Source organism: Toxorhynchites rutilus, chromosome 1 (assembly GCF_029784135.1).
Source record: "Toxorhynchites rutilus septentrionalis strain SRP chromosome 1, ASM2978413v1, whole genome shotgun sequence".
Lineage (NCBI taxonomy): Eukaryota > Metazoa > Arthropoda > Insecta > Diptera > Culicidae > Toxorhynchites > Toxorhynchites rutilus.
In genome coordinates this window covers 167,991,946-168,047,092 of record NC_073744.1, presented here as the reverse complement: position 1 = coordinate 168,047,092, position 55,147 = coordinate 167,991,946, and the positions used below count along the sequence as shown (strand labels likewise).

Genomic DNA, 55,147 nt, shown 5'->3' with positions numbered 1-55,147 from the left:
CCAAGCGCCACGCTCTCGTTTTTGAAACTTTGAACTTACACCCCGGTACATAAATGAAAAACGTAGTCCTACATCAAAATTGTTATGGAGTGCCGAAATCGATTGACGCAAAAATCTTATCAATCCCTCATGAGATGGCTGAGCAATAAGGCCCATTTATACGTTGCTAGTAGCTGACTTGACAATGAGCAGCTACTGACCCGGTGAACTCGCTTGACAATTAGTTGACTCGCCCTGTCCGTTCACACAGTGTGAGCTGCTGGCGCGAAACTAGATACTACAGCACGGGTTTACCAGGGATGCCAGGCGATTTTTCAAATGTCCACCAAATAGTCAGAAACAGCAATGAGGTCCGAATTTGTCAGATTATTGATCCGAAATCGACTTCTTTAGTTTCAGTTCAGTTTTCGTCACAGGATTTCAGTTGAATTTATCATTACACAATTTTATCACAAAACACACGCTGACCGTGTTTAAAAATACTTTGTGCTGAATTTCTTTGAACTGAAGGTACTATACGAAAAAAGCAGAAAGAAAAAAGGTTTCCGGCCAGGAATTGGATGCAAAGATAAGAGGGCAACAAATACAATATTGAAGGAACTCTACGATGATGATCCCCGAGAGTACAGAGCAGTGTTGAGAATAACACCTGCACAAGTGGAAACACTGTTGGATTTAATTGCTCCACAAATACAACGCCAAGATACACTCATGAGGGATGCTATACCTGCAAGAGTGAAATTAGAAATGACATTGATGTGCCTTTCTTCTGGAATATTATTGTCGATATTTTTTAGAATTTCGAAAGCATCCATAGCTAAAATATTTCGGAAAGTATGTGATGCTATAAATGGCAGTCTAAAAGATTTTTTAAAATTTTATTTATTTCGCATTGAATTGGGTGAATTTTGAATGAAGATTGTGTCTGATAATGGTTTCCCAGGTAACCAGTAAGCACTTAGAAATGATCTTAAATTAGCACTGTATTCACATATAGAATACTGAATAAATGCTTAGGGCTCTTTAAATGCTTAAGTTACAGCTTTAAATAAGCATTACTGAAGCTTACTTATGGCTATCTGAAAACATCACTTGTGATGGCAGGCTTAAATAAGCATCATTCATGCTAAAATATGATTCCATAGAAACGTCAAGATGTTTTTCTTCCGTTTTTTCTAGGAAAAAGCCATTGAAATCATCCGACAGAAAACAAAAAAAAATCATATACATTTCATGGACACAGATTTTTTGCAGATTATTGTCAAGTTGTTATTGAGGTTATATCAGTATTCTTCTTTATTTAGATCTACGGCACACTGTTTGGAATGAGAAATAATTATTATATTAAAATTACCTTATGAGATTCGAACCGGGGTACTTCTGCAACATGTGTGTTTCTCTGTTGTGCCTTTGCTATCTGAACCACTGTTTAATAGATGAATGAAGGAAGGAAGGAAGGTATTGAATTAGAGAGACTTTAAACTCTGAGAGTTCATTCGTCTCTAGATGAATGAGATGAAAATAGTCATATTAAAACAACCGCTCAGGTACCTATTCGAAAAGATCATGTATGAGCGGGTTTCGCTGGCCAGCTTGGGAGTATATTTTTGGCGGAGGCGATCTGGCGTAGTGGTAACATCCATGCCTCTTACGCTAAAGGTCACGAGTTCAATTCTCACTCCCGACATTCTTCCAAAAATGGAAGTAAAAAGTGACGAACCAGCCAAATGAGTTGAAAATCACTATAATACAGATAAAAAAAAAAAAGTATATTTTTGGCATAAAATACCCATGTTATGTTTATTTTGAGACAAAATTTTGCATCCAGATATCTAATGCTGAATGCATGAATGTTTTATCCTAATGCCTATGAGCATTATATGATAGCACTAAATGCGTATATAGGGCTTTCATTAATGCTTATTTTCATATGTTTTATCTTAATGCTTGTAAGAATTATATGGTAGCACTAGCTGACCAGGCAAACGTTGTTCTGCCAAATAAATTATTTCTAGTGAATATTTTGGGTGTTGAATAAAACACACTAATGTATTGTAAGTGTGTAAAGTAAAGTAGAAAAAATTAAATATAGAAAATAAATATTTATTGCTTCAATTTTCAACATGGATTAGTTTATAACAGCTTGGTCTCGTTCATAAATTGGAAAACAGCGATACGCCAGGTAACTTCAATGGAGCTGATTAATCGGCCTGTTTGGAATCGCGTTATCGGTAATCTAAGTTTGAAACACAGCCATATTGCTTCCTTTATTCATGGATGTTTTTATTACTCTTCACCGATTTGTAGAACTCAATATTCATATATGCATATGAGTGATCGGATTTTACAATTCGATCGAAATCGACTTTTACACTCTTAAATTCGTTCGCCTTGTCGCGAAACAATGGTTAAAATGAGTCATCCGTATTTGTGGTTCAATCTGATCGGCATAATTCCGGAAATAATTCTAAATTGTTGAAATTTGAATGAAAATTATTATTCGATTTCGTTTGGATGCTAAATTTGTTTTGAATGTGTTTGAATGCTAAATTTTGCGTGTTTATTCCACCCGAAAAACCATTACTATTTTTGCTTCATAGAAATGGAACATGGAGACCAATGTTGTTTACGTCGAATTGCGTGGCAAGGTTGTCACATTTGCTCAACTCGATTGGACTTGAGCTTGAACAGAATGCAAAATTGCGCTTTTTCCATTCAAGAGAATACAACCAACAATATGTGGGGACGAATACGATCGAACTTCATTTTGTGTTTGAACACACGCGCAATGTCATGACAATGCATTGCGCTTTGGCCTGGCTATAACTAAAGCTGTGTCGGCGTTGCTCATGATAGTGTCTCGCAAGTGAATGTATTATTCCTCGCACCGCTTTTGTTGATTGTGTAGTAAGAATTGCAGTCGTTCAATCTCTACCTTCGCGTATATGTCGACCATAAATTGTTGGCACAGCTTACGATATCTTGAATTGGCGTTTCTTGACCATGTCAAATCACCATATGATAAACATAAAAATCCTTCGAGCGCGCCCTCTGTTTGTCTCGTCACATGTTCATAAATATTAAATCAAAATGAGAAATGATGTTCATAGTGAATTAAGTATCTGTGACGGGGTCTCGTTGGTCTAATGTTTATGCAAGAGATTTTTCGTTAAAGAAACCCTTCTGACTTGCACTGTAGTCACGCGTATTCTTGAGCTTGCCACTCCAGAATACATTCAAGGCGTGTGGTTCGTCATCGAAATCTTAACTATTTACTAATGAAAATGACGCAAGTAGTACTACGTTGAGAAGGCAAACCTTGGGAACGTTAGTGCCATTGAAGAAGAACATAGCGAGGGTCGTATGAACGGTGTGTGTCAACGATGAATTCCAGATTATTGTTTTTTCTTCGCATTAAATTTCTCGTGTCACCGTGCTATCATGATTCCAGCAGCGCTTGTGCTTTGGATCTACACACGTGCTCTCCAGCTGATGTTTTGTCAGGGGTGATGGCAATAGCGTGATTGTCATTTTGTAATCCGAGCAAATGTGATTTGAAGAATTTTGATAACTCATTGTGCTCATTCAAAAAGGCTTCAAGCTCGTCGGAGATGCTCCCTGCTTTAGATGAATTGATGTTACTTGTGTATTTGTAGATGGATGTTCAATGAAGCGGGCGTTACGCCATCAGTCATTGAACAACTTAGATGAATTCGTTCTGTTGAAAAAACGAACAACGGTTAAATTATTAGAATATTTCTGACACAAAAATAATAAAATCGCAATTAAAAATAGGGAATTGGGGTCAAAAGTTAGGGTTATATGTATGGTATGAAGTCAAATTTTTGAAAAAAAATATCCAGATCTTTTTTTCTGCATAGAGCCACCCTATTCGGCATTAAATGTATGGTTATCGGTATCCTACCGGTATCATATATAGTTTACAACCTATTCTCATACCTACCAAGTATTTTGAGTCTAATTTCATTAAAATCGGTCGAGCCGTTTCGGAGGAGTTCGGTAACAAACACCGTGACACGAGATTTTTATATATATAAGAAGATTAAATGCGCATATAGGACTTTCATTAATGCTTATTTTCATTAATGTTTATAAGCATTAATAAGCCGCGTGTAAAACAAAATAATAATGATTTCGTTTAGAAACTATGAGGGTTTTATTTGTTTTTCCAATAATTTTCAAGGCGGTTCATAGCTTCGCATATTTTTAAATATATCTTCAAAACGGAGACATTTCTTACATTTGGCATCCCTGCGAACGCTAAATGCTATTAATGCATAGAACTCCGTCTATAAGCGAAATTGAACATATTTCACGATGCAATCGATTTTGGTTTTTCAATTTCTACTCCCAATATGTTCCCGAAAGACGTAATCCTACGTCGAAAAAAATCATAGGGAAAACGCGGACCGTGGGGTTGCCACAAGCGTGAAATGTGAACCCAAAGCACCGTCGTAAATGCCATCCAGAGACCCCTCTAATCCAAAACAATGTAGCGGTATGCTTACGTAGATATATCTGTCGTTGCACAGCATACCCACTTGACGATTGAGAGGCATGGAAACATATGCATAGGAAACTCTTGAGTGTTGAAATTTCATTTCACACACGAGCGCGATAAAAGAGGAGATGTATTGGTGCGATCACGTACTACATCAAAAAGGCATACGTAATCGAGGGTGACGTCATCGGTGTCGCCGCTGCTGGCAATAATGAATTTTTATGCCCCAGCGATTGAAAACTGTCAGTGGCTGGAAAATTTTGTGCAAGCACATTTGCCACCCACCGCCCCTTAAGACCACCAATCATCCCTAAAATCATCGGATGACGGAGACGGGTGAATGCAGCGTCCGGGTTGGGCTATGACGAAGTCAATACGCTTCGCGTAAGGGCATCGAATGACATTGAAAAATGTATATTTTTAAGACAACGAACGACGAGCCTTACGTCATTAAAAATCAGAGCGCGCGCGGCGGGGCGAAGCGTATTTCTGATCTTGAAAATTTAGGGTTTCAATGCAACAGTGCACATCCAGTTTTGTGTCGCTGCAATTTGGCGTTGGTTGCTAAGTGATGCCTAAATACGCGCAGTTCGGAACCATTAGGTTTGCATCGAAATGAGCAGTATGACAATTATCACATCCTAGGTATCAACCAACCTCAACGGGATTCACTGCTCCGCAAGAGTGTAACTCCCCTGTTGAGGTGTTCGGTCTGTCTACATCTCGTATGTATCGCAGCGCGCGTAGTCATTCGCTATGTTCGTGTACAGATGAGTCGCGCTCACTCACCAATACCGAGCAGCAGGCGGGTAGAAGTGGCCAATAATAACAATAAACTTGTGAGAGTCACTCCGTGGATTGCTGATGTTCTTATTGCTATCGGCGCGATGACGTAATGTTTATGTTATTTTTAAATATCTCACCCAAAGCAAGGCAAGTTGATTCAGTTGGGAAACAAAACGACGACTCATTTTCATTGGTTGGATTTATATTGCAAAAATCAAATTAGGCACTATTTGTTGGGGAAAATGGCTGTATATAGGAAACATTGAAGCTTCCAGATGTTTCAAACAGCTGCAAAATGTTCTCATTTTTCTGTAAAGTCAATGAACAATTCAGGGATGCCAGTTGACTTTTGACCTAGGACTACATCTTTCAGTAAGGGTGCCAAATCAGAAAGCAGGTCACGTTTTGACGTAGGACTACGTCTTTCATTTCTATACCGGGGTGTAAAATCAAAGTTTCGAAAACGAAAGCGTTACGCCGGAGACCGAGATTTTGAGTGTTAATAGCTCCTAAACAACTGAACGAAATGGTATGATAAACACTTCATTCGAAAGATAAAATGTCTACGCGTTCTATACTTGTTACTTTCTGATCCAAAAACTTGTTTCAATAGTCTTAAATTTGCTTTCAAAATAGGCTATTGAAATCACCAATCGGTATATAAGCGAGCGCCGCTCGGAAATCCACTCAGTTCTAATTGAACAGCGATTGGAGCATGTTGTCGCTGTTGTGGTGAAGCTCTTTATTCATCATGAAAGCGCGGATGAACGGTGTCACCAAGAGCCTGTTTGTGCACCTTAGGCCAGAAGGGAATCCATCAGGAGGAGAGTGATGCTACAAACGGTTCCCCGGGAAGATCTGCAGCCGCCACACACACACACACACATACACGCACGGAATTCTTTCCGTTTGGATCGAGAAAGATCCGGAAAATAATCTGCCAGTTCCTCTAGGAATTTAAAAATACATTCATGTGAAAGAGTTTATTTGAATGTTTTCTATCCATGTAACACTGTGACCAAATATTTTTCAATCAAGTGCTATTAACAGATGGTTATCGAGTTAGCATTAACCACTGGTGGGTTTCCAGTATCGAGGAAAATGTGGAAATATCTAATCGTTACTGAAAATAATCTGCCAGTTCCTCTGGGAATTTAAAATTACATTCATATGAAAGAGTTTATTTTAATGTTTTCTATCCATGTAACACTGTGACCAAATACATTAGGTTTTGTGATTTTTCAATCAATCGCAATCAACAGGATAGCTTCTGAAGATTATTCTTCCCCATCAGTAGGATATTTCCGTATCCAATATTGGTTGCATAAAACCTTGTGCCTCCAACGTAACGCTCTCGTTTTCGAAGTTCTCAAAATATTCATTCATTCAGAATGAATTCAGATTCAACTTCATACAAATGATCTCTAAATCAACGATAGTCCTACGTCACCCTTGCGGTTATACCATAGATATAACCCACTTCCTGTTTTTATGAAATAAAATTATTCTGAAGACTTTTGATATGCTGTACGTACGTTGTTTTTCTAATCCGTAAACGGCTTAAATTAATGGAAATTGGAACATTTTCGTTGAAATTGAAATTGAAACTAATTATTTGCTACCTTGACTACCATGACTGTTGATAGATCACAGTAGCCATGCCAGAAGCAGGAGTGACATGCTTTTAGATTTGCGATTATTCTAGTTTTACCTTCCAACTAATAAAGACATAAAAACCTCAAGCTCTCATAATTTATTTGATTACTGAGAAGGTAACATTTTTGGCGACGAGGTTGAAACCTGAAGATTCTTCCGAGATGACCGAATATGGAACTCAATCCGGATCCGAAGCTGGAGCAAGTGGAGGATTCCGTTGTCCGTTGTGATGCAGCAAATGGCCGAGCAAAACAGCCGTTTGATGAAGTTACTGAAACAGTTCACCGGTAACCAAGCAACGTCAACACAGCAAAACGCTCCAGAGAAAATTCTCGAATCCCTTGCGACCAACCTTAAGGAGTTCCACTTCGATCCGGAAAACGGGTTGACTTTCGATCGCTGGTTTTCTAAGTACGAGGATCTATTCAGGCAGGATGGCAGAAGCTTGGACGATGCCGCGAAGGTTAGATTTTTGCTGCGGAGTCTCAGTGTTCCGGTGCACGAGAAATTCCTCAACTACCTGTTGCCGTCCCACCCACGCGATTTCACCTTCGACGAAGTTGTAGACGAGATGAAGCAGATTTTTGGTCAGCATAAATCTCTGTTCAGCAAGCGCTACGACTGCCTCAATATTGAGAAGAACGAAGTCGACGATTTCGTAACGTATGCTGGAATCGTCAACCGTCAATGTGAGGATTTTGAACTTTAGAAGCTCACCGTGGATCAGTTCAAGAGCCTGGTGTTCATCTGCGGTTTCAAGTCATCGAAGGACACCGACGTCAGGACCCGACTTCTGTCGAAGCTCAAGTCCAATCAAGATGAAACAATCAACCTGGCAGGACTGGTCACCGAGTGCCAACGACTGTCGAATCTTAAACACGACACGGCTTTGGTCGGGAAGAAACCGACATCTTCAGCGGTCCAGGCAGTTCGGCAGTCAAAGAAGCAGCCGAACAACCAGATGAAGTCATCAGCAAACATCAAGACACCTCCATCATCATGTTGGCAATGCATTTTGTGAAGGACAGCAAATTTTCGAAGCACACCTGCAAACAGTGCGGGAAAGTGGGCCACAAAGACGGCTACTGTGGTTGTTTTCCAAATTATCAACTACGGAGTCGAAAGCTGGTTCCAAGAAGAGTTCCTTTCAACACGAAGGTTATTCAAATCGTGAAGCAGGTCCGTAGCCGTAGAAGGTTCATCACCGTCAATTTCAACGGAAAATCGGCCGAGCTCCAATTGGACTGTGGTTCCGACATCACCGTTATCAGCACACACACGTGGAAAATGATTGGCTCACCGTCATCAACGATGACTAGCGTAGAAGCATCAACGGCATCAGGGGAACCACTCGAATTGGTTGGCGAATTCACCTGCCCGGTTACTATCGGGAAAACTACGATGGCATCGGTCTGCTACATCACATCAGTTGAAGATCTGAACGTCATCGGACTGGACTGGTTGGACGCGTTTGACTTATGGTCGAAGCCGCTTGCTGCTAACTGCAAACAGGTGAATCTTTCCAATTTTTCGCCTTCCTCTGATCAGCACTTCCTTAAGCAATATCCTGAAGTTTTTCAGGATGGTTTAGGCCACTGCATGAAGACGAAAATTTCACTGTCTCTGAAGCCGGGTGCCCAACCCGTTTTCCGACCAAAGCGACCGGTGCCTTTTCATGCCATCCAAAAGATAGAAGAGGAGCTGGTTCGACTCGAGCGGTTGGACATCATCTCGCCGGTCGATTTTTCGGACTGGGCAGCACCCATCGTCGTTGTCAAGAAACCGGGGGGAAAAGTGCGTGTATGTGCCGATTACTCGACTGGGCCCAACGCAGCACTAGAGACCAACAACCACCCTCTTCCTCTTCCTTCCTTCCTAGGAGATCTTCAGCAAGCTATCCGGCAGTCAAGTTTTCAGCATCATCGACCTGTCGGATGCCTACCTTCAGGTGGAGGTCGATGACGAATCCAAGAAGCTGTTGACGATCAACACCCACCGTGGGTTATTCCGTTTCAACCGATTGGCTCCAGGGGTCAAGTCAGCACCCGGTGCATTCCAGCAGCTAATGGCGAAAATGGTTTCGGGTCTACGTGGTGTGGAAGTTTTCCTCGACGATATTCTGGTGCACAGCAAGACTCTCGTGGATTATAACCGAATCATCTACATGCTTTTCAACCGTCTGCGTGACTATGGATTCCGTCTACGTGTGGAGAAGTGCCGATTTCACCAGGATCAAATCAAGTAAGTACCTTGGACATATCGTTTCAGCTAAAGGTATCCAAATCGATCCAGCCAAGATTGCAGCCATTTCGGAAATGCCCGCACCAACCGACGTTCCCACCTTGCGCTCGTTCTTGGGTGCAGTCAACTTTTACGGCAAATTCGTCCGCGAGATGCACCAACTACGCCATCCGTTCGACAGCCTTCTGAAAAAGGACACGAAGTTCGATTGGAGTAAGGAGTGTCAGCACGCTTTCCAAAACATCAAAAAAGTGCTACACTCTGGTCTGTTGCTCACCCACTACAATCCAGAGCAAGAGATTATCGTGGCAGGAGATGCGTCAAAAACTGGCATTGGTGCAGTTATTCTTCATCGTTTTCCGAACGGCATCATCAAGGCTGTGTCACATGCATCGAGATCGCTGACTGTAGCAGAGCAGAACTATAGCCAAATCGAAAAAGAAGCGTTGGCATTGGTTTTTCCTTGCACGAAGTTCCATCGTTTGCTGTGGGGTCGCCGGTTCACGTTTCAAACGGACCATCAACCATTGCTGAGAATTTTCGGATCCAAAAAGGGCATTCCTGTACATACCGCAAATCGGCTCCAACGATGGGCCCTGACACTTTTGGGATACGATTTCAACATCGAATACGTATCAACTCGAGATTTCGGTTACGCTGACGTACTTTCCCGGCTTATCAGCAACCATCCGAAACCCGACGAAGAAGCAGTCATCGCTATGGTTCGAGTCGAAGATGACGTTAGTTCCTGTTTCCATGACTCTATTCAAGATCTTCCAGTCACCCACGAGAGCCTGAAATTCGCCACTAAGAAGGATACCGTGCTCCAGAAGGCAATTTCCTACGCACAAGGTTCCTGGCCATCACGGTGCGACGGTATCGAAGTTTTCTGGCCGACAATAGATGAAGACATCACCAACTACGTTCGTAGATGCCCAAGCTGTGCGAATGCTGCAAAATCTCCACCACATGCTCAACCACAACCGTGGCCCCGAGCTGAAGGACCCTGGCAACGACTCCACATCGATTTCGCTGGACCTGTGGATGGAGAATATTATTTAGTTGTGGTGGATTCTTTCTCAAAGTGGCCGGAAATACTGCAAACTCGTTACCCGACTATTTCCACAACGACCACATTTCTTCGAGAATGCTTCGCAAGATTTGGAATTCCTACAGTCATTGTGTCGAGCAATGGAAGCCAGTTCACTAGTGCTGAATTCCGTGATTTCTGCGAAGAATTTGGGATCGTCCATTTCCGTACAGCTCCGTATCATCCACAATATCAAACGGGCAAGCGGTTTGTGGACACCTTGAAGAGATCGCTGAAGAAAATTGTCGACGGAGGAGAGAGGTCAAGCCTTACTGCGCTTCAAACGTTCCTGTACGTCTACAGATCCAGTCCATCAGCGGTTCTGAGTGGACAATCTCCAGCCGAGGTAATCCTTGGACGCAAGATGAGGACAACTTCGGACCTGTTACGACCGTCACCCAAACCAGAATTTCACCCACAACATCAACCAGTCAAGCGAAGTTTCCTAGCTGGTGCTCGAGTTTATTCCAAAGTCTACTCTGCAAACGAGAAGTGGAAGTGGATGCCCGGTGTTGTGCTCGAAGCTATTGGCAACGTCAACTACAACATATTATTGGACTGCCAAGTTGGTCGACGCAAAGTGCTACGTTCGCACATTGATCAACTCCGAACGGGAATGGAAGAAGTTGCTCCTGCACCAGCACCATTACCCATCTTGATTGACGATTTTGGACTTACTCCAGCTGAACCAACACCTCAGCTGGACAGAACCCAATGTTCGATCCAGAACGATCAACCAACACCTAATGAAGTACTGAACTTGGATCAACCAACATCCGATGAGGAGCACGTTGAGTCAGCCGAGGTTCTTGATCATCAAGATACGTTGTAGAGTGAAGGAGATGAAACTCTACTGTCAATGGATGTTCCCCAGCCGATTTAGACATTGACACCTTTGCAACGTCCCGTGCGATCAACCCGGCCACCAATCAAGTTTCAAGATTACCACTGCTACCAAATTAGAGGGGGAGATGCTACCTTGACTACCATGACTGTTGATAGATCACAGTAGCCATGCCAGAAGCAGAAGTGACATGCTTTTAGATTTGCGATTACTATTCTAGTTTTACCTTCCAACTAATAAAGACATAAAATCCTCAAGCTCTCATAATTTATTTGATTACTGAGAAGGTAACATTATTGAACACCTGAAAAATGTCTAGCGTTATCTAAGTGAAAAGTTCGCATTGTGATTAGTCAAAGTAATTGTTGAAAGAGCAAAGGGCATAAGTAATGTGTGCTCTCTCAGTTGTGCTGTAAAAAAGCGATGTAGCGATAATGATGCAACATGTCAAGTTGCATCGGACGGAGGTATACATTATGTGACTATGACATTTTCTGGATATGGGCGCCGCAGTACGAGAACATAAGGGTTGTTCAGCTTTGTTAATTAGTTAGTAAAGAAAATGTAACCAAGGATGAGAACCAGTCTTTATCGACTGTTGTTTCGGTCGTTGTAAAGATGGTTGGGATAAATGTTTGTCCAGTTTACAATAAACAATGGTGAAGGTTATTTGATTCAATGGTTTTCTTTTTTTTTCAGTTTTACTCTAGACAGTTACAACCAACGCCTATACTGAGGCTGAGACCTCACATGAAAATAAGTATCTGTTTTTGAAGGCTACTATAGAGTTACAACAAAATGACGCAAAAGGGCCACCAAAAAATTCTCTCTCTCATATTTTTTTCAAATAGCGTAGAAAGTTCGTATCGTTTGCAGATGAAAAACATTTCATTGGAGACTGTTCACGTACCACGTGTAAGAAACAGCACAATTTTAGACTTCAGTTTGAGAACTCCTCTTTGATGGACGTCCTGATTGTTTCTCTGGAAAGAGCCGAAATTTTTTGAACAATCTAAACAATAGTATATTTAGTAAATTGAACGATACCAGCAATTTGTTGGCAGAATTTCTCGATTCGTAATGATCTATTATCAGTTTCCGGATACCCTGTAAACATTGCGAATTTCCAACAAAACTAGTCGTTTGGAAGATTGAAATTAGAAATTAGCTCAATCTTAACAAAGACTTTTGACTAGAATCGGAAATTACATCTTTTGTACTTCTATCCGGTGCAATTATTATGCATACGTTTATCAGATCGTCGCAGGTAAGATTTTATGTCATCTTCCTTCAATACTATTGTGATCCCTTTTTACTTATTTCAGTGAGATGTCGAAGTGCTATGTCCCACGATGCCGGAACAGTAGTGAAACTGAAAGTGACGAAGGTAGCAGGATATCTTCCCATCATTTTCCGACAAATGAGTCGTTGAGATCGAGATGACAAATCTTTTTTGGATACAAAAGTTCTTTTTTCTGTATCTTATCATCATTACAGTGTTTATAATTTTGAAATGATTAGTTTCGCAGCATATTTGGGTGTATTGGGAACAAAAACAAAGAAAAACATGTTCAAATTTACATATAATTCAATCGTTTTAAAAACAGTTTTTGTTTCTGTTTTTCCTACCAATACATGGACACTGCGGGGAGTAATATTCCTTTTATTTTATTCACGTTGTGCAAAAACATTGTACAGCTATTTGTCTCTGATTGGACATACCGAGGCACCACTCAGTGAAGGGATGTTTACAAAAATGTCCCATTAAACGATAAAATCTCTATTTTTATGTCCGAATACAGGTCTGTCCAATTAGAGGCAAATCACTGTAGTTCCGCAAACTATTTTTGTTTGTTGAGTGATTTAGGCCATGTTCTCACTGCAGCGGGGAGTCAACGTGGCGTGAGCGGGGCGTGTTCACTTCTCGCAACGACATTTTAATTCACTCACATTGCACCGTGCCAACGGTGTGTCTTCGGCGTGTTTTATACTAATTGTCAATGTGTATTTTTGAATGAAAGAATGAAAATTGGTTTATTTCTAAATATTCTAACATCGTTGGACGAACCGGGACAAAAATCGGACGGTGAAAAACGTAAAAACTAAACAAAAACGCGAAACATTAAAATTATGTCACTACTACAATCAAACATATGCAAGAGAGAAGCGAAGAAGTACAAATATCGCCGGCGTGATATTTGAAATCGCATAAAATGTAGAAACTCGATTTTATATACCATTATCAAATTAAGTCGCAATTCGGTATAATAAACATCAATTTTATGATGTACATTGTCGTAAAATATATTTAATCCGCATCATATGCGTATATTACGCTGATGCAGTTTGTGTGTCGTATAAGCGTATAATTTAAATCGATTCAGTACTGTAGTAAATCGTGTTGCATGCTGAAGAAAATCATGAAACAGTAAATCATATTAGATCCTAATAAAGAACATATTACATCATATTGAAATGTCAATGATGCCCTCGAACGTTTTAACCGCTGTTGAATTAAATTTCAGATAGCCGCGCGAGATAGCTGGTGGATGATAATCCAGACGACCGGAGTTCGAACCCACATCGGAGCAGTTTTCACCAAACATCAATCTGTGCCATTTTCATATTCCACTCCCAACACAAGTCAATCAAACAAATATTATTTCTACATACATAAATACTCATATATAAAAATGGCGATTCGTGCGGCTATAATAAACATTTAACGAAAATATTTTGCGTCATTTGTTTTTTTTTCTATGTCTGTAATAAATCATATATGAGTATGGCAAGAGTATTTGGTATTTGGTGCTTTGACAATTCATGAATATATTCATATTAGATCGCAATTCAATTTCAACATAATCGCTATTATAGCCGGTCAAAGTTGCATATTCATCCAAACAAATTCGGTAAGCATTTGCCATGTATGAATATGGCCTCCACTTTTGCATGCATATGCCAGTTAGGCGCATTATATGCCAACCAAATTTTAGGGCATATGATGTTATATATACGCTTGTTATGCGATTTAATGTTTGCTGGGTTAGAGCCCCCGCACACTACAGACTTTTTTTGACGTAGGACTACGTCTTTCATTACTATACCGGGGTGTAAAATCAAAGTTTCGAAACCGAAAGCGTTACGCCGTAGACCGAGATTTTGAGCGTTAATAGCTCCTGAACAACTGAACGAAATGGTATGATAAACACTTCATTCGAAAGATAAAATGTCTACGCGTTATATACTTGTTACTTTTTGATCCAAAAACTTGTTTCAATAGCCTTAAAATTGTTCTCGAAACAGGCTATTGAAATCACCAATCGGTATATAAGAAAACGCCGCTCGGAAATCCACTCAGTTCTAATTGAACAGCGATTGGAGCATGTTGTCGCTGTTGTGGTGAAGCTCTTCGTTTATCATGAAAGCGCGGATGAACGGTGTCACCAAGAGCCTGTTTGTGCACCTTAGGCCAGAAGGGAATCTATCAGGAGGAGAGTGATGCCACAAACGATTCCCCGGGAAGACATCGCTACACACACACATACACGCGTTCTTTCCGTTTGGATGCCATGGGACTCTGGGAATTTAAAAATACATTCATGTGAAAGAGTTTATTTTAATGTTTTCTAACCATGTAACACAGCGATCAAATTAATTTGATTTTGTAATTTTTCAACCAACTGTAATTAGCAGGGAAGCTTCTAAAGATTATTCTTCCCCATCAGTAGGATATTTCCGTATCCAATATTGTATGCGCAAGCAATCGATTATTGCTCAGTCGCCGAAAGTTTCGAGCTCAGAGAGTTCATTCCCCTCTAGTTTGCCTTCCAAATTGCCATCGTAAACCACACCTTCTCTCGATTCAATCACACACAAAAATCATACTTAAGCGATACTCTGGTGGCGATACGCATTCATTTTTCGTGAGGACATCGACAAGACAACATCGTTGCCTAACGTGCTGGAGAAGGTGGACGGCGAAGGATCGACACATACACGCGCAGAATTCTTTCCGTTTGGATGCCATTCAGCATCGAGAAAGTTCCAGAAAGATCTATTTCTGGAAAATAATCTGCCAGTTCCTCTGGAAATTTAAAAAAACATTCATGTGAAAGAGTTTATTTTAATGTTTTCTATTCATATAACACTGCGACCAAATATTTTTCAATCAAGTGCTATTAACAGGTGGTTATCGAGTTAGTATTAACCACTGGTGGGCTTCCAGTATCGAGGAAAATGTGGAAATATCTAATCGTTACTGAAAATAATCTGCCAGTTCCTTTGGGAATTTTCAAAATATATTCATGTGAAAGAGTTTAATTGAATGTTTTCTATCCATGTAACACTGTGACCAAATATGTTTCAATCAAGTGCTATTAACAGGTGGTTATCGAGTTGGCATTAACCACTGGTGGGCTTCCAGTATCGAGGAAAATGTGGAAATATCTAATCGTTGCTGGAAAATAATCTGCCAGTTCCCCTTGGAATTGAAAATTACATTCAAGCGAAAGAGTTTATTTTAATGTTTTCTATCCATGAAATATCCATATAATACATTTGGTTTTGTGATTTGTCAATCAAGTGCAGTTAGCAGGAACGCTTCTGAAGATTATTCTTCAGAACAAGGTTTTTCGTATCCTATATTGGATGCATAAAACCTTGTGCCTCCAACGTAACGCTCTCGTTTTCGAAGTCCCTCAAATATTCATTTATTCATTCATTCAGATTGGATTTTGATTCAACTTCAAAGAAATGATCTCTAAATCAACGATAGTCCTACGTCACCCTTGCGGTTATACCATAGATATAACCCACTTCCTGTTTTTAGCCTACATTTTGGTCGGATCGGCCTACTGGCGCAAAAACCGACCCAACTGAATCGGTGTAATGTGCGCACATGCATACCTCTCCGTACTGATTAAGAAGCCGACCGAACTGTCGGTCGACAAGTCAGTCTGCAGTATGCGGGGACTCTTAAAGTAGAATCCAAAAAATATAACATACCTGTAGTAGCTCTGAAATTACATTGATTCGCGATGGAAAATGTACAGTGCCGACGTCTGGTGGCAACATTTGTGGTTGAGGTCAAGGCGCTTGTTGAAACCAAAGCGCGTAGAAGTATATCCTAAGGTGGGCCAACTTGCTAAAACCACTCTTCAGCCATATTGAAAGTCTACTGTGTTTTGTTTGTAAACAAAACACAATACGCTTGTGTCCAAGCTCGCTCGTGATCAGTCTGTCTCTTTCACGCTTCAAGGAAATAATTCCCCTTCTGCTTTCTTCCGTACTGTTTTCATATACCGCTCCCCTAACCAACTTAGTGACGAAACGGCCTATACTATACTAGTACTATAGACCCGTCTTGGTTGAAACCATCGTAAATATACAAAACTCCAACTTTCTTACCATATACTGACGACATTCAATGGCTGAAATGAATCTAAATTGAAATAAAATGAATAATCACCACCGAATCTTGCTTTTCAGTGCGTAAAATAAACAAACACCCTCACTTTTGTGGTTCTGAGCTCTAATGTAGATGTCGCATGAGCTGATTAAGCTTTGCGTAAATTCGTCAATTGACGAATTTACGTTGGATTTACAACCAGATGGCGCAGCGAGTAAAATGAGGATGTTTTGTTTTTGTGGTATGAAATTCGTTCAAATTTTCTAGACAAATCAGAATTTATCTTCAAATTTCCCGGTTTCATGTATTCTTTCCATGCTGAAAAGGTTAGAAAATTGTTATTTTACAATGTGCTATGCATATTACGAGGAATGGCTTGTTATAAGTATTGTAACATTATTTTTTTTCAACTAAGTAAAAGATGAATAGGGTGTTTTGCGCTAAAAATACTCCAAATCCTTCTCGTATCTACCCCTACATAATCAATGATATCATCCAATTCGATATGAAATCGATTTCATCGCAATTATCCATAGTGTCAATAACCGGTATGCATTATCAAACTTAAAATTTTCGAAGATGGTCAAATCGCGTGTTGGAACCATCGTAAATATACAAAACTCCAACTTTCTTACCATATAAGCATATAAATTCGTCAATTGGCGATCTAACGCAAAACGTAAACGATCGGTGAGACATCTGGATTCTGTTTTTGAACTAAGAAAATGATGATAAGGTAGCCTAAAATTGAAAAACAAATCACGTATGTTTTACTTTCGGACTTTCCAAGGTAGCTCTCACATGAAAGAACCATGCATTTTTCTACTTGTTTTTGATGGTGCTCTCGAATTTCCGTTTTTGATTCAACCATTGTCAATATTTATACAATTTTCACTACTGAAAGAGATAAGAAAATAACATGTTATATATAAAAATGCGCAGAATTAAATTTCTTACAAACTCATCGCAATCAAATAATCTTTTATGATTATAACATTGTAATTTATGGAAAGAACTACATACCTTCCATAAGCTCACATGGCAAAATTTAAAACCATCATCACTTTCACCGCAGCGCCGCCTAGGTGTAGATTTGTACGTTAGATCGCCAATTGACGAATTTACGCAAAGCTGAATCAGCTCATGCGACATCTACATTAGAGCTCAGAACCACAAAAGTGAGGGTGTATGTTTATTTTACGCACTGAAAAGCAAGTTTCGGTGGCGATTATTCATTTTATTTCAATTTAGATTAATTTCAGCCATTGAATGTCGTCAGTATATGGTAGGAATGTTGGAGTTTTGTATATTTACGATGGTTTCAACACGCGATTTGACCAAAGTCATAGATAATCTTCGAAAATTTTAAGTTTGATAATGCATACCGGTTATTGATACTATGGATAATTGCGATGAAATCGATATCATATCAAATTGGCTGATATCATTGGTTATGTAGGGACCGATACGAGAAGGATTTGCGGTACCTTTAGCGCAAAACATCCTATTCATCGTTTACTTAGTTGAAACAAATTAAAGTTACAATACTTATAACAAGCCGTTCCTCGTAATATACATAGCACATTGTAAAATTATGATTTTCTAACCTTTTCAGCGTGGAAAGAATACATGAAACCGGGAAATTTGAAGATAAATTCTGATTTTTCTAGAAAATTTGAACGAATTTCATACCAAAAAAACAAAACATCCTCATTTTACTCGCTGCGCCATCTGGTTGTAAATCTAACGTAAATTCGTCAATTGGCGATCTAACGCAAAACGTAAACGATCGGTGAGACATCTGGATTTTGTTTTTGAACTAAGAAAATGATGCTAATGTAACCTAAAACTCAAAAAACAAATCACGTATATTTTACTTCCGGGCTTTCCAAGGTAGTTCTCACATGCAGGAATTATGCATTTTTCTACTTGTGTTTGATTGTGCTCTCGAATTTCCTTCTTTAATTCAACCATTGGCAATATTTATACAGTTTTCACTATTGAAAGAGGTAATGAAATAACATGTTATATATAAAATTGCGCAGAATTAAATTTCTTACAAACTTATCGCAATCAAATAATCTTTTATGATTATAACATTGTAATTTATGGAAAGAACTACAAACCTTCCATAAGCTCACATGGCAAAATTTAAAACCATCATCACTTTCACCGCAGCGCCGCCCGCGAATGATAATATTGTCAATTGCATATGTGTGCATTTTTTTTAATAAATTGGAAGTCGTTGAAAGCTGCATTTTTCAGGCAACGTCATACAATTTCTGTGGTTTTTAGCCAAACCAGTCATCGAGTTAGTCAGCGAGTGCGTGTTCCATCAATGAAAACAAATATTATTTGATCCCAATTGAGTAGTTCAGTCGTTTTCTTGCAGTTCGAGGGAAGGCAGGCTGCCTCAGCATAAATGTATTGGATTGGGGAATATGTTCGTAGCGTTTTTACCAAAGACTTTTATTGAAACAAGAAACAATAATTCTACCAATAAGTTGATCAATTATATATTTGCGGTTGCTGTTTACTGTCTCACCTCTCGACTAATTTGTTGATGGAGTTCCGCCAAAAATCGCCTGGTCTGGTGTCAAAGAAATTGTTAAGCCATTTTTAAGGACTTCGTTGCTATTGAAGGTAACACCGGGGATAGTAACTTCAAGCAAAAAAGTGGGACCGATTCGAGATTGCTTTTATGTAAACAGTGAACTTTTTTTACACTCTAAAAATCGAACCGACTTGCACTGACAACTGAATGATATTGTCAATTTGTGCGAGATGCCTCAAAACAGCTGGGAATAAATATTGTTTATATACAGTAAGTTACATTTAATGCGACGTTTAGATTATTGAACAGACCTGTAATGTGACACGTTTAATTTGACATTTTTGTAAACATCGAGTTCGGGGACCAAATTATGGCGCCACATTAAAGTTGCCACCAGACGTCGACACTGTACCACTCACATCGCCAATGTTAAATTACAGGCCTCCAAAGCGACACTGAGTGGTGCCTCGGCATGTCGTATTAAATTTGAATTACTGTATTATGTTGTTATTTACAGCCGTTTGGCACCCGCCATGTTTTTGGTGCCAACATCTCAAACGTCAGAAGTATTTGTTTTCTTCAAAACAGCGATCCGCGTTGACGGCAGTGAGCTTCGTTTACTAGTTTAGGGGAGCGTCAAAGAATGGCTGATTTTCAGTCGGAATGAACGTTTTCAAAATTAAAATTATGAATGCAAATTAGCTTTTCCATATCAAATTAGTATTCTGTTTAAATAAAAAAACATTTTTGTTTGCAGGTGGGGAAAAAGTCTCATACGAAAATTGTTTATGAAGACAATTTTATATTATAAAGAAAAAAAATCAGCAACAATGTTGGAATTGTATGACCATATGGTTGAATGGAAGTCAGAAATACGTGTTTCTAATAATTAAATAACATAATGTGAAAATTTTCATTCAAATTTTAAAATTTGAAAACCGGCTCCGTGTCTTCTAATCTGGTTGAGATTACACTTATTTTTTTGGGACCCAAATTATGGCTCTAACTTGAAGTCGCCACCAGACGTCGACGTCATCGCGAATTACCAATTTACCACCAACTGACATATCGTGATGTCGATGATGAACTTTTGCAGCAGAGGGATAGTGAGATAGGCGGTGACGGTAGGTAGAGTGAGATAGCTATAATCCTGTCATACACCTAGTTGTTTATGTCATAATGTTTAATGTCATAAGCAATGAACACACATTTATTTTCCACTTGCAACAGTATTCACGATGATTGGATGGATGAATATACGACTCCTACATGCATCTAGTACGACTATCGTCGTCGTGGCATATGATACGAAAGAGTTGCACTTGGATACTTCATTCCTGATTGTTTATTGTGCTTTAGTGAAAATATCGCAAAATTTATATAGAAATGGTTAAATAAAGTACAGTACTACATGTTTCAAGTAATCAAATAACATGAAGTAAAAAATTTCATTAATATTTTAACAATTTAAAACTGCCTTCGGGCCTGCCCAGCAAACATTGAATAGTAAAAAAAAATTCGAGGGGTTGTATCAGAGACACGACCGCTTAGAACGTAGGACTACGCAATCTTTTTTCTTTTGAAATTTGATGGTTTATCATTTCGAATATTATTTGCGAATACGTCGAAATAATTCTTTAGTAAAAAGTTCCGGGGACCCTGAAAATGTTTAATGGCTTGCGTAGTTTTGTAGACTCATTTCGAGAAGCAACGATCATTTTTTGCCTTTGCGAGAACAATACGCTATGGTCATATGTCGCAATTCGTTTCTTTATATCAATGCACGCATTGCACTGAATATTAACGAGTGGCATCTTCCGTGCCTCGCCATCGAAGACGAATGAACTCTCTGAGTTTCAAATGGTTATAATTCAAAAGAAGAAGAAGTGCATCGCCATACAACAAGCATCAAACACGCGTCTAACAGATGCACACAGTTCCAGTGCTAAAAATGAAACATCGCAAGAATGACCGTTTATGAAAAATCGTTTCTCGACTGTCGGTCGATACCGTCAACAAAGTTTCTAAGTTCTATGTTTTGCGCAATGAAAACAAGCTACACACAAAAAAACCAAACACTGATGTTTAGAAGCGACCTAAAATCATTTGTACTCTTCTCTTTTTTCGCCTGCTTTGCCATGCCTCGGATGGTTGTGTTAATTGCAATGCCAGATGCACTTCAAGTGAAATATTCACTAGCGTTCACAGCTCGAAGGGATACATTAAACACAAAACGAGCAGAATAAGCGACCTTTGTTGTTTCGGGCACAGAAATATTCTGAGAATTTTCATCAGAGGAGATGCAATACTTATACGCTAGCGACAGCTTACATACTATGCAAGGGTGGAGTTTACTTCGCAATTTTTTTTCTTTTCGCTATCCCCTTTCGTTGTTTCTGTTCTAGCGGCTGCATAAGTTACCCATTATTGAGAGCTCTGTTCGGGAAAGTACACAAATGGACAGAACTGTAAATGTATGGAAATTGAGAATTCTTCCATTTTTCATCAATTTAAACCATATACAGACTATGGGATTGTAATGTGCATATCAAACAAAAATATCAAACAAAAAAATCTTAGACAAATTTCCAATCGAATACAAAACGTTTAAATCCGTTCGTAGCAAGAAAAGTAGTTATTAACGTTAACTTTATTTCATAAAAAAGTCACCTGTTTTCTGATTTGGCACCCTTAATGTAAGACGTAGTCCTACGTCAAAAATCTAAAATTGAAGGCGATATACATACATCTTCTTCTTCTTTCTTTGTTTTTAAGAGGCTTTAAACTTTGCAGTTCATTCGCCTCTAAACATACATCTAAGACACATTACTTGTATGATGTGTATAACTGGCATATGCATATGAAATTGGAGGCCATATACATGTATATGGGGTATATCATGTAATATAAACGATAATTATACGATTTATTATTTTCTAGGATGTATGTATATCGCCTCCACGTTTGCATGTATGGGCTGGCTAGGCGCATCATATACATGCAATTCATATTAATCATATTTGTATGTTTGTGAATATAATCCTCAAAATAAAATAATTACACTAAACCTTCATTTCAAACAACTTATGCAGTTACCAAATCACGCAATAAACATCAAGAATTGCTGGGAACCTCTTATCAATATTTGTTCAAATTTAAAAATCTGCTTAACTCCAGTTTTGTTGACAACTTTTGTGCATTCAATTAAATCGTACGATAAATCATATATAAACATAAACATTCCCACCTTTCATCCTTCATTAAACACCTCGTAGTAGAAATCTGTCAGTATGCATACACTCTCCTACGAAACATAGTGGAAAAAAATATATTCGTCGATGTAAACAAGCAGTGAAAAAGGAGACACTTTTCGACGAGTGATTTGTATGAAGTTCCACTGCCGTGGTAACACCCTCAATATGGTTTGACAGAGAGCGGAAAATATGGTAATCGGTCGGTGCAAGGTTTGGAGAATACGTCGGACGCCGCAGGACCTCCCATTCGAGCTCTTGGAATGCGGCTTTGACGACGAAGTAATTTGAAAGCGACTTTCTTTATTTCTTTTGTTGAGCTTTGTTGCTCGCAACTGTGGTTTCATGCCATTCCATTTTTGTTTTTCACCTCTAGCTCTGAGAAGGGCTGTTGTGGAAAAACTCTACTCCTCTACTCCATACTCCTTCTTCACCTGTCTTGAGAATGACAATCCACTTTCGCTGACGCTCTCCGGCAACGATGTTGCTTCGATGACCACCAAACGAGAAGAGGTGTGGCTTCAAATCGCGGAAGGCTTATTTATTCCAAATATGTTGAAAACGGGAAAAATCGAATGTATCCACTGCTCGTTATTGACGGTACGGGAAGGTAAGTACACAAATCGGCAGAACAAACGTATGGGAAAATAAGAATGCCTTCAGTTTTTATTAATTTAAACTGTTGTCAAACAAATCTTAGAGAATTTCCGATTCCATTGGTGCGCAAATCATCAGAATTTGTTCGCTGTGGAAATAGTTATTAACATTAACTTTATTTCATGAAAACTTGACTTGTTTCTGATTAGGCACCCTTCCTGAAAGACGTAGTTCTACGTCAAAACGCTATGAACTTATTCCCCAAACCAATGGATAAAATTGATTATTTCGCCAGAATGAAATTCAATTCTGACGTATTCAATAATTAAGATGAAAATTGGACTTCAAAACATTCCCAAGAACAAGGGTTGTTCTGCTCATAGATTCCTAGTTGCCTACCGGAAACAACTTATTTCAACACTCCTTTCGAGTTAAGATCTTGAATTGTTTTATCAATAAACCTGTAATAAATAAGGGATAATACCGATCAAACCGATAGAAGAAGATTCCAACAGTGTTTCCAACAATGGAATATTCTCATGGTTGCGTTGATAGACAGATAGAAGAAGGGTGTATATGGAACATCTTTCTTGAATGGCGTGAACGTTCCCTGTGGAACTTTTGCCGTCCCAACGTAGGCATTAACTAGCGTCATTTATTAATACTTAGTTGAGATTTCTTAAGCCAAATAGCACGCCTTGAACGCACTCTGAGGGGCTAGCTCTAGAAAACGCGTGACCACAGTCAAAGGAAATTTCTTTTAACGAAAAATCCCCCGGCCGGAGCGGGAATCGAACCCGAACACCCGGCATGATAATGTGAGACGCTAACCACTCGGCCACGAGTGCACTCGTATCGTATATGGAACATAAGTATTGTAGAAATGCAAACAAGATTGATAATAACAGTTCGACTGAAAAGTTTATAAGGTAACACAGGAAAACTATGCTTTTCAATTTTAAATTTTCATTCAATTTTATTATTCAACATAATTGCCTTCGAGGGCGATATAGCGATTATAGCGATCTTGCAACTTTTCGATACCATTTTTATAGTAGTACTTTCGGTTTTTCTTCAAAATAGGCCTCAGTTTCGGTAATCACTTCATCATCGGTCTTAAATTTCTTGCCAACAAGCATTCTCTTCAGGTCTGCGAACAGAAAATGGTTGCTGGGGGAGATCTGGAGAATACGGTGGATGCGGAAGCAATTCGAAGCCCAATTCATGCAATTTTGCCATCGTTCATTGGTTTGTGATTTTTCCATTTTTTTCACAATAACAAAAGTTGCTTCACTCTCAATGCTGTAACTCACGAACCAATCGACCGATTGCTGTCAAATTTTGACACGTATCCATTGAAAGATTGTGCTTTGTGATAGTCAAGTAGATTTTTGCAAGAGGCGCCATCTAGACGTAAACCTGATGAACTTTTAAGCCGATATGTTTGGGAACATTTAAATACCTGATTTGACACAGGTGCGCTGGACTAGAGCATTCAAAAACGTGGTCAAACCAGGATCATATTTTCGACTGGACAAATCAACATCATTTACCTTATCCAGTTTTCATTTGCGGTCATGATCCGATGCAGAAAGGATTGTCTTTTGTTTCAGGTACAGGTAAAATCTCGCAAATATTTTTTTGCTGTCCGTCAACCAAATCATGTGGAGCCCATTAGTAGCGCTCGTAGTAGGCGTATCTGAAATTTTTGACGTAGGACTACGTCTAACCGGAAGATATAGGGGGTGAAATGGAAATCCAGGCACTGAACAAGTAGGAAAAAATGCAAGATTTGGAACGCTTATAACTCGAGCATTTCTCAATAGATCGCAAAGGTTTTTGCATCAATTGATAGGAAATATATCTACGCATCTATCATAACGAATAACATTTCATTTTTCATGAGATAAATAATTGAATAATTGCTAAATATCAAGCATTGTCAAAATGCCCTATGTGCCCATTTTTGATTGGTCCATTTTGTGCTCCTCAAATCGTACCGACCAAAACGGGCAACCAGAGCAGCAGCGAAATAGAATGAAGCACGATTGGAAAGGAAACAGAAAAAAAATGAACGAAACATTGGTCGCAGTCTCACACATGCGTAATTCTCGAGCCAGCCAGTCAGCTTAAAAACCCCCGCTCCGCTGCCGTAACGATCATTCTCATTCAAACTGTACACCACATCGGTTCGCATCACAACACATCAACAACAAACCAACACAAGCAGCCATGTCTGGACATGGTAAAGGAGGAAAAATGAAAGGAAAGGCAAAATCCCGCTCGAACCGTGTTGATATGGAGTTCCCCGCAAGGGTAGCTAGGCCGAGCGCGTTAGTACCAGTGCAGCAGTCCACCTAGCCGCCGTTATATAGTTTCGGCCGCCGAAGTGATCGAGTTAGCTGGCAAAGCTACTCGCGACGATAAGAAAACCCGCATTCGGAACAGAACACATTCGGTTCGGTGGACATCAAGACAACAGGCAGTTGCAGCGAGTGGCGAGTGGCAAACGCAATCGCAATACGGCATCAGGTAGCAGAAGAAAAAAGTTTGTTCTTTATACAAACTGCTTTGGTGGCAAATCCAGAACAAGGCGGCATCGAGGGCGTTCGAAATGGTTTTTTTTCAAAACCACGAGTACTAAGTTTTCTTAATTGGAACCATTCCATAAAACAAGGCGCTTTTCAGGGCCATTAAACCTTCCAAAAAAGAGTTTAGGAAATACAGTTCAATGCATTCTAAAACATTATCCAAAATAATAATAAAACACAAATTTAATGTTTCATAATTTGTTTGCCAGGATCTGATGAGTATGTGAATTTGGCAGTTGTTCTGAGCTTATTGATAGTTGGGGATTTTCCTGATTATTCAATTTTCACCAATTCTTAAATTGTTTCCAGATTGAAAGTACAGTAATTTACAATTAGTTCGACATTTAGCTAATTGGATGTAATGCGACTTATTTAGTTGGACATTTTTGTAAACATAGAGATCCAAATTATGACCCCACATTGAAAGTCGACACTGTACCACTGTCATCGCAAATGTTCAATTACAGGTTAAAATCGGTTAAATTCCAATGCGACACTGAGTGGTGCTTCGGCACGTCGCATTGAATGTAATTTACTGTACAACATGTCACAAAGCTGAATGGGAAGAAATTTTCCAACTGTGAAAGCTGTGGCGAGTGGCAACAAATCGCTAAACAGGAAGGTTTAGCCGAACAAGATGGGAATATCGAGTGATAACAAAACAATAAACTCTTTAGATTGAAGATAATTTTGTGATCCTGAAAAGGACCCTTTTTAGCCTGCATGTGAATCCAACGAGCGAACAAATCGTAATGAATGTATTTTTTTGCCATCGCTCCCTTTTAACGCTCATTTGTTCGTCTCGTTGGACTCGCCCCTTTGGCTGAGTCTGCCGATTTGTCTCTATCCTGTGAGTGTGTACCGCTTGAGTATAAAACACGCGGACCCCAAAAAAATATCTTATTTTCTTTCAAACCGTAAACCCGTGTGGTTGTACGGCATCGGCATCGTGGACGTAACAAAGGAGGACAAGTTAAGGGAAAGGCAAAGTCTCACTCGAACCGTGCAGGTCTCCAGTTCCCTGTTGGTCGTATTCACTGATTGCTCCGCAAGGGTAAATAGGCCGAACGGATTGGTGCCGGAGCACCAGTATACCTAACAGCGATTATAGAGTTTCGGCCGTCGGAGTGCTCGAGTTGGCTTGCAAAGCTGCTCACGACAATCAGAAAACCCGCATCAAGAACAGAGCAGCTTCGGTTCGGCGCTCATCAAGGCAACGATTAGTTTCAGTGAGTGGCAAAGTGTTTCTCCGGCACGTCGCATTAAATGTAATTTACTGAACAACATGTCACAAGCTGGATGGGAAGAAGTTTTCCAACTGTGAAAGCTGTGGCGAGTGGCAAACGCAATAGCTAAACAGGAAGGTTTAACCGAACAAGATGGGAATATCGAGTGATAACAAAAACACAACACCAAAGGTTCTTTTCAGAACCATCAACATATTCATAAAGAGTAAACAGTAAACTAATCCATTTTTCAGGTAGATAGGTAGGTATTCACGTAGGAGAAGAAAATAAAACAATATATTTAAAATATATATTTAACAGAAGCTGTCCCCTTTGTATAGTCCTACGTCACTCCGGTTATGTCCCCGACATTACCCACCCGTCTTTTTTAATTATTAATTATTTTATCTTGTCTTATCAGCTATGAATACATTCGACTCGTTTGCTTCCATCAATCGGTAAGTGAGAAAGATGATTTCTCTCATCACCACAGTACGGATTTCCACTTCTATCACAGCAGTCAACAACATCCGTTTTCCTGCAGCAGTAACCTCCAACCCCTGTTGGCAATGCCGGGGGACAGCATCAACAGCAGCAGCAGCAGAATTTGACCATGGTATGGTATTCCGAAGAACTTTCCCCATTAGAGGTTCCGTGCTTCGCGCACATTCAAAAATCCTCTTCAGACACGAAAACTCAACGACAAGGAGGTATTTATCAACTTGCTCAGCTGAATTACCACCCGGAGGAACCCGAATACACTGATTCCGTTGTATAGTAGAATGAAAATATGCGAGGTAAGCGAACGTAATCGCATGATATTTTAATGTTCGCATTTTTATCCGGATCATACAACTGGTGAGTAGGGAATTCATTTCTGCTTTTCATTTACTAATCATTTTATTTTTTTTCAGCTATGAATACATCCTCCATCAATCGGCGAGTGAGAAAGATGATTTCCCTCATCACTACATTGCTTATTTCCACTTCTGTCACACCAGCCAACAACATCAGCTTTCCCGCAGCAGTATCCTTTAAGTCCAGGCTGCTATTCCGGGGAACAGCATCAACAGCAACAGCAGCAGGACCTGGCCATCGATAGTATTTCGAGCAATTTTCCCCCTCGGAGATCTCGTGCTTCACGCACATTGAAGAATCCTCCTCAGCCACATATCTGTGTCATCAAGGGCAAGGAGGTATTCATCAATGTACTCAGTCGGATTTGAATCGTCAATCCAGACAACCCGGATGCACCGATTCCATTATATACCTTATTTTTATTATACATGGATTTTTATTATTTTTTTTCAATAAAATGATTAAAATCGATCAATGTATTTCCTTTTCATTTTCAATAACAAACCAATACAAACAAGCAGCAAGCAGCGCTGCAAGCAGGTCGACGCCTTGCACATGTTGGCGAAAAAGTGGCGTCAAGTTGTTCGATGAATGCATATGAAAGGTCGATAACTCGATTGCAAGGTGGCAGCATTTGAGGTCGATTGTTGACATTTCATCGACCTGATCTTGGCAGGCAAAACGGAATGTGGGAACTGTCTCCGCTGTCCGGTCTAACTGGATAATGGAAGAACAGAAAAGAATACTCTTACGCCTAAATGGCTACTGTGTGAATGTACCATATGTAATGGTATAGAAGGAATACTGGCGAATGGCAACTGCGTAATGTGCTAATTATAGATATGATAAACATGTGACATGAAGACGATTGAAATTCGGCTCTGTTACAGCTAAAATGCTAATGAGCCTAAAATAAACAAAAGGGATAAAAAAAAATTTCATTTCAATTTTCAATTTGATCCGTTTTGTTTTGAAAAAGTTGTGCAGGATGGAAGCCTAGTGAAAACATATTATTTTGGACACCCACTTCAAAAATCCGGCATGGTCAGGTACTAAAATCGTGAAATCGCTGAAAGTCCCTAAAAAGGCCGTGTGTGACGTGCTGAAACGTTTCCATGAACGTACAACCGTTGTACGGATGGATCAAAGGATACGTTTTAGTGGAACTTACGATCGGAAGCTGAGGTTTAAGGTATTGGGAACAATTAAGACAAACCCGGGACTCTCGGAATACGATATCGACAAAAAACGCAACTCTAACCACAGTACCAACAGTACCAGTACCAACAGTACCAGAATAGCAACCAAACAAGACGCTGAAGCAAAATCTGGTGACCGAAAGAGGCGCTTGGATGTTGTACAACAAGGTTTTGACGAAGTATGAAGGATGCCGGCTGATGAACGACAACACGTTCGTGAAGATGGATTTTGGACTGCTTCCAGGCCTTAAATTCTATAAGATCAATGCCAGAGGGAATTTCCTAGGAAATTTAAGTTCGTTTTCGCTGATAAATTTGCAAGAAAGTTCTTGTGAGCAGAAAACCAAGGTTCTAGTCACACACAAGAAAGGGACTCAGAAATGTTTGAGAAGAGTGCCAGCAGAAACTTATCCTTCCGTTTATTTAGGCTCACAAAAGTCTGTTGAAGTTTTGGCCAGATATGGCTGCCACTACAGTTGAGAGGTACTTCAATGGTACCGTGACATTGAGGTTACATCGAAAAAGACCTAAGCTGAAATAGTTGAAGGGTACCGACTCGGGACGCTGCTGGCATGATGGAATAAAATAGCAGCTGAGGTTGACCAGTAGAGAGTCCAAACTTTGATGGAGGGTATCCGAAGAAAAATACGAAAATTCATCAAAACTCTAACGAACCCCCCTTCTTTTTCTAACATTAGTTATGTAAAGATTTTTTTATATAAAAAAAATTGTGTACCTTTCACCTATCCCGAGGTACAACTGGTTTTGTGATTCCGGATTCTTAAAATTTAACTAGCTTTAACAACGGGCAAATACCATCATATTGTAATCCGTGGAATGTCTCATTATTTTCACCAGTGGAAACACATTTCATTTTCCGTACGGGGCGTTTAGTTATGTTAACCATATTCCGGTTTATTTTAGATCTAAAAAGTGTATGAGTAATTTAATTTGAAACGCGCGTTGGGCCCTTTTCTAAACCCACGCGAAAACAAACAAAATTATAAAACAATCCTCTTATTATTTCATCTCAATCCATTTCTGTGCAGACCAGCTTTCCAACAGAAAATAAAAAAAATAAATATTATATCTTAGGGGCAAATAAATCAACCATACGATGAGGGAATGGGAGGGTTCAATACGATAAGTACCCATATTCGATAGAAACTTTTAAGTTGGACCACGGGAAGCGACATAATTTGAACCTAAAACATAGCTTCGATTTTTGAAACCGAAGGTCGAGGAGAGAAGAAAATGTTACTAACGACTAGAAACCTAAAACAGTATGTGTAGGTGTATATTCCATTCCGTCCCGCGTCCGCTCACATTTGGTCCTTTCCGCTGTGCGGATGGGAGGCCACGTGATGATGGGCGCCGGACTCGCCCAGATGCTCACTGTGGTGGTTATCGTAGGTTAGAATCGCCCCGGCATGGTTCGGCTTGAGTTCGTGCGAGTGGATGTTGATCTTTTGCTTGATCTCATGCCCGTTGTCCATCCGGGATAGTTCCTCGTCGTCCGACGCGATGATCAGCGCTCCGTGGGGACCCCGCTGGAGGTGATGATGCTGATCGAGTTTTTCCCCAGCCGCGTGATGATGGGACGATGGCGGTGACGATGACGCTTGATGTTGGTGGTGGTTATGGTTATTGTGATGTGGTGGAGGATGTGGATGCGGTGACTGTGTGACGATCACGAACTGATGCTTCAGCAGTCGCTCGTGATCCTCCTGCTCGGGGGTTTTTGGTTTGTGGTGGTGTGGTGCGCTGATCTGGTCACTGCCTTCCGCCTCAAGTTCGTTCCGAAGTCGTTCGAAGTCCAGCATGTTGCTCTCGGACTTGAGCGTTTCCATCAACTCGTCCCAGTTGCGATCGCTGGAGCCCTTGATAAGCTTGATCATTTCGATCAGCTGCTCGCGATCCGTTTTGGAGTTTGTCGTCTCAACGCTTTTGAGTAGAGTTGCGATTTTCTGGTGGAGCAGCTTTTTCACGTTCTCCGTGTGACTGTGGTGCTCGTAGTGATTCAGCTGATGTTGCTGGAGATACGTAGTGCCGTGGGTTCCACTCTGGTGCGAATGAACCGGCGAGTGGTGGATCACTTCCGTATCGTTCTCGTTGTAGGGAACCACTTCCAGCAGTTCGGGAATGTCGTTTTGTATGAGCGATGACGTCGTTGATGGCACCTGGGTCACATGATTATGCTCGTGGTGATGATGGTGGTACTTTTTGTGCGTTTGCTTCTCACAGGAAGTGCACGAGCAGTTTTTAATGATCTGTACCTGCTTCACGAGTACCGTCGGCTTGGCTTCCTCGTCCCCGTTGTTGTTGGAGTTTTCCGAGCAGTCTAGCGTGACCTGAAAGTGAGAAATGTGATACGCCGAGAAACGATGGGTATAAAGCAGCATCGCTTACGTGGTGCCACGATGTCTCCGACGGTTGACAACTATCACAGTACGGTCCGATGACTTCGCCTGGGTCCGACGGTTCGGTGTGTGGAATCGAATAGCTGAAGCAAGCGCCCACACAAACGTTATTATCGATCGTCACTTGCTTGCAGCCGGGGTAACTAATCACCTGACTTATGTTGCGCGTCGAACACCACGAGTGCTTGTCCGGATAGAGCACAATGTTGTGGACCTGAAATGTAGATTGTAAAAGTGTTCACAGGTTACGAAGAAGACAGATTCTACTAACTTTATGCTCACGATTCCCAAGCGTCGCCTCGACCATCGCAAGGATGGTCACAAAAAGGGACCAACTCTTCATTGGGGCTGTCGAATGTCACCTATAAGTAAAAATAACATTAAGATCGGATCAACATACGGCAATGATACAAGTCGCCGGAGGAACAAACGCGGCAAGAATGAATTTCTGAAAACAATCTGAAAGAGAGCATGCACTCGGATCAGGTTTCCTCGCGTAAACAATCGTTAAAGTCTTCTCCCGGCAACGAGCTTTTGTTTGTTTACGCGCCGAGTTCGCATTTTGTATGCGCTGAACCAAACTCGTTCGCTGGTCCCACTTTGTCTCGTGTGTTCTGATGGTGGAAGGGGATCCCTCATGAAAAACGCCACAAAATATCAATAAGAAGTCGTTTCTTCGATAAAAGATATTTAGTTAATGAGTAATCGAACAACCGCTTTGGAACCTTAGAGCACATGTATGAAATATGGTTTCAATCTAGATTTCAATTACAGTAATAGTTTAGAACATTTGACCTTATGAAGAGTAGTTAAGGTGGCCGTACACTGTTTGCCCGGCGGTCAAATATTTGATATATTTTGACAGATAAAGTTTGATTTGATATTTGTACAAACACTATTTTGTTTGCCACTCTTAAATATTCAACAGTGTTAAACAATGTCAAACACCGAACATGGATAAAATCGACTAAAATATTCAAGGTAACCTAACCATGTACCGACAGGTTCGAAGAACAGACTAAAAAAGTATTCGAGGCATCCAAAAATTGAATATTTGCTTGTTGTGTTTTGTGTAGCATATATTTGATCAGTACACGTCGACCAAATTTTATCTGTCAAAAAGAGTCAAATATTTGGCTTCGGTCAAACAGTGTATGAGCACCCTTACCAGTGCCATAAATTATCAAAATTTATTCACGTTAGCAGGCATTGACTTTTTCCCAGTGTCTGATGAATTCTCTTCTGTTGAAACACAAAATCATATCTCTCATAATGAGTTTAGCGTGAGAGGGTATTCCAATCAATGTCAATGACGCGTGAGCGTTGTTTACTATACTGGATGAATTTCGGTAAACCTGCATTCGCGCACCTTCATTACTGTCAATAGTTTGAAGTGATTATCACGGAAGTCGAATTGAACTTCATCGCTCGCAGTGATTTTTTTCAACAAAAACAAATTCTAGATTAATTCCGGAAAAAATGGAAGGACCAGAACCAGGAATAGTCAAAAGATTTTACAGGCAATTGCGTTGTCTTTCAACCAACGAGACGGAGTTAGCGGTATCTGTTAATTAGGAGGAGGCAGCGATTATCAGGCGAGGATTTATTGAGAACGGCATTACATCGCATCACAAAAATGAAACGAAATGAAATATTAATAATCTTCATGACTTAATTCTTTCTATGATAGATTGAGCAGTAGAACCAATACGACTTGATTGCGATTGTCTGCAAACGAAAATTATTTCACCGAAAAAGCTACTGCTCTCGATGCCTAATAATAGGAATAAGACAATGAAAAGAAATCACAATACCATAGCTATTTATTAAAAATAAAGCAACTTCATGATTTCATGTGTATTTTACCTCAAAATATCATGAAATCGTGAGTATTTTCAACATGTTTTTTCGTTTCTTCCCCATAAATTTCATATTCAAAGTAATCAATGACGATATTTTTTTTGTTTACTCATTCACATATACTTCATCTACCATTCCACCCTGTTATGTGTCCCACTGATATTCATTAATCATTTTCGGTTAGACAGTTGAACTTCCTGCCAGAAGCTTATTGTCTTTCTTTGTTAGTTACAAGCCGTTTGAAGTTTATGAGTACATACAACAAACGGCCCTTTTCAGGGTTACTATTTAGAGTTTCAAAAGAGTTAAACTAACAGATTTCTTAACAATGAAAAGAATTGCATTTAAAATAACCAAGTGTTCTGAACCATCACAGTCCTACGTCAAAATTCCATCCGTGCCCCCTAGGCTCAGACCCTTCCACTTTTTTTTAATTGATTGAAGTCTAGGTGTATAGCATGATAGTTGAAGACTAGAACTTATAATGAATATAGATAAAGTAACCATAGGTCAATGTAGGCGCAACGTAGTCTAGTCGCATATGAATATTATGCGAATGCTGGAAACATGTTAATTTCTTTAATCTTAATTTAAAAGCGATAAAAACCGAGTTTTTTGAATATGTCATGTAAACAGATCTGACGATTTCAAGGAAAAATATAAAAATTATAGGAAGTTGTGTCCAAGATACGACCGCATTGTTGATGTAGAACTACGCTGTTATTTTATATAAGTCGCTTGTTTATACCTTCGGATATTATTCTATAATACTGTGAAATTTTAGAAACAACTGCTTAGTAGAATAATCACTGAAATGAATAAAAAATGAAACAATTAAAAAATTGTAGAATCAGTTGACGATAATTGATTGATGATTCATTCTTGCCCTCGGAAAACAATACACTAGCTGATCGTATGTCGCAATTTAATTGCATTACTTTCTCATGCTCGAGAGAAGCGCAGCTGTCACCCTTAGTGGAGGAAGTTTTGCTTCTGGTAAGCGAAACCTAATCACATACAAAATTCCAGAACGACATTTACTTTCTTGGTAACTAAACAAGCGAAATAAACTCTTTTTGTTAATATCAACAACCTTGAAAACAGTAGCATTGCTTCATTATAATCAAGATTAGCGCAAATGCAATCCTAGTTGAAGGCAGATTTGCGACTGGCACGTGAATCCAAATAACTTATAACATTCCAGTAAGATATAACTAAAAAAAACTTAGTATTCACCAAATAATTTTTTGGCGCACAACCTTAACGCCTGCTTCGCCATAACGTCAGTTTAATGCATTGATGCATTCTCAAAGGCACCAACCAAGCCCTTATGATGACGTAAAACAAACAATGTTAACTGCTTGGAAAAAGATTGAATGCCCAATGCCACACAGCTTGTACTCTGCTGGAACATCCATCGATGCGAATTTGTCCAATTTATGACGCGGAAAGAAAAACACACGATACGAATATCGCGAAACACGAACAGAAAAACCAAACGACGATATCCAAGTTGGATTACCACTGGATTAGCAATCTTAGATCGAAGCGCAGCGAAAGCAAAGTGAACTGGATCGCTCAACAGTCCGATGCCGAATGAAAGTTTGTCTCAGCGAGATCCACTGTTTATACTCTAGGCAAGTATTTCCCTTCATTGTTCTACTTTTCCTTTGTTCACGAAGACTTTAAATTCTACGATTTCCTCTTCGTTGGTCGTCGATAAGTTGCTCGTTATTGACATCTCTGTTCGGGAAGGCACACAAATGGATAGAACAAATGTATGAGAAAATGGAAACGCTTAAAGTTTTCATGAATTTTAACCATTTACAAACCAGGGGATTCTAATGTGTAGCATATTAAACAAATCTTAGGGAATTTCCGATTCGTTTAGTATGTAAATCGCCAAAAACCGTTTGCGGCAAAAATAGTTATTAACGTTAACTTTATTTCATAAAAACGTGACCTGTTTTCTGATTTGGCACCCTTAATGAAAGACGTAGTTCTACGCCAATAAAAATATAGCGCCTTTGGTCTCTAAATCATGTAAACTATAAAAAACAGATACAATCAATAATTATGAAAACAAAATCCAAATCTTTTGTAAGTGTAATATTTTTTCAAAAAAGATTGGCTAAGGGGCGTTAGTTTTCTACGTCGATTATCTGAATTAGTCCAGTAATTCAAAAGTTATGAATTTTAAAAAAAATCGTTTTTGAAAAAAGGGGGGAATTATTTTTCGGACCGCCATAACATGGAAATGGGCTTCCTAATGAAAAAATAAAAGAATACGAGTCTGATTTTCTGTCAGAAGGAACAACCCTACTCAATTTTCACGAAATCTGAGAACCACTTCATCGGTTTGGCATGAGATGGTTGAGGAAGGAGGTGTTCTGGTTGCCACCAGACCTCAGTTGGATGTTACGGCTTCGGCAGCTTTCGCAACATTAGTTAGTGTGACTGATTGCTATCGAGTCAAATTGGAAAATCTAATTTAACTCGATTCTTTATTGATTTAGGTCGTAAAACTAGAGCTGCACTGCCGTTCTACGTATAGTTGTCCCATGTTCCAAAATCAGTAACTGTGAAAGATGCAATCAAAGTTTTGTATCATCTTTGTCTACTAGAAGTTTTAAGCATTTGAGTTTAGTAATACAGTGGGGTTTTTTTTGTGAGCAGTTACGTTTGCTTTAAAAAAAGGACAAAAATTGTCGATTTTTCATGGGTTTACCTTGAACACGCACTAACGAAACTACCCATGCAGCATCAATCAATCATAGTAACCCATGAGCCAGCAGAAAAAAAATGACAGCTCTATCAGTAGAACTCTAACTGTGATGGCGAAAACAGTGAAGCTACTCCGTTCAGAAGCAGTCTTCCGAAAAACACTTACACATGTCCACGCGATGTGAAAATTCCATGTTTTTGTTTGAATTCGAACATGATTCTCGCTAGTGTTGAGTGTCTATCCCCAACACGAACAATGATACACAAACATAAACATGTGAAAACAAACACGATGTTTATAATTCAAGAACATCATGTACAAACATATCACCCGATGTCGCAGTATTCATTGCTTTCGTTTCGTTTCTTTTCATACACGGAAAGAAATTATTCATCCCAAAATATTTCTTCGTAGAATACGTAGAATAATTGCACGAACTTTTTTTCGACTCGAGGAATCCAGGATAGAATGATCACTAGTCGGCGCAATCATCAGCTCGTGTAGAGTTGTCATGAGCGGTACAACCTTTGGCTCTTGTTGAATCATCAGTGGACTGCACAACCTTCGGCCCGTGTATCTGTAAAGAGCAAGCAAACCATTTGTCATGACAATGTCATGCGAAAATGCGAAAACAGAATAGAAACTGAGAGAGGTTGGCGTCGACACCATGCCTCATACCGTATGAGTCATACCGTATGAGCGCCAACCTCTCTCAGTTTCTATTCTGTTTTCGCATTTTCGCATGACATTGTCATGACAAATGGTTTGCTTGGTAAAGAGTGTGTGTATGTATTGCCGCGACTAAGTAAAAGTTTATAGATCGTTCATGCACATTTTGCAAGTCTGATTAAATAATCCTTGGTTTCGTTCAAAGAAAACATTCTCTGAATAGAAAGAAGCTTTCTATTTTTTTTACGTGCATGTTGGCAATTAAAGTCTGGGGAGCCGACTGCATAGCGGGCGACGTCGTACAAATGCTGACCAAAAAAATAAATACCCAAAAATTAGTTTTAGATGCAACCTTCAGCGGCACACAGCAGAACCAGTAGAGAAATTTCAGCGGCTAAAACACACCATTAATTTCTCGATGTTATCACAAACTGAATGAAGGAAAAAACTAAAAGCTACACTTACACTGCACTACATATGCTATGTGTGCATGCGATTGCATCATCCTTTCTTCTCCGCTCGTTTTATAGCTCGGGTCGCGATCGTCGCGAACAAGCAGTATTGGCCATTTGTATTCAAAGATCCAGCCAAAATTGTTGCTCCCGTGGTCGAGTGGTTAGCGTCACGCCTAACATGTCACTGCTGAATAATTCAATTTTAGTACTTGTTCAAATAGCTAATAATAGCGAATGTTACATGAATTGCACTAAATAATGATATCAAATGTGAAAAACTCTCATATCAATAGATGTTTATTTTATTTGCCCAATATTTTTGATGAAGCATCCATTGTCATGAAAGGAAAGCCTTTTTTCCATGTCAACATATCAACACACCACGCGTTGAGTGGTGGTGGTGTGGTGTCCGATTCGCTTCTTCTACTCTACGCACTGCCGGTGCTTGGGGTGAAAATGCAAGAGAAACTGTACACCATGTTCGAACATCATGTGAAACATTGGGATTAAACATCGTATGTTCAAACATACCACGAATACAAACATGTAACATTTTCTAACATAGGTACGAAAAAATCATGTTTGTACTCAAACACAAAACTGTGAACAGCAGCGTGGACATGTTTATTCCGGACGCAGTATTTTTTGTGAAACATGGAAGACTGTTCAGAAGTGTGCGCGTTCAAAGAACAGTACCCCGCCGCGTCGAAAATGGACATCGTGCGGCACTTTGTGGACGCCGGATACGCCCGTTCCGGCATCTACAACATCTTGGCACTATTGGACAACAATCAGAGTGCCAAGATGTTGTAGAATCAATTTAATACTTAATATTGACTAACAATCTGGCTGAATATATTAAAACGGAAAATTTTATGAAGAAATATGTACTGTTTCAACTAATATGTTTCATTGAGGTTAGTATAAACAGCCTACAAAATGATCACAGCGAAAGATGGAAGGATATGTAATCCTTTGCGTTTGCTATCCTAGACCAGCTTGTGGGCGCCTAGGAATACCTACGCGGGCAACCGGTAGACCGCGGACTACCGTTTGGCCATCCCTGTTTTAGACCATAGAGAGAGTGCTGTTCATACAATAAGATACATTACGAGCCTTTGGCAGATGAACAGACAGTTCACGAAGAGTACTGAGAAAGACATGTCTTGTGGGTCATAAAATCGAAGGGGACAATGTCATTCTTGGAGACTAAACTTGTATTTTCATCTATGTAATCATTAGAAAAAATTGTTTTTGATAAATAACACCCAAATTATATCGAATGATAATTGCAACAATAATTGTTCTCTAGGGTTTACACCCCCCCAGTCCCATGCCAATAAACCAAACCAGAAAAGTCGCCCGTAATGCAAAACATGAGTTGCGAAACTGTGAGACCGCAAAAGAGACCGCCACCGCGGGACTACGCGCTAGGGATCGAAGGGGGGGGGGTTATCAGGGAACAACCTTCCCCTTGCAGCGAGCGACTGTTGTTGCTGTTGTTGTTGTTGTAACTAAGTGCCTAGTTAATAATTGCATGTGCACACAGGTCAGTTCGTTAAGAGGTTTCATGGGATCAGCGGCGCGACGCGACGCGGAGAGGTCTGAGCCGGGTGTACCTATAGAAATATGCGCACATGCGAGCATTTGCGGAAAAGGGTCGCACTGAAGGTAAATAAGAGGCATGAAAAAAGGCCCCGGACAGCCAGCAATTTAGAGTGAGCGTGGAATGTGGAAAAGCTGTTTGCACTTCTCGTCTAATTACAATATGCAAACTCAAACAGTTAATAAATGTTTTGCGAATGCGTCGTTTGCGGCTCGGAGCTAAATCCGATTGGTTGCAGGGGATTTGATCGATTGACGTATCAAAGAATCATCACGAAACGCTTTGATAGGCACTGCGCAGTGCTCTCCAGCAGGTCATTTTTTATTTCGTTGCAAATCTCGAAGAACCCGTAGATATCTGATAGCGCAGATGCATCGCGCGCACACACAGCGCACTTGCTACTTCCCTCTCCGTTGTCTGTAGCTGTTAATCAACTAGTTTTACATACAAAGGTGTTGTGGTCGGTGCTAGTGATGTCCGATTTTTGAAATTGATCGTTCTTTCGTTTCCAGCTGTTTGTTATTCGATACGATCAATCGGCCCAAAATAATCGATTAATCGATTAATCGCCATACTAAGAGATATAATTAGTTAGACTTCTACAGTGGTAGACATTCGTTCAGCCGCATCCTATTTTTCCTCAATATTTTTAAAAATAAGTCGATTCTTTGTACAGTTTTGCTCATAAAAGGCGATTATTGTTGATTTTCATCGAATTCGTTCAAAAAAAAAGTATGAATTCGCTTTTTGTTTTCTAAGTAATTCAAATATGTGGAATCAGGGTGGACATTCGTTTAGCCCCATCCTAAAATTTCAATAAAAGAAAATTTGTGAGGCAAATTTCGAGTCCAATCGGTAACTAATATTTATTATGTCCACCTCCATTTCGGATCACTTTGAAAACTCGATTTGGCATCGAGTCAGTCGGTGTTGCCATATTGATTATAGCCCAACATTCCTTAATTACTGCCTTGAGACTGGAAATGTTGTCAAATTGTCATCCGTTTGCATAGACTATCTCGGCCAAGATTTTCCATAGGTTCTCTATGGGATTGCAATCGACTGTCAGCAGGTCATTCAAGACGCGGAATGTCCTTCTCGGCAAACCATGCCTTCGATTGCTTGGAAACGTGGATCTATCCATAATTCTACTGAATAAACGACATCCTCGGTAGCGTTATTCTCAATATGGCCAATCAAAACGTCCTCCAGTATTTGAAGATACTTTTCGGAGTTCATTCGGGTGAAAATGAAACAAACGAGAAGCTTGCTGTGATAGGAAACGGCTCCCCACACTTCAAACTTCCGCCCCCAAAATTTCGCTTCGATCTCACGGCAATTCTCCATTCTAGTTTCCATTTCACGTATTTCCGGGCGAAAATGAGATGGTTCGCTTATGGGTGGCGGTCGGTTTCGGCTTCCCTTGAGGTTTCTTCCACATGATGTTTGGTGACTCATTCAAGATGCGCGCAATATGCCTCTTCGTTACTGGAACAACCGATTCTGCCTTAATGTACGAGCAGGACATCGTTTCCTGGTTGCTTCGTGCCTTATTCGACCTTTAAGACGCAAAGTAACTTTGGTGTTCCCATTTGTTGGTCGTTATATCCCATATATCTGGCACTATTTAAAGAAATTCCGTACCACTTTCTCAGATGGACCAATTTTTGTTACTATCGAGCGATTAGAAAACTTTTGTTCACTGAATATCTTTATAATTTTCCGCCCCTCTTCCGTCAATAGAATACCTTTCGCGATTACTTTAAATTCTACGTAAATCACTAATCTGACCAACTTCTTACGTTGCACATCTAATATGTCTCTTGTAAATTGTACATTCCCAAGTATTTTTTTCAAAAAACACAGATCAAGGCTTGCTGATTATGCGAAAACTCGATTTTTATGCCCTGCGGCTAAACGTATGTCTCGGGAAAAAACGACGTTTGAATGTTTATATCCACCGATGCCGCCTTGTGTGTCTGTGATTGTGACGCACGTCCTTTCAATAAAAGTGACTTAAATATACTATCACTACAGCAAATAAGTATCCCGATAAAAAGAAGTTTTTTTTTTTCGAGTGCGGCTAGATATTTTATTATAGAAAAGTTATAAATATTTTATTGAAAACTGATAGGGTTGAAATCGGTCGATAGTTGCTAGAATTCGTGCAATCACCGGATTTGAAAATTGGCAAAATTCTAGCAATCCAGCAAACAGTTTGGGTATCTTCCTGTACACAGCAATATGTTGAACATTTCCGAAAAAATTCAACTGCGTTCGTTTTTATGACATTCACTGCAATACCATTATGAGTCAGACCAGTTTGAGCGTCCTAAAGTAAAATTCAGTGTTTTCCACATTCAGTGATTTCCACATTGTGATTCGTTGTTAAAAATATTCTCTTTTAGACTGTCTTTTCTCTACTTGAACTTTTTTTGAAATAAAGTTCAGCATTTCTTGTAGATGTTAATCATTAGGCCGGATTCCAACCTTTTTCAGATATTATTATTATTATTATTATTGAACATTTATATTTTGTAACTTAAGACTTCTGTCCTTTAATGTTACATTGTTAAACTGAAGTAGAACAAGCGCTGCACAAAAACAAAACAAAATAATCAAACTATTTGAACAACTATCAATAACTCCTAATCGAGGGGCTCAGAAGGCAAGGGGTGTAAGTGACTTGATCGATTTCTCTTCGTCAACTTTTTCTTTGATTATTAACTTAACTGCAAAAACGTTCCAAGTTTGCTATAGAACCTGATAGATGAGGTTCTGACCTACCTTCCACATTGTCAAATACAGCTGGGAATGAGTTTGCAGCTAAGTTATGACCAAAAGAGAGAGTCGATGTAGAGAAATCAATCAAATCACTTACACCCCTTTCATTCTAAGCCCCTCAATTAAAATGTACAACTCTATACAACCTCTGTTAAATGCTGTGTAATGTAGATTCGATTAGATAGATTTATGGGTAAAGAATTCCAATGAGCTACACCTCGCACGAAAAATGAATTCCCATACATAGACGTACGATGCCTTGGCAAAATATATTTTATGGCCCGATTACTTTGTGTGGTTTGTAATTTTCTACACAGATACTCTGGTTTTTTTGTTTTCGAAATTCTATGTCAAATTAAGCAACAACGAAGCTTACTAAAATTAATTAATGGACATCCTATGAGGACATGTTGCAAGTGAGAAACATGGGACAATCTATTCAGGTTAAACACATACCGCACACAGGAATTTGGAGCAACCTTGAGCTTATTGAAGGTTGCTACAGATACATCATCAAAAGTTGAAAAGTTTTAATTTGGTATCAGTTGCTAAAAATGATGATGTCATATAGAGAGATCGTGAGACATTGTGATGACACATATCTATCTCATCCAAGGTTCGATTGAATGCGAATACCAAGGCCTGAATAGAGCCCTGAGGAACCCCAGATGATACTGGAAGAAATTGAGATAAAATTTCATCGTTGAAAACAGCCTGTGTTCGCACGTTGAAATAAGATTCTACCAAATTTGTAGCATGGTTGGAGAACCCAAATGTAGATCTGAGCTTCTGGCATAAAATTTTATGTGACACTGTATCAAACGCTTTTGAATAACAGAATAAGAATGACAGGACGACCCCTGTCGAGCACTAGTCCTATATCGTCAACAATTTTAAGCATAGTTGTTTTTGTACCATGCTTCATGCGATAACCAGATTGAAACTGGTTTAACTTTTTTTTTCTGGTTAGATACTCACAAATATTTCTTTTAACAATGTTCTCAAAAACTTTTGATAAAGCGCAAAGGATGCTGATAGGTCGTAAATTTTCAATAGATTTTTTCTTAATGGGTGTAATTTTAGATTTCTTCCACGCATCCGGGAAAACGCTTGTTGTTACAATTGTGTTAAATAAGTGAGTTATAGGTTCGGCCAAAAGCGGACAAATAGCTTTTATGAATCTCATTGGTAACATGTCAAGTCCGAGAGCGTTAGAACTTATGGAGTGCAAAGCTTTGATTGAATCCTGTCGAAGTAAAATGCGTCATTGTACCATTCGTTTGATCTTGAGAAGTCATTAGTATGAACATGATTTTTAAGGGAAATAAGGGAATTGATTTCGTCACCAGAAAAAATATTTGAAGTTTAAAATGTTGATCGACCAATTCCTAGTGTTTTTCAATCCATCTACAGCTCCTTAAAGGGTGTGTCACATCAAATTGCATCACGGAAAAAACGCTGTAGAAATTTAATTTTTAAGGAATTATATCTTCAGCTTTCGCTTATAATCAGATAAGAGTGTATAGATCACGTTGGCCATGCTTCACTGTCAATTTTTCGTAAATTTGGAAAAATGTCGTCGAACGAAAAAGATCTTGCGCACTCATTTCGAGAATCCGGAGTTGTCACATCGGGACATCGGTAAGATGCTGGGAATCGTCCAATCAACGGTCAGCAGAGTACTAAAACGATACTTCGAGAACCTAACCATCGACCGGAAGGTGAAGAACGGCAAAAATGGATGCTCCGTCAGTGAAAAAGATCACAAGCGCGTAGTTAAGCTGTTTAGACGTGATCCGAGAAGTTCGGTCCGGGATGTCGCCAATAAGCTGAATTTGTCAAGTTCATTCGTCCAGCGGACCAAGCAGCGGGAGGGCCTGCGTACATACAAGGTTCAGAAGGCTCCTAACCGCGACGAAAGGCAAAACATGGTGGGGAAGACGCGAGCCCGGAAACTGTACACCGAAATGCTGACGAAGCCGCATTGCCTGGTAATGGACGACGAAACCTACGTCAAAGCGGACTTTCGTCAGCTGCCGGGCCTGTTGTTTTTCTCCGCAGAGGACAAATTCAGCGTTCCGGAGGAGATTCGCAAGCAGAAACTATCCAAGTTTGCCAAAAAGTACATGGTGTGGCAAGCGATCTGCTCTTGCGGAAAGCGGAGCGCCCCCTTCGTGATGACCGGCACGGTAAACGGGCAGGTTTACCTTAAGGAGTGCCTACAGAAGCGCTTACTACCACTATTGAAGCAGCACGAGGGTCCTACCATCTTCTGGCCGTATCTCACTTCGTGCCACTATTCAAAGGACGTGTTGGAGTGGTACGAAGCCAAAGGGGTCACCTTCGTGCCAAAGGAAATGAACCCGCCCAACGCGCCGGAGCTTCGCCCAATAGAGAAATATTGGGCGATTATGAAGCAGGCCCTCCGGAAGAACCCAAAAGTTGTCAAATCGGAGGCGGACTTCAAGAGAAAATAAATTTCTGTTCAAAAAAAAAACTACAACCTGGCGTTGTACACCTTATGGACGGGGTAAAGAGGAAGGTGCGAGCATACGGGCTTGGGCTCGAAGGATGAATAAAAAGAAAATGCCAAAAGTTGTTTAATAGTTTTTATTTTACTGTCTAAAATTTTCAAAAGGATCGGTCTACTGGGCGAATTTCTACAGTTTTTTTTCCGTGATGCAATTTGATGTGACACACCCTTCAATCGCAGTAAGCCGAGCAGCAAAATAAATTTGTTTAGCTTTACGATTGAGCCGAATTAGCCAATTTACCTTATTACTGATTCTTTTAAATGCAAGGTGATTATTTAAATTTTTGCTGGTTTTCCATTTCTTGTATAATAAATCCCGACTAACGATAGCTCTACATATGCTTGAATTAAACCAAGGATTACCCCTTCTGTAACAAGAAATAGTACGAATTGGAACAAACGCATCATGTAGATAGCCCAGAATATTGTTGAAAAAATCCAACTGTAAATTAGAATCATCAATTTGATAAAAGGGGATCCAATCAACTGAATTGAACGCCTCCACCAATGAATCAAATTGTATGATATTGTAATCTCGATACTCGATACAACAATTTCCAGAGATCATACGACATCCAAGGACAAGCGTTTCCTTTGGTTAGTATCGAATTGTTAACTGCAAGTCTCCAGTCCGTTTGAAATTCAGTTCAGTTCTAACAAAAAACAGGAAGTGGGTTATATCTATGGTATAACCGCAAGGGTGACGTAGGACTATCGTTGATTTAGAGATCATTTGTTTGAAGTTGAATCTAAAATCCATTCTGAATGAATGAATAAATGAATATTTGGGGGACTTCGAAAACGAGAACGTTACGTTGGAAGCTCAAGGTTTTATGCATCCAATATTGGATACAAAAAACCTTGTTCTGAAGAATAATCTTCAGAAGCCTTCCTGCTAACTGCACTTGATTGACAAATCACAAAACCAAATGTATGTGGTCGCAGTATTATATGGATATAAAACATTAAAATAAACTCGCATGAATGTATTTTTCAATTACCAGGGGAACTGGCAGATTATTTTTCAGCAACGATTAGATCTTTCCGGAATTTTCTCGATGCTGAATAGCATCCAAATAAAAATACTCTTTTCAGTTTGGCCTGCAAAAAACTTTTCTGACCTCTAATCCATCAAATTTGGAGCCCTGAAAAGGGCCGTTGATTATATGCTAAGCTAATATAGCACGCTCTCCTTGGATTCGACGGGCCAGCTGAATGTCCTTGGGCTTGATGTGACGCGTTTTGCGTGGGTTGCACACAAATTGGTATCTTCGAATAGGCCTCCTGCAGCTTCATAACCGCGGAACTTTGGAAGCGCAAGTCGGTTTCGAAGTCCTGAGCAATTCCACGAACCAAATGTTGCAAAGGTAGCTTGCGGATCAGCAATTCGGTCAACTTCTGATAGCGACGAATTGCACGCAAAGTTCCCGGTCGATAGCGATGTGGCTTCTTCACACTTCATGCGGCTGGTGCGCTTATCCGAACTGCTTTCGTGGTGCCTTACCACCGAAAGACTAACGAGCTGTCTGCTTGGTCCCAAACAAACGAGTCCTCACGGTGCGAGAGTAGAGTAAGAAATGAACGAAAGCAAAGGTAGCACCACATTATAAACCATAAAAGTATAGAATGTAAACCCCACCCTCTTTATTATATAAGCTTACTGTATACTTACTTCGATGTTATTCGTTTCTCTCCCAGGGTAAGCAACGAATATAATAAGGGTGGGGTTTAAATTCAATACTTTTATGTTTTATAAAATGACGCTTCATTTGCTTTCGTTCATTTCTTACTCTACTCTCGCACCGTGAGGACTCGTTTCATCGGGACTATATAAGCAGACAGCTCGTTAATCTTTCGGTGGTAAGGCACCACGAAAGCAGCTTGGATAAGCGCACCAGCCGCAGGAAGCGTGAATAAGCCACATCGCTATCGACCGGGAACTTTGCGTGAAATTCGTCGCTATCAGAAGTCGACCGAATTGCTGATCCGCAAGCTACCTTTGCAGCATTTGATTCGTGGAATTACTCAGGTCTTCAAAACCAACTTGCGTTTCCAAAGTTCCGCGGTTATGACGCTGCAGGAGGCCTATTCGAAGATACCAATTTGTGTGCTATCCATGCAAAACGCGTCACATCATGCCCAAGGACATCCAGCTGGCCCATCGTACCCGAGGAGAGCGTGCTAAATTAGCTTAGCATATAATCAACGGTCCTTTTCAGGGCTCCAAATTTGATGGTTTAGAGTTCGGAAAAGTTTTTTACAGGCCGAGCTGAAAGGAGCATTTAGCGAAAATCGTGTCGATGATAATTCGATATAGACCAAATATGGATTTCATAATGAAGAATATGAAATATATGACATGATGTAGTGAATATATCCCCATATCGAAGAAATCATTTTGATGAAACTGCATTATTTATTTATTTATTTATTTATTATTGCTATATTCATCTAACTGGATTGTCTTAATGAATAATATCACAGTACGTCATGGAAGTATTCAGATCTAGCCACACTTCTCGAAAAACAGTTGGAACGCTCGCCAAATTCGAATAAATCCTCAACATGAGTAAAAGAGCGAATCATCGATGATATGGGCTCATTATATCCAAAAGCTGTGCGATGAAATCTAGGTTGGAGCAGAGCGGAGTTTCGTAGAGCTCGAGAAGGAACTCGCAAATCGAGTAGCGACAGCAGTCGGGGGCAGTCGACTTCATTGTTAAGCAGCTTCGCCATGAATGTTACCTGCTGAATCTTCCTACGTCTGGCCAAGGTGTCAAGACTTATTAATTTGCAGCGATCACGATATGGTGGTAAGTTTACAGGGTCTTGCCACGGCAAATCTCTTAGGGCGACACGAATAAAGCGTTTTTGAACCCTCTCGATTCTCAAGCTCCAGTTCAGTTGGTGCGGCATCCAAATTAGAGATGCATTCTCCAGGATAGGACGGATCAATGAACAGTACAGCGATTTTAGGCAATAAGGGTCTTTCAAATCTTTGGCTATTTTGGTTATAAAACCTAATTGTCGGTTGGCTTTAGCAATAATGGCATTTCGATGACTAGCGAATGAAAGCTTTTTATCTAATAAGACGCCTAAATCACTTATTTGTTCAACTCTATTGAGCACAATATCTCCAATGCGGTAGTCGAAAATTACGGGCTGTGAAATTCGATGAAACGTTATGATGGAACACTTCGGAATACTGACAATCAACTTGTTCCTTCGGCTCCAGTCGACGAACACAATCAGCAAATGTTGTAGGCGATTACAGTCTTCGATGCTCTTCACCGCACAGTACAATTTTAGATCATCAGCGTAGATTAGTTTACAGCCATCGCCAAGTAAAAGCGCCACATCATTGAAGAAGATCGTGAAAAGCAGAGGTCCCAAGTTGCTACCTTGAGGTACTCCACTCAAGTTTTCAAACGGATCTGAAGTACATGTCCCAAATTTGACACGGAGAACTCTACCGCGCAGATACGAGCTGAGCCATTCAACTAGTCTATTGGAGACACCAAGCTGGCTTAGTTTACGCAATAATATTCGGTGGTCAATTTTATCGAACGCAGCTTTCAGATCGGTATACACTACGTCTACTTGAGCTCTAGCTTCCAGTTGTACAAAGCAATTAAACGAGAAATTCAGCAAATTAGTTGTAACCGAACGACCTGGCATGAACCCATGCTGGTCAGGAGAAATATAGCATTTCGCTCCAGTGAGTATGCTTTGGCTAACTATTATTTCGAACAATTTCGATGCAGCTGACAGACTCGTGATTCCACGGTAATTCCGAACATTTCGTCTATCTCCACTTTTGAACACGGGAAACAGGAGTGAATGTTTCCAAATTTCAGGAAATTTACGCTGTTCAAATGAGCGATTGAATATCGTGCTTAATGGATATGCTAGAGAGGCAGCACACCGGCGAAACACAACGGCGGGAATACCATCGGGTCCAGGCGAGAAGGTGTTCTTCAGTTTGTTAGTAGCAGCAAGAACCATAGACTGAGTGATTTCGAACATGTCTAAATCCACTATATCAGTAGGCACATCTCCGATTTCTCGTTCTACTTCTTCATCGGAAGCAGCTGATTCTGCAAAGACGGATGCAAACAATTCAGCGAATTGCTTGCAGCTTTCAGATACAGAGGCAGATTGTTCGTTGTCAAGAAATGTATGCGCCGGAATGACTGATTTTTTCCTTTTCGAATTGACAAAATTCCAAAACGCATTAGGGTTGCGTCTTAGGTTGGATTGAACTCTCAACACATATGCTTTGTACAATCTAGCATTCAACTTACGATAAGCATTACTGGAAGATCGAAACGCACTCACTGATTCCATTGTGCGATGATGCCGAAGTCGGCGCTGACAGGCAATACGCGTTCGTTTTAGTCTTCGCAAATCAGCACTGCTCCAAGCGGGTGAGACGGGACGCTGACTAATGGGTACATTCAATGTTAGCCACTGACAAATGTATGAGCAAAACTTCTCGGCTATATTATCTACGCGATCAGAATTCAGGACTAGATTCCAGTCTGTGTTTGAGAGATAATCGGATAGTTCATCGAAATCTAGTTTCTTGTAGTTGAGAGGCCGTGGTACATTTCTGTCGATGTTCGTAGGAGCGTTGTCGGACGGGAAAGGGAGTGAAACCGATATCACTAACGGGGGGTGATGAGAATCAACGCGAAGCAACGGGGCAGAAGATTCGTTAATCATAATAGAATCGTATGCTGTATTGGTGAACACCAAGTCGAGTATTCTACCGAGATGGTTTTGTATGAGGTTTTGCTGGCGTAGATTCAAAAAATCCATACCATCAATAAGCGATAAGCTAGCAGGAGTATATACGCTGGTGCTACAGCAAGCGACCTCATTGTCATTTCTCACCCAGGATAAACGTGGTTGATTGTAATCACCACAAACTAATACAACTTCGTTAGGTGATACCTTGTCGCAAATTTCGCGAACTGAAGCAACATGTTGATCAAAGGCTGCAACATCACGGCTACGGTTCGGCGGGATATAAACGGCACACATCGAAATTTTCGTTCCCCGGATTGATGCCGCAACACACACCTGTTCAATTGCTGAGCCACTAAGCGTCACTATGAAATAGCTGACATGTTTTGCTGCGATTGCGGTAAGCACTCCACCGAAGCTAGATTTGGAACTGTTGCAAAGATTACGATCGCACCGGTAAACATTGAATTCAGGCCCAAACAGTTGCTCGGAATTGATGCTGTCATTCAAGCCGGTTTCCGTTAAAACGATGATATCAAAGCCGCAGTCGCATGATGCCAAAAACAGATCGTCAATTTTAGTCCTCAAACCACGAGCATTCTGGTAATATATCCAGACATCCATTGAGTGAGAGACGTTTTGCTGTAACACAGAACATTTCAGTGCCGTGCTGTTTACCATAAAGGAAGAATACTCGCCTTTGGCAGAAACCCTAGGGTTTCTGCCATCCAAATCCAATCGCGTTGAAGAAACATTACTAAAGGCAGTAACCCAAGGGTTTCCGCCGTCCTCAATTAAAAGCGTTGTAGTTTCATTTAAACCGCATAAAATTATTTGTGTACGAATGCCGCAATCGATAGTGTTCTCTAATTTGCGCTGGTTAATTTCCTCGGAGGACTCGATTCCTCCTTTGAGCATCAACAATCTCTTTCTGGCAAAACGAAGTGGTATGAATCACATTTTTCGAAAGATAAAATGAAGATGTTTTCTGCTAATTTCCTTCAACCTCCAAACATCTCTTTCTCCCGTTTGTCGTTATTGCGTTCGCTAATCCTTTTTCACATTGTTGAGTAAACATCGTTTGCCAGTGCGCGTAGAGCGGGAATTCCTTAAGATTCATTGCACCTCTAATAAATTGCCGAAAGCCGTGGTCTTCCTTTGATCCCACTTGATTGAAAAATCCAAAACGAAATGTATTTGGTCGCAGCATTATATGAGTAGGAAGCAAATAATCGCTCGAAAATTACATGATTTTCGCGATGTGAAACATTTTCCGTTTTTCATGTTATGCATCCAATATTGGATACGAAACTTTTCTACTGATGGGGAAAAATAATATTGAGAAGCTTTCCTGTTAATTGAGATTGATTGAAAAATCACAAAACCAAATGTATTTGGTTGCAGTGTTGTATGGATAGAAAACATTAAAATGAACTCTTTCGCATGAATGTTTTTTTCAATTCCCAGGGGAACTGGTAATTCCCAGGGGAACTGGTAGATTATTTTTCAGCAACGATGATAGCAACGAGGGTTCCGCGCGTGTATGTGTGTGTGGCGACTGCTCCGATGTTTCAAGCGGAACCGTGGCATCACTCTCCTCCTGATGGATTCCCTTCTGGCCTTAGGTGCACAAACAGGCTCTTGGTGACACCGTTCATCAGCGCTTTCATGATAAACGAAATTAGATTCACAACAACAGCGACAACATGCTCCAATCGCTGTTCAATCATAACTGAGTGGATTTACGAGCGGCGCTCGCTTATATACCGATTGGTGATTTCAATAGCCTATTTTTGAAAGCAATTTTAAGACTATTGAAACAAGTTTTTGGATGAAAAAGTAACAAGTATATGACGCGTAGACATTTTATCTTTCGAATGAAGTGTTTGTCATACCATTTCGTTCAGTTGTTTAAGAGCTATTAACGCTCAAAATCTCGGTCTCCGGCGTAACGCTTTCGTTTTCGAAACTTCAATTTTACACCCCGGTATAGAAATGAAAGACGTAGTCCTACGTCAAAACGGTTTCTTCTAGGTCACTCAATTCAAAAGCAATTGTTCTCACAGCCCTACGTCAAGTTTCCGTCCGTGCCTCTGGGCACAGACCCTTTTACTTTTTTTTTCTATGAATCTGGGTCTAGTGATCGACGTATTTTTTTCGTTCGCTTCGATTATCGATTGCACGTTTGATTAATAGACGATTTTATTGTCTACTATTCGATTATTCGATTAATCGATTAATCGAACGATCAACGGACATCACTAGTTGGTGCAGTTCAAAGAAGTAGCAAACCCCGAACAAGACGAAAGGAGCTAGATTGCAAATCTGCGGTGGAGCGAACTGCCGTCTCCCTTCCGCCCCTTTACCACCCAACAACAACAACTCTATAGACGCGCAGAACTGGCAGACACAGAAATCTCACATATAGGAAAATATAGGAGGTTCATTATATGCAAAATTAAATTTTTAACACCGCTCTTGGTCGCGCGCGCTGTCTCTTAGAGCGATCCCGGCCAGTGCGAGGAACTGCAGGGTAGCAACAGCGGCGGCAGCAGCAGCAACAGGGTGGGCGTGTATAGAAGAGTGTACAAGAGACACGAAGAGAACAGCGGTCAGGAAAAAAAAACACAAAATCTGCTGAGGAAAGGCTTCAGAAAAAATGCCGCGACACACAACAAGCGGAGAGCGAAGAATCGAAAAGCGATATCACTACCACCTCTCGCCGTTGCGCCATCACTTCCCTTCCCCACCGGTGGTGTCCACTAGGCGCTGACCCGTTCCCATGCAAAAAGCTGTACTCTCGTACGACCACTCGTTGACCAGTGTTTCCTCATGTCTTCCCGCGCGCGCCCACTCGACAACTACTACTGCTGCTGCTGCTGCTGCTGGTGCTGGAGGCTGACGCGACGAAGCCGATGCCTATTTTAGGAAATTATTCCTTACTTAGAAACCCCGCTTCGGCTCGCTAATGACTCGAAATGGCGATATCCCAGCGGTTTTATCCTTTCGAAACTGGCTCCGAGCTAACCTGATTAATCAGCTCAGCATCCCCCCAACCAAAGCACTGCTCTAAAACCGCACAGCTGTGTCGTCATCCGATCGGCGATCGCATCCAAAAAAAACTCAGAAAAAAAACACTTCCGCACACACACATATGCTCGCGCCTGAGATGGGATCTTCGTTCGTTATCTCGAAACGATCGATGTTTTCCAAAAACCGCAACTGTTGACATCATGTGCTCACACTCCCCTCGCAAATCTCTTCCTCACACACAACCACCACCACCAGCGCACCATGTTCTTCCTGGCGCCTTTGACATCTCTCGGGTAATCAATGTTTGCGCACTCACTTAGCCCACTTTCCAACGCGTGACACACCAATCAACACCTGTGCGGATTCACCGGTGGGATGCTGCTCCTGCTACTCCGTTGTCCTTTTGTTCGAAGAAGATGATGATAAACAGTGTTCCTCCGATCCGATATTCGAATTCGCTCCGAACCGCGAGACGTCGAAATAGCTCTGAACGCGCAACAGATTACAAATTCGCACTTTACTTCTCCACCGCGCACTTCACAATGGGAGCCAATTTGGATCGGCAGGAGCAGCAGCAGAATCACGGACGAACGAAACGCGACTTCTCTCGCCAAGAGAGATCCGACGCTCTCCGACGCTTTGCCGGAGTCGCAATCACCTGTGTTACCTTTGTTGTGTGTTTCTCTCACATGTTCTAAGCATCCCGCGCGAACGACGATCAGCTCCGAGGCGGGAGGGCGTTTCAAAATCACGGATTTCCTCTCTTATTCGCTCTTCATATGGGCCACAATCCTGGTGGAGCCGCTCCGATCACTCCACGCGATAGGGGTTGAAACTGAAGGGTATATGTGGAACCGATGGCACTGTTGGGTAACTTGCGGGGTGTAATTCTTGTTTATCCTGGTTTCTGAGTGAAATCATTAGAATCTGCCAAGAAGTGAACGTAAACCCGGTTCTAGTGATCCCGGATTCTGGATAGTCCCAACCACTGCATTTTGAGGGACGACGAGACATTCGTCAAAGAAGACTCCAGAACACTGCAGGGATCCAGTTTCACGGGGAGATTACATCTAGGGTAAATCATCTTGGTTTGTCCAATTTGGGGTGTTTTTACGCAACTAGTAAATGCAAATCGATTTTTCTTCATGAAAATCACACATAATCGATACGAGTTTGGGTTTGTTGAAAAGCCCCAAGTCTCTAGTTGCTAATACTACCATAAGGTGTTGAAATTATTCAAATTTTTATGTTTTTTAACGATTTTCCTTAAAGAAGAATTATGATCATGGTTTGACCACCTCTGATCATGGTTTGCCCAAAAAAATGATCATGGTTTCTCCGGTTTTAGAAATCTCCATTTTTAAATGAAAACATTTGAATTCACAATTAGATGTTGCATTTATCATTGCTTGAGTTCACTGTCATCATATTGCTTCATTCATAATTTAGGCTTTCTTCAGAATATTGCCTTTTCTTAGGCATTTTAGAAGTGTTCACCTCAACACAATCAACACAGAAAAACCATACTTCTGCTATGCGCGAAGCACACCATAAACCAACATAAACAATCTGCAGCGCGCCAAGCGGTTGTCATAGAAATCATGTGGACAAAACAACATTATTGAATTGGACAACTCATGATCAGAATTGAGTTCATCAAAATGCGTTAATTTAATGGTTTAGCTATGTATGGTGAGCAAGCATGATGTTTACAATATTTATAAGTGTTGTAATCGTTAGTGCTCCCTTGGCCGAGTGGTTAGCGTCATAACTAACATGCCGGGTGTTCGGGTTCGGTTCCCGTTCTGGTCGGGGGAATTTTTCGTCAAAGAAATTTCCTCCGACTTGCACTGTGATCACGCGTATTCTAGAACTTGCCACTCAGAATGCATTCAAGGCGTGTTATTTGGCATAGAAATCTCAACAAAGTACTAATAAAAATGACGCAAGTAATACTACGTTGAGACGGCGAAGTTCCTCTAGGAACGTTAGTGCCATTGAAGAAGAAGAAGAAGAAGAAGTGTTGTAATCCAGAAAAGGTCTGAATACGTGTCAAATAATCATCTGGTGATCGATTAAAAGTTAGCTCGAATGAGGGGCACATTGACACAAATAGAAGGTGTATTTTATAATCCTTTAAAACGTGTGATTTCGTAAAAATATACTATGAAACTACTATAAATCATGTAAAAGGCAATTTCATTTATATGTTTCGAAACATTCGAAGGCCTTATTTGACACAGGAGCGCTGAATTAGAGCATTCAAAATAGTGGGCAAACCATGATCATATTTTCGACTGGACAAACCAAAATCATTTACCTTACTACGGAAACGACTATTGTGACCATCGTCCAAATAGGGTTCCCGTTTCACCTGTGCATACAATGCTGATTTTTTTTTGCATGCGCGTAAGCCAGAATTCATTTCACAATTTACTGCGATTGAAAGAAACCGGTTTCTTTAGTTTGACGGTTGCACTATAACGAAGTGGCAGCGTATTCGTGATGTGTCCCACGCGCAAATGTTGCAAAATGACATTTCAATCGCCGTGAGCGTGTAAAGGGTCTTAGACCGAGAAAAGAGAGGAAAACTATCCGCGAAGCTGGATCCTCGCACAGGTTGTTCGAGGTCAGTTAGGAATACGAGGGTTATCGCTGTCATCGCAAGGAAGAATCGGGCGAATCTAGTGCATTCAATGAGGAAAATGGCGAAAGAACACGGGATCAGCGACTTCACAGCACGGAAGATCGTAGAGGAAGATTATGGAGATTATGGCGGTTAAATTGGTGACTTCCGATGGCAAAAAAATTAACCCGGTGTTCTTTCCAAAAGGCGACAAAGTAAACACAGAGGTCTACATCGCGATTTTAAGAAAGTATGTCTTCCGTGGATCAAGAGCGGTATGGTCCGAAGTCAAATGTTGTATTTCAACAAGATGGGGCCCCGTGACACACCTTGAACCGCACTCTCTCAGAAGTAGTTGCAGGAACATCTGCATCAAGCATCAGAAAAACATTGACTTGTACCCGAAGTGAAATGGATCCAGACTACATTGTTAGCTCCTGCTGTGCGTTTAAGAAGGGTGTAGAGGCTGTAATTGCAGCAAGTGGAAACTCGATCGATGATTAACGTAGTTTGAGACTCTCAGAAACGTCCCCCTTTCGAATAAATAAATAAATCGGAACCGACATTTCTGAGAACTTTTCAAATTTTGACATTACTCTACGGTGCAAACATATTTACCCAAAGAGACATTATTTTTTTCGTATCAAAGAGACATTTTTTATGCAAGTGGTGGAAAAATGCTGAACACTACGTGTCTTAATGCAATTAGCGAGACACGAAGACATTTTTTCGTGTCAATTGAAGACATTCGAAAAAACTAGGGGAGGGTTATATCTGTGGTATAACCGCAAGGTTAACGTGGGACTACCGTTCGTTTAGTGATCATTTGTTTTAAGTTGCATCTGTATTAATTCTCAATGAA

At 40.3% G+C, this 55,147-nt stretch overlaps 2 protein-coding genes and 1 long non-coding RNA gene across 3 annotated transcripts; 2 read left to right on the top strand and 1 right to left on the bottom strand.

Moving 5' to 3' along the window:
• Positions 1–9,144: 9,144 nt before the first annotated feature.
• Positions 9,145–13,671, top strand: LOC129774535 (uncharacterized protein K02A2.6-like). Its single transcript, XM_055778286.1, has 2 exons — positions 9,145–12,406; positions 12,465–13,671. Exon 1 carries the CDS (start codon positions 9,154–9,156, stop codon positions 11,125–11,127), a length of 1,974 nt encoding a protein of 657 aa, XP_055634261.1. The 5' UTR covers positions 9,145–9,153; the 3' UTR covers positions 11,128–12,406; positions 12,465–13,671.
• A 13,444-nt stretch (positions 13,672–27,115) lies between these two features.
• Positions 27,116–28,097, top strand: LOC129774632 (uncharacterized). Its single transcript, XR_008742741.1, has 2 exons — positions 27,116–27,626; positions 27,683–28,097. It is a non-coding gene; the product is annotated as an uncharacterized LOC129774632 (long non-coding RNA).
• Positions 28,098–29,683: 1,586 nt separating this feature from the next.
• Positions 29,684–52,221, bottom strand: LOC129774564 (uncharacterized). The gene is made up of 4 exons (XM_055778328.1): positions 51,976–52,221; positions 31,517–31,607; positions 31,235–31,459; positions 29,684–31,176 (listed from the first exon to the last, which is right to left on the bottom strand). The coding sequence occupies exons 2-4, from the start codon at positions 31,586–31,588 to the stop codon at positions 30,148–30,150; spliced, it is 1,326 nt and encodes a 441-aa protein (XP_055634303.1). The 5' UTR covers positions 31,589–31,607; positions 51,976–52,221; the 3' UTR covers positions 29,684–30,147.
• Between the last annotated feature and the right edge of the window lie 2,926 nt (positions 52,222–55,147).

Excerpts from the sequence above, each read along its gene's own strand:
- LOC129774535 (XM_055778286.1), top strand. The coding sequence starts at position 9,154 with ATGGATTCCGTCTACGTGTGGAGAAGTGCCGATTTCACCAGGATCAAA.
- LOC129774564 (XM_055778328.1), bottom strand. The coding sequence starts at position 31,588 with ATGAAGAGTTGGTCCCTTTTTGTGACCATCCTTGCGATGGTCGAGGCG. Across the intron at positions 31,460-31,516 it reads TTGGGAATCGTGAGCATAAA|GTCCACAACATTGTGCTCTA; the intron begins GTTAGTAGAATC and ends TCTACATTTCAG. Across the intron at positions 31,177-31,234 it reads CGGAGACATCGTGGCACCAC|GTCACGCTAGACTGCTCGGA; the intron begins GTAAGCGATGCT and ends TCTCACTTTCAG.